Here is a 69,894-nt window from a genome sequence, read left to right as displayed (position 1 = left end):
GAGAAGAGCAAGAGACCAGAGACAGGTGAGGTCTGTGATGCAGCCAGGTGTGTCCCAATAGCAGGGAGCCTGGGCCAAGGGCCAACACACAGAGATAATGCCACAAATACAGACAGGGCCAAGGCGGGACACCGTCACCTCCTCTCTGTTCAGGAACACATGGACAAGCCAAAAGCACTGCAGGCTGCTCCCTGGGAGAACACAGGCCCAGAAAGGGGTAATCTCTTAGCCAGCTACTGAGTGTTGATGTTGCAAGGCCCTGTGGAGGACTAGGTGCCCAGGCCCACAAGGGGTCCAAGCACTCTAGTGCAGAGGCTGAAAGCCACTCACCTGCAGGGCTTCCATGAAGGCTTTGGTACCAGATTTGGCAATGGTGCCCAGGTTGTTGATGAGATCCGCCTTTGTCATGCCGATACCTGTGTCCACCAAGGTAAGGGTGCGGTCCCGGGGATTTGGGATGATGTCGATTTTTAGCTCCTTGCCACTATCCAGCTTTGAGGGATCTGTCAGGCTCTCATAACGGATCTTGTCCAGGGCCTGGGGGAGGATAGAGACAGTTAGCAAGGTTCACCCACCATTCACCTGCTCCATGGATCCTGTATGCTCCCTGCCTTGGGACAGGGAGGCCCATGGACTCTCGAGATATCACCATGGCACAGATCTGCCACAAAAGCTCTGGCTTCACTCAAACCCCTCCAGAGGGAAAAACAAGAGGCCCTGATTGAGAGAGGCACCATGGCTACTCCATCAGAGCGGCATACAAGGCAGAGAGCAAGGCTCACTCACCCACCACATGCACAGGAAGAGAATACCTAGAAACAAACAGACAACACCAAATGACAACTCCATGCCAGCTCCTCCAAGGGCAGCAGAAACAAAACTAAGGGATAGGGGCCACTGCCAGCAGTGTTGCATCTTCTGCTCCTGCCAGGACCTACTGGCATACTGATCTACTACTCCAGAGAAAACATGGGGGTGGCAGGGGAGAAGAGGGGGATTATTTGGGGCTCTCCAACCCTTTCTTAGGGCAGGTGACCACAAGCATAAGTATTAAGCAGCCCCCTTGCTGGCAATCTTAGAACAAGGGCAGGGAGCCAGAAACCCCCCCCCCCCCAGGATGGGTCCTTTAGGGAAGGGCCAAAGCACCTTACAGAGCCCTTTCATCACTAGCCATGCCTCTTTAAGGGCCTCAGCAAATAGGGGAAAATCAGTGGTTGCCCTAGTAACAGGAGCAGGCAGTGCCCGCTGTACCCAGCAGCAGCACTGCAGAGCCCCCACTCCCGCTGGCGGCGGGCGGGCGGGCCCCCATGCTCACATCAGAGGCGTTGGAGATGATCTCCCGCAGGAAGATCTCCTTGTTGGAGTAGAAGGTGTTGATGATCAGGGACATGAGCTGGGCGATCTCTGCCTGGAAGGCGAAGGTCTCCACTTCCTCCTCCCCATGCTGCACTCCTTCGGGCATCTGAAAAACAAGGCCGGGCTCAGAGCACCTGCCTGGCGCCCAGTCCCCGCACACGGCTCCCTGCCGCGGGCCTGCTCCCCCTGGGGCGGCAGGGGAGACGCGGGGGCACCGCCCGTCCGAGGCCCGCGCTGGGGGCCGGGACTGCTGCTTCCCGCCGGCACCTGCGGAGCCACCTGGGCCCCGCTCCCGACCCCAGGCCGGCGGAGCCGGGCCCAGTCCCCGGATCCAAGGCCCGGCCCGGCGGAGCCTCCAGCCTTAGAGGCTCCCGCAACCGAACCCGCCGGGCTCCCGCCCCGAGGGGCCCCGCTCAACATGGCAGCGCCCAGCGGAGCCACGTGCGCCCCCCACCCCGGCGGCCCCCACCCCTGCCAGGGCCGAGCCCGCGCTGGGCCAGGCGCCCGGCCGCCCTTACCGTGACGGGCAGCGGGAGATCGGGCAGGAGCGAGCTCGGTCCCTGCTGCTTGGGCTGCGGCGCGGCCGGGAGAGAGAGAAAACAGGGTCGCCTCCGCCTGGCCTATATAGGGGCTGATACCGGCCCGGCCCCCGTCTCCCTCCGCCTTAAAAGGGCCGGGCCGGCTTTGCAGGGCCGGAGATAGTGTTTTGTCTCCCTGTAGCCTTTTCCCTACCATGCACATATGCCCCAGTTCTTCCTCTCACCCCAATACCTAGGAAGCTTCTTACATCCCCAGGTACCCTGACACCCCACTACTGAGGTATCCCCTGGTACCCTGTCACCCCACTACTTGTAAATTCCCCTGCTAGTCCAGCTCCTGACACCCCAATTCCCCACTCACCCACTATCCAGGAATTCCTGTGCCCTATCCCACTGCTGCCTCAAGTCTCTCAAGGATTTTTCCTGGTATCCCCCCTCCCCTCAGTTCTTGGGGTCCCCACTAGTAGCCAATTCCCTTGTAACTCAAAATCCTAGGAATTCTTTAACACCTCAGCAACTCCATTCCAAGTACCATCCCTTGTGTTTCCCTTCCACCATCTCTTCTTCTCATACCCCTGTATCCCCTCTTCTGCTTCCACCCTGGTCCCAACCTCCCTTTCTTGTAACTTTCAAGAAGACTTGAAAAAAGTTGATTGCCAACATTTAAGAAGGATGAACTGAATGAGCGGGGAAGCTATAGGCTGGTTATCCTGACATTAATCTTAGGCAAAACATGGAAAGGCTGATATGGGATGCAGTCAGACCTAAAAGATGATAATGTAAGCAATGCCAGACAACATGGTTTTATGAAAAATAGATCTTGTCAAAGAAACTTGGTATAATTTGATAAGATGGCAGGTTTGGTTGACAAAGGTAACTGTGTTGAGATAACAGGTTTCTACAAGGCATATTTAAGGTAGGGTACGTCTTCGTTACCAACGTTAAAGTGCTGCCATGGCAGCGCTTTAACGTGGCTGTGTAGTCGTGGCACTAGCGCTGTAAAAAACCCACCCTCATGAGGGGAGGGTCTCCCAGCACTGGTGCACTGTTCAGCACTGAACTGCCATTGTACAGCACTGCAACTTGCATCGCTTGGGGGAGTGTTTTTTCAAACTCCTGAGCAAGACAGTTTCAGCACTATAAAGTAGTAATGTAGACAAGACCTCAGTCCCACATGACATTTTGATTAAAAAAATGTAGCACTACACAAAAATCAACATGACCCATATTAAATGGATTAAAAATGATTAACTAATGGATTGCAAAGAGTAATTGTAAATGGAGAAGGATGTTCACAAATTGGAAAGCATTCAGTAGAAAGCAACAAGAATGATTCAAGGGCTTGAAAGCATGCCTGATAGTGAGAGAACTTGATCACAGTCTACATTCAAGTACCTACAGGGGAAGAGACTTCTGATAGTAGCTGCCTCTTTAATCTCACAGGAAAAGTCATAACAAGATCCACTGGTTAGAGCTGAAGCTCAAAGAAGTCAAATTCAGACTAGAAATAAGTTGCAAATTTTGAAGTGATGGTAATAAACCATTGGGAGGAAAAAAAGTACCTAGGAATGTGGAGGATTCTTCATCATTTGTGGTCTTTACAGGTAGACTGTCTGTCTAGAAGATATATTCTAGCTCAACCAGAAGTGAAGGGCGTGCTGCAGGAATCAGTGGGTGAGGTTCTATGGTCTGTGTTACCAAGGAGGTCAGAAGAGGTGGTCCTTTCTGGCCTTAAAAATCTATGAAGCTTTGGAGGCGCCTACTGAGCTTCCTCCATGGACTCCCACCTGGCACCTGTGAAATCCTGGAGCAATTGTCCCCAAAGAGTTTGGATGGACCCCACTAGAAGAACGTCCCATGTTCTCTCTCTCCCGTGCCCTTTGCAGCTCTCAGGACGAGGTTCACTACTTGATGAGTTCCATGGGGCACAGAAAGGCACAGAGTTATGCCACAGATCAAATTGCCCCATCATATTTTGGGGTGGAAGCCGGCACTCTACCTGCTTGTGTTGAGGGGTAGTATTTAGGTCTCTGCGCTGTTTTTGCATTGTGGTAATTGTATTGATTTAGAAACCAAGAGTTAAATCAGTGCAACTCTGCTGGTGTGGACACAGTTATTACAGTAGAAGCAGCATAAAAAGCCTTCTTGGGGTGCAAATGCCCTTGGCTGCTTCACTGAAGGGCCTTACGGTAGGTTTGCAAGCTCACAGTTGTGTGTGGAAATCAGGTGGGTATTATCTTCTTTCTCCCTTGGCGAGAAGCAGTTCAATTATCCAGCAGGGGCTGAGGCAAGGTGGAAGCAGATTTCAAATGGGGGAAAGAAACCCTGCGCAATGCCTCTTGCTCTCAGCACCCCAGTTTATAGACACTGCCTTAGGGATGGTCTACACATGGGCTTTTTGCACCAGTGTAAGTAGCTACACCAGGGAAAACCCCTCATGTAGATGTATTTAAACCACTATAATCCATGCTCAAACTGGGGTCTGTCCTACACTAAAACATTAGGTTGATCCAGGTACATTGCTTAGGATGGTGAAAAATCCATCTCCCTGAGCGACTTAGTTAAGCCAACCTAACCCCCAGTGTAGACAATGCTAGAATTCTTCCGTCGCCCTAGCTACCACCTCTTGGGGACATGGATTTCCCATACCGATGGGAGAACCCCGCTGTAGCGTTTCAAGAATAGATGAGCCCTGGTTCACTATAATCTGATAATTTATCATGTCAGACAAAACTGGTTTAAATGCATCTACATTAGGGGTTTGTATTGTAGTGACTAAATCATTTTTAGTTGAACTGTGGGCTGGTCTACTCTCTATTTTTGCACCACTGTAACTAAATCAGCAGAAAGATCTTTATACCACTAAAACATTGATATTGGAATAAATAGTATCTTCACAAGGGTATCTAGAGGGTTATAGCAATTTAACTACACTGGATTTTCTTCTGGAGGGGTCAGCTCAGATAGACGTTTGTGTGCCAGCTTCAACCACTCTAATGCTCTAACAATAGAAGCACAGACCCAGTGGCACAGATGGTAGGACGAGGTAGCTGCCCCTAGTACAATCCTGTCCAGTATTCTTGGTACTTAACTCAGGGCGCTAACCCATCCCACTGCCCATGCCCAGACAGCAGTTCTGTTTTTAGCATGCTTCATCAAAGCTAGCGCACGTACAGCCCTGAGCTAGAAATTACACCCCTACTTTAAAGTGTAGACGTACCCCCAGTTTAATTGGTATAAAAACTGAGTTAGCAGTTTGTTAGCAAACTTTGTTAGCAAACTGGGATAAGTTTGCTAACAAACGCAAGCCCCCAGCTTCACTCAATAGGAGCAGATTACAGAAAGCCCAGCAGTTGAGGGTTAGTTTGTAAAACAGGAGCACCCACATTTTATCAAAGCCTCCGAAATCCCACAAGCATCTGCAGTTAGCTTTGTGTGTTGATTTTATTTTAAATATACTTTTGGTTCTGGAACCAGTGTTTGGACTTAACAGGAATAACTTTTTCTCCTTGGTGAACAATGATTTTCTGATGCTCTGCTTAATTCAACAGTTTGTAGAATAGCCTCTGCTATTCAAGCCCTGCCCCCCACTCCCAAACTCTGTCAATGCCCCTCACCCCTGACTTGCAGCCCTCGCTGCTATCCCAGCCCTGGGCTCCCCACCCCATACACAGCTATGCCAGAGCCCCTCACCCTTGACCAATAGCCTCCCTGCTGTCCCAGCCTGGGGCTTCACCACTCCCAACTCCGCTGATATCCCTCACTCCTAACTCTCAGCTGCCATGATGTTCCAGTTCTGGTCCTCCTAAAACAAGACTACCAGTTCAATTCAAAATCATGTGGGCCAAGGGAAAAACAGGTATAAAACCACCACCAGGTTAGAATGGGAGCATTTTACACTCACTTCTAGACCGCTGCTGTGTCAATGAGGAGGATGGAGAGTTAGGCCCTTTATTAGCATTATAAAGTATTTAAGAGCTGCTGAGAAGTAAACGAAGCACAGAACCCTGTAGTGTCGGTCAGGGGTAAATACAGCCACCAGGATGGAGCTTGTGCAATATGCTTGGCCTCAAATACAGAGTTGGGGCTAGGTGCTCGGGGCTGGACCCCCGTGTCCTTTTGTCATTCCTGTCCCATTCAGGTGGCAAGTTGCTTTGCAGCCCAGCGCCACCCATCTGTGCTGCCCCTGGGTGAGGGACAGTCCCTCCTCCCTGCTGAATTCTGGGCGGGGTATTGCCTGTAGGGGACAGATGCTCCCTGGGACTCCCACTCGCATCCCCTACTGTAGCCCGCAGTGTGGGGCCCACACGCGTTTCTCTCTTAATTCAAGAGGAAATGTGCAGAGGCAGGCGGTGAAGGCCACTCCCTGGACCCGGGGCTGCTCTCCGGCGTGGCGCGCCGGTGCAGGGGCTGCCTAGAGCTTGGGGGGACCAGAGAGCCCTGATCCGGCTCAGGGCCCCCCAGCCCCCTCGGGCTGGGGCAGCTTCCCCCTAAGCTCCTGTCCTGGGGCTGCTGCGCCCTCGCACGGGAGGGAGGCCGCAGCCAGCTGAGCAGGGCCCGGGAACGCTGCTCCCCGCGCGCTGCCTGCGACCCTTTCTGCGGGCGAGCCCCCGGGGGCGCACATGGAACCCGGGGGCGGGAGCTGCAGGCGGGCGTGGGGAAACCGAGGCACGGAGCGGGAACCCCGCTGCCAGGCGCAGAACCCAGGCGCCCGCGCTCGCCGCCCGTCCGGCCGCAGGCTGGGATCTGCACAGTCACCGCGGGCTGTGTCACCCGGGGGAGGAGCAGGCGCTCCGCGTGCCGGAGCGGAGGGGAGGGCGGGACTATTTCCTGAGCTGCTGTGAGAGGCGGCGGAGGGACACCGGTGTCTTGGCCGGGCTGTGCTGCAACTTTCTTCCAGTAGCTTCCATGCTAGCGCCCGCCCCCCCGCACCCCCATCGCCCCCGGGAACCCGCAATGGCTGCAGTAGCCCGGTGCCTGCAATGCAGCACCACAAGGGGGAGCCCTGGTGCAGGGGGAGCTTAGCTGGGGAGGGTCCCCCCTTGCTGCCCACTCCCCTTCGCAGTTACCCCCAAGCTGCCCTGCAGCCAGATGTCCCCGGGGGAGGGAGCTGTGGCTGCCATCTTGGCACCTATTGAGCCCCCCAACCTCCTGCCAGCTCAGGGAAGGGGATGGGATGGGCCCCAGGCGCTGGGATGCTGCATGGAGGGGGGGGGCTCAAGATGGGGTGGGGGAAATGCCCCCCAGTTTTACCCCACCTCCTAGATGTACTGGCGCTTTACAAACTCATGATGAGATCAGCTCCCTGCTGCAGGGAGCCAGGCAGGCCCGCATCTCAAAAGGGAGGACAGTCTGGTCTAGTGATTAAAGCCAAGGGACAGGACTCCTGGCTCTGTCACCTAGGCACTGTGTGACCTGGGGGAACCTCCCCATCCCTGGACCTCAGAGTCCCCCTCTGTAAAATGCCCCTGTTTGTGAAGCACTGAAAGGCCTGGGCTGCACAGTTTTTGCACTGATTTAATTATCTCCATCTTGGTGCAACACCCTGGAGTGAGTTTAAATTGGTTTAAGCATGTCCCTGCTAGGGAGCTGCCCTGATTTAATGACCTTGGTTTATCGGTGAAAAAAACAAACACTTTCAACAGAACATGCTAGATAAGGACAAACTATTGGAATAGAACCCAGGAGTCCTGACTCCCAATCACCCCAGCTCTAACCACTAGACATCACTCCATTTGTCCAGACCTCAGCTTGTTTCCACACTTGCCTGTCTCTTTCCCTCCCTTGCTCCGGCTTTTGGTTTGTTTGCAAACACTCATTAATGTTAAGCTCCTGTTTCCAAAACAAACAAGAGAAAGGAGGGTGACGTCTGTCAGCTACCTGAGCCAGTAACTGCTGTCCTCCATGGTGAACCAGTTTGGGCCTCAAGATGGAGTGGGAGGGGTTGTCTCTGGGCCATAACTTCCCCCTCACTCCCAAGGCTGGCAGTGCAGGGATCTCCCTCAGACACAAGATCTACCTACCCTTTGGCAACACCTGAATAGTTTGTCATGTCAATTAAGTCTCATTGAATGGAATTGCCTGCAGCTCTGGACCCCTCCCCATGGCACCACCAAGTGCCCAGTCTCCATTATGACAGGTATTTGCAATGCTGTGTTACCAGCAGGGACCCAGCATACATGGGCCAGTGAAAACACAACCGATGGCCCTGCAACAGGGAGGGACTGGCCATGGTCAGGCAGCTAGAGTCAGTGCCCACGGTGGAGATCGATCCGGACGGCACGTTCAAGTACATCCTGGTGCTGGTGCTGCGCGTGGGGGGAGCTGAGCACCAGGACATCATCCGGGGCACAGCGGCCGCCGAGTTCCACAATCATATATTTGAAAAAGTAACAGGGAGGGACTGTGAACCTGGTACCCACATAGTTGTCCTGGGGATCTCTGGGCCTCAGCCTCTCTTCACAGTGTGAATTGAGTAAAGGCATCTCCACTGTGACTGGAGCACATTCCTCCCTGGTGGGGCTTGGCCACTGCAGGTGGGGTGGTAACCATGATCAATCCAGGCAGGGATTGATGCTGTGACCCAGTTTGGGTTCCATCCGCACTGGCTGGGCCACATCATGGGGGAGCCATTTCAGTCACAATGCAGCCTCCACTGTAACAAACCCATGGGCCCCATGCCTGGGCAGGGGTTGCTCTGTGGCACCCCTCAAACCCCCTGCTGGGCAGTGGGGACAGGACTTAGAGCCTTCTGCTCCATAAGGTCCAGCCACAAGGAGAATCTCTCTTGCCAGAAGTATTAGGCCTGTGATCCTTGGGAGCAATTCCAACGCCATCCCATCGGAGGCAGCTCAGGGAAAGTGGGGTCCAGGACTTCTAGGGAGGGAAGGAAGGACGTGCTTCCCATTAGGGCTGAGGGCATCCTGCAGACGTGTTGAACTGGACAGCCTCACCCCTGGATTGAGGCAAATGTCACCATTGAGGTGATGATGGCTTTTCTAGAAGCCCAAAGGAGAGCTGAGAACAGTGGTTAGCTGAGGAGACCTCGTGCACCACACTTCCGGTCTCTCCCAATGGCCTTCCCCTGCTTTTCCTGCATGTTTCCAGTCTGCAGCTGGGCAGGTGCTGCTCTGGACCCAGGGGCGGCTCTAGGAATTTTGCCAACCCAAGCACGTGCCTGTGGGAGGTCCGCCGAAGCCACGGGACCAGCAGACCCTCCGCCAGCAAGCCGCCGAGGGCAGCCTGCCTGCCGCCCTTGTGGCACCATAGAGCACCCCCCATGGCTTGCCGCCCCAAGCATGCACTTGGTGTGCTGGGGCCTGGAGCTGCCCCTGTCTGGACCCTGCTTCCCAAACAGGCAACAGGGTCCTGGAGCACCAGTCAGCTTCATTTGGGCCAAAGCCTTTGGAATCAGACAGCAAATGCCTATGAGGAGATCAGAGTTCCCCACTGTTGGGGGTCTCCCCAGTTGCCCTCCTCATGAGCATGTCTGGGGGAGCCCTAGGCTGGAAGTGACCTCGTTAGTCTGGGATGAACACCCCCAGGCATGTAGGACAGGAGCATGTGCCCTCTGGCCTCCTCCTCACAGAGACTGGAACTGATCTGAACCCCTGCTGAGATCCCAGCACAACCTGCAATGCCATCTCCACCCCGGACACATCCTGTCCCATGGGAGCTTCCTCTGCCAGCTCAGCTGTTCCATCTCCAGACTGAATGCATGGTTACAGTGTCAGTAATCCTGGGACAGGTGGGTGGGGAGGGGTAGCAATGAGATGCCAGGGCCGGAAGGGAAACACAGGGGAATGTCTGGGCCCTGGGGTTGGATGTCTGGTGTGTGTCCCCCCACCGTGGCGCCTCTCACACACAAGGCCCTTGTTTTCTGGCCTTAGGGAGACAGCAACTCTTCTAGGGCTCAGGGCCATGGGTAGAATGACTGGATAATATGACTGTTGTTATAAACCTGGCCGATGAGCTCACGATTCTGCCTGATTTTCCAGAGGCCACGGGCATGAGCTCTGTGCTGAGCCAGAGATATGGGATATGCAGACCTCCAGGGACCCCGGCACTGGAATAGTGTGTGGAGAGAGGGAGATGGACTACAGGTCAGGTTTGAGGAGCATGGATGGAGCTGTGTGGAGCCCAGCGCTGGGATAGCAGGGGGCAGCAGGTCAAGGGTGAGGGGCACGGGCAGAGCTATGTGAGGGGAGCCCAGGGCTGGGATAGCAGAGGGGCAGCAGGGTGAGGGGCATGGGCAGAGCTGTGTGAGGGGAGCCCTGGGCTGGGATAGTGGGGGAGCTGCAGGGGCACTGGCAGAGCTGTGTGATGGGAGCCCAGCGCCAGGATAGCAGGGGGGCTGCAGGTCAGGGTGAGGGGCGCGGACAGAGCTGTGTGGGAAGAATAGCAGTTCAGGTCAGTGTTGAGTGTATGTCACTCCTATTGTCCAGCTGGTTGGTGACCCCTGTGAATCATGTGTTCAGGGTGTGTACAACACTAGGCAGACAAAAGCAGCCTTCACAAACCCCTATTGTAATGAGCCTCTCCTCAGTCCCCGTCCCCCCAAAAAGTAAGGCCAAGGAGTGAGTATGCTGCAAAACCTGCGGTCCCTCCAGCACAGGGCTGAGGTATGGTGGGGTGTGAGTGGGGGTGGTCTTCAGGGCTGATGAGATGTAATTTTTGGGCCTTTGCTAGAAGGAAGCTGGGACAGAGGCAGTGTCACCAGGGGTTACTCATCTAACGGGAGGAAAGATCAGTGGCACAACCATCCCATGGGCCATTCACCTCCTCCATGGTTGTGATGTGTGTTTTGGGGACAGACTCAGACGCCTGCAGTACAGGGTACAGGCTTGTCTACACTTGATTTTTCACACCCCTGAGGAAGATAGCTGGGTTGACATTACTTCTGAGTGCAGACATGGCCTGTGGCTACATCAGTGGTTGTGATCCTGCTGTCACTGGAGGTCATTGCTAATGAATGCACAGTACCAAACACAAGTGTGTGTACTAAGCTAGACATTCCAGGAATGTTTTGTCCAGGACACAAACAATTGTGGTTCACCCTAGGCTGGCACAATAGCACTCAATTAACTTGAGGTAACACAAATTCTCAAGGCTATGTCTGCACTGCAATAGGTGTGACTGCAGCTTGGCATCTGCCCCAGCCAGTTTGAATTTAGCATGGCTAAGAAGAGCAGGTAGCTGCAGCCGCAGCTGCACCTGTGTGGCTGTGTCTTCACTGCTAGGTTTGGTTGTGCTAGCTCACGTGAGTATGCCTCCGCAAGCTGCAATCACACCTTCATTGGCCGCACACGTACCTCAGGGGAGAATCAAAGAGCAAACCCTGGGGGTTCTGCACAACTAGGTTTGGTGCCAGGGAGAGTTGCGATCCTGGACATGGGTTACAGGCGGTGTAGATGGGGGGCATCAGAGGGCTATGCTGGTGTGAAGCTGGCAGGTGTATGTTTGTGCCAGGGGCAGGTAGTTCTGGTGTTCAGAGGAACCATCGCTGCTCCTAGGAGCGGGAGCTGGGAGAATGTTTCTGGGGAAACTGCTTCCAGGAGAGGCAAAGGTGCAGGGATGCTCAGAAAGGACAGGACACTGCAGCTCACTATTGTGGTCACTAGGTGGCGCAACAGCTCAGCCAATGCACCTGCCACCTGTCAGGGCATCAGAGCCCAGCACCCCCCTGCCAGTACCAGCCCAGACCTCCATCTCCCCAGCCGGCCAGTACTGCCCTAGACCCCCACCCCCCACAGCCTGGTCTCAGCACTCAAAGTACTGGCCCTGTGTTCACATGCCGGGGATATGGTTGGGACCCCCTGCCCCCTCACTGCCCATGGAGCCCCCCCTGAAATGGGAGTGGGAGTGAACTGAATAGGGGCTGAGGACAGACACCAAAATGTCTCCACACCAGCCCCCACCCCCGTTCAGCCCTGGGGGCCCAGCTCTGCAGGGGCTGATGCCTGTGACTGAGGGCTGTAGGGTGCTTGTGCTCCCCTTCCCCCGTGGCGGCGTGGGAGTCAGTGGCAGACACACGAGGAGGCATGTTCACTCTTTGTATAGAAAATGGCAACTGTACAGATACATTTACAGAGATGAACGGGCCGAGCCTATGCCCACGCCAAGGGGCACTCAGCCAGGCAAGGCCTCGCGGAGCATGGGGTGGCTCCTGGCAGTGCGGTTCTGCATTGGCCTTCTCACTCTCTGGGCACCCCCCCACTGCCAGCGTGCCTGCTCCACTCCTGCAGCACCTCCTCCTGGGGAAGGCTGGGACTGCCGCAGGGGGCAGATCAAAGTCTGAGGCAGTGCAAGCAGCTGGGGTGAACGGCACCTGGAGGGAGGTCAGGAGCAGAGGAAAGGCTAGGGCAGAAGAGGAAGGAGGTGCAGTAATTGAGGCATCTGACTGGTACACCAGACACCTGGGCTCTATCTCCAGCCCTGCCCCACTTCCTCATCTGGAGTCTGACACTTCCCTAGCTCTCGGGAGGGATGGGGAGGAATAAAGCTACAAGTGTCTGAGATGCTCAGCAGCTATAGCGATGGGCAGCACACATGTATATAGGGCGGATGGGGCAGGGGTACAGTTTGCAGGGCTCCCCTTCCCTCAGCCAGGCATGGGGGTTAGTTCATTTCCCTTGCTGGGGGCAGGGGGAGAGAAACTGGACACGGGTGAGCTCTCCAGAGCCACCTCAAGAGGAGGCCAGGATGGGGAGAGCAAGTCACAAGCAGCCCCCAAGGGAGCAGTGACCCCAGGCACTCTCTTCTCTTTTGAGCCCAGGACCCCAGACTTGGTGGGTGTGATATAAATTCCAGGCAGGATCCTGGCATCTGTGCATGGGGAGGAAGTCACACAAAACTAGGCAGGGGGAGATCTGTGTGTGTGGGATCCAGCGGTCACACACAGTACGGGGGGCACATGATGGCACACAGGTACTGGAGCCATCACACAAGCCGGGGTGGGGTAAAGTGGCCCAGCCATAGGAGCCCCAAGCCATCCTCAGGGCAGGTGGAGGTCACTCCCCAGGTCACAGGGCATAAGGTCTGCTAAGGCAGTGAGAGTTCATAGCAGTGCACAGGAGACGTCCCCCCAGCACCGTAGCCTCTATGCGCTGGCCAGGGGATGAGAAGCTGAGCCAAGCATGGCCTCAGTGTCCATGCTGCCGCTCCACTAGATCACCACCCGGAAGAGGAAGGATAACACAGCTCCCAGCGCCAGGCCCAGCGAGAGGAAAAAGGCCATGATGGCTCCAGCCGTCTCAGCTTCATGGGTGAGTACCTTCCTGGAGGAGGAGAGAAGCGTCAGCCCATCGGAACTATGCACCAGCCCCCACCCTTGGTGGCTCCTGTCCTAAGCCCTCCTGCAGGAATCAGTGCCCTGCGACTACCCACATCTCCCCCTCCATTCTCAGCACCAAAGGGAAAGGGAACGAGGACCTGGAATGAACTAGGAGTTGTCCTTGGGGAATGATCCTGTGCCACCCCCAGCAGAAGGGCTGGAAGGAACCTAAAGGGCTTCTCAATGTGCACTTCAGCAGAACAGTGTGGGAACTAGAGCAGGTGGGCTGCCCGCCCCCCATCTCCTCCCCCCACCCCATGTTGTTCCAGCTGTGGGCTCCCCACACAGATCAGGAGACCAAGGCACAGAGCAGTTAAGATATTTCTGCTGGACACCCCACCCATTGTAACAGAGATGGGCTGAGAACCCAGGTCTCCTGACTCCCAGATCTGTGCTTTAACCCCTGCTTGTGGGTCCGAGTGAGGGGCTGGGGGGAATCCTGGGGCACACACAGGCTCTTATCCCCGCCCTGTGGCCAGGGGAGCCAGGCCCCTTTAGAGACCAACTGTTCTACCACCAGAGAGAAGCCTTAAGTGCCTGACAGAGAACAGTTAGTCCAGTTTGCAAGACCCTCCCAGGGTTGGGGTACTGACACTGTAGGAAAGGAGGGGACAGGATGGCATGCAAGGGGGAGCAGCCTGCAAAAGGCCACCAATGGTGGCAGGCAGGAGGGCCTGGGCTCCTTTTGCTCCACTGGGAATGTGCTCGGGAAGTGAGTTCATTCAACTGCCCAGGCCTTGGAAAAGCACTGGCAGAGTGGACATAGGCCCGGCACAATCAGTCGGTGGTGCTCTCGTGCTCCCTCTGCTGGAACATGGGAGGAAGAGCAGAAGTCTGCGCTGAGGGTGGTGCCCAAACCAGGAATATGTTTGTTTCAGGCTGTGTGAGGAATGCGGGGGCTGGGCCAGGGTGTCACACACAGTCACATGGGATTGAAGCTGAGCCTGGGGTCGAGCTCATGCTGTATGCGGAGCAGGGGCTGGGGTTAGGAACCAGGCTGGCCAGCCCACGAGCAGGGAGAAGTGCTGGCATGGCTGCTACTTGATAATCTCACACACTGGTGATGGGGAGAGGGAAAGGGGACAGGAAGGGCACCTGCTTCTGGAAGGAAAGGGGGCCGAAGGGGTAGCCACAGTGAAGGGCAGGGAGGATGCTGACTGCTTCCCATCAGGGCTTCTCCGCAGCAGTAATCCCATCCCCACACCCCACTGGGATGAGCGCCCAGCTCTGAGTTATGGGCTCGTAAAACGAGTGCGGCTGCTAAGTGTCAGGCAAAGTGCCACCCTGCAGCTCCCGGCGCCAGCATCCCCCCTGCCTTGAGAGACTGCAGGCCGCCCGGCCGACCCCCGCAGCTCCCTGTGCTGGGGCCGAGGCCATGTCCCTGGCTGAGTGCTCTGCAGGGCCAGTCGCCTTTGGCTGCTTAGCTCTGGGGGCAGCTTCCCCCCCATGCCCCAGGATCAGCCCTGGCCCATTGCTTTTACTCCTCTCTTAGGAGGCACAAGTCTGAGCTCAGCTCTGGGCTGTGGAGGAAGGAGAAGACTTGTGGCTGAAGCACAGGACTGGGAGCCAGGACACCTGCAAGGCCTGGAGCGAATCCCCCTCCCCCATTTCTCCCTCTGTATCATGGGGAGAGTGACCCTAACCCACCACACCAAGGCAATTGGAAAAGCACCCATTAGACAGGGGAACCCCCAGTCCCTTCAGGCAGGGCCTGGATAAGGGGCTGTGCCCAGTGGTACAATTGCCATCAGCCAGTGCCCAGTGCAGCAGCATGGGCTGGTGTGTGGTAAGAGGTCGCTTGGGTCCCTTCCCCCCGCCCCTAGTCATACTCACTTAGGCCCGAAGCACATGCAGAGGCTGGCCAGGTAGCCATTGGAGATGGAGAAGAGGATGATGAAGATGATGTACCAGGCATCATGGTGGAAGAAAACAGGCATGTGGCTGCGGGGCTGCACGTTGCACAGCATGAAGAGGGGAATGAAGACTATGCGAGCAGCCACCATGAAGGGCAGGTGCCAGCTGTCTTTCCCAGGCTGGGAGAGAGAGAAAAACACAGACCTATGAGTGGGTGGTGTGCCATAGAGAACTGGGGAAGTAGGCAGGCATCTCCCCGCAGGGCGCCGGGGAAGCAGGCAAGCATGGGGCATCTCCCCACAGCACCCCGCAGGGCACCGGGGAAGTGGGCAGACGTGGGGCATCTCCCCACAGCACCCCACGGGGCGCCGGGGAAGCTGGCAGGTGTGGGGCATCTCCCCACGGCATCCACGGGGGCACTAAGGTTTATCTGACAGCAAGAGGTAAAGGCGGAGGGAGATCCACACTAGTAAAGGGTAAGAACGTGGCTGTTGAGGGAGCTTGCCATTGTCCTACTCAACTCTAGGCCCCCCACCTTCTAACCCAGACAGCTCGGTGCAGGGCCTACCCACTCAAAGGGGGTGCTCCTGAGTGACACAGACTCCTTCTCTCTGCCCTGCAATGCCCTTTGCACTGCCTGCACCCCCGACCGATGCAAATGTGGCTGGGAAGGACTGGAGTCATGGAGCTCCTGCGCTGGAGCTGCTGGCTTAGGTCCCAGGGAGAATAGTGGGGTCAGCAGGCAGGTCACTGGGACGCAGTCCCTGGCTCTTGCCACCCCTTCAGGCCCATTCCCTAGGACTGGGCTGGGACTTTTCCAGCCTGCTGACTCGTGCTGCTGGAGCACTGGGCGGCGGCAGGAGCCAGAATGCTGAGCCAGGGTTCTGCAGAGTCAATAACTAACAGATGGAAAACAACAGGCTGGTGGCAGCTGTGAAAGCCCAGCACACATGCAGCCCAACGCCCTCTCCTGAGGGGACAGCCATCCATGGGAAATGCCCGTACTCCCAGTCGGCTTTCACTGAGCTCCCCATGTTCTCTGACCCCTGCCACAGCTAGTGCCGGAGGCACTGGCTTGGCCAGTTTCTGGTCAGTCTCCCTTTTTCTACCTGCTGAGTCTGCAGGTGTGAGCCCTCCCAAGGGAACAGTTCGGTTCTGGCTGGAACCTGCCCTGCTCAGTCCCTTCCCTTTGGTAGGTTCAGCGCACAGTGGGACCCCCATCTTTGTCTTTCTCCAGCTGGGTGTGACAACGTGCCCCATGGACATGATGATGCTGTGACTCATAGACTTTAAGGCCAGAAGGGACCATTATGATCATCCCGGCTGCTTCTCTCGGTTCCACCCAGACCTCTCCAGAGTCACCCTAAGGTCTCTGAGCCAGGTTTCACTGCCTGCGTCTGACACAAGCCTTCGTTGTCCCCTCAACTTGGGACCCTGCGGGGCACGTTGGGCTGGGCTGGGATGGTGGTGGGGCAATCGTGGGCACAAAGTATGCTGCGGGATTGGGGCGGGCCAGTCGGCCTGTTTGTGGGCACAGCCAAAACCAGCGTCCTGTTGACTGAGCAGCCCCACCCCGGGAAAGGAGGGCATCCAGCGGATCAGCCAGGCCAAACCACATGTAGCCACATCCGATTTCCATAAAGCTGTTTTGGAACCATCTCCTGCCGGGGATGTGGCCTGGCAAGGCAGCTCGGGGCCAAGGGCGAGGGCAGTCAGATGATGTGACCCCACTGCAGGGAGGGAGGTTCGGAGAGGCAGCTCCTGACAGCAGGGGATTCTAGCTTGGCCAGGCCGGCTGGCTCAGACCGGACAGGCTCTCCATTGTCTCATGCTGTCAAGAGTTTATTCAAACAAACAGCCTGAGCAGTAAGGGGGGAAGCATTGTGTGGGGCGTGGAGGAAGCAGGAAGAGCCAGAGACACCCCAGCCCCCCTCCCAACCCACAGCAGCAGGCACAAGGGATAGTCAATGCAGAGCAAACTCTGGACCCACAACCTGACTCACAGGGCGGCCTGCACTCAAGCACACACTCTAGGCCCCCTGGAATGTGGGAGAGAAACAGTCCCCCAGCAGCCCCGTTAGCCGTACAGGGCCTATGGCACACATTCATGCAGATCGGCTTCCAGAACACTCCCCGGATACACGCTAGCTACAGGGCGGGTATTTAGCCCTGCTCCTGCATTCTCAGTTCCCTGCTGCTGGCCGTGCCTGGAGGATGGCAGGTGGCAATTCCAGGGCAGAGTGGGTACAGGGCTCAGACCAGCCGACAGTCTCTGTGGCCCAAATGAAGGGCCTCTGAGCCCTACTACTGGGACAGGGCGAGTCCCCAAAGCAAACACCATAGAACTCCAGAGCTTTAATGGCACCATATGGGGCAGGCCCGAGGAGGCAAGAGAAAAAGACAGAGAGGAGCCAGGGAAGGGGCAGCCTTGGGCACTGCTTCCATGGAGGGGACTGTAGCCCATTTGGTCCCCTTCATGAGCCCAGCCCTCGACTGCCTACAAGCAGTGCAGCCCTCCCCACTGCTCCTCCTCTGCCCCAGCCAGCTGTCTGTGTGACTGCAGCCTGCACTTGTTTACAAAGAGGCTGCAATTGAGGAGATGGTTTCCTCCAAGCCACACTGCTGGGAAAACAGCACCATGGGAATGTCTAACTGGAACTGCACAGGAGGCCCGCCCCCGCTCCTATTCACCAGATCCCCTCTCGGACCTCCCCAGCACCTGCGCTCCTTCCCATCTCTCTGACTTCACTTGGGCTCACGCCCTCCTTCCCGGCTGGAGACCCCTCAGCTCCATCCTCTCCCACCTCCTCCTCTCCCCAGCAGTGAGCTGCTCTTTCCTTGGCCCTATCTCCCACTCAGACTTGAAGCCAGAAAGGAGCACCATGATCATCCAATTTGACCTCCTGCATGTCGCCGGCCACAGAACCTCACCCACCCACTCTTGTGACAGGCCTCTAACCACTGGCTGAGTTACTGACGTCCTCCAATCCTCATTTAAAAATTTCAAGTTCCAGAGAACCCACCACTGACTCTAGATCAAACCCACAAATGATCCATGCCCCAAGCTGCTGAGGAAGAAGAAAATTCCTTCCTGACCCCAAATATGATTATCAGTTAGACCCTGAGCATGTGGGTAGGACCCACCAGCCAGACACCTGGGAAAGAATTCTCTGTAGTAACTCAGAGCCCCAGCTAGTGTCCCATGTCCGCCACAGGAGATATTTGCCAGCTGCCATCCCCACCTCTCCTGCCCTGTCACACACACTCCCAGGGCAGCCCATCTGCTTCTGCTCCCTGGGCTCCTCCCTCCCTCCCAAGTAGCTGCTGCCCTCTGCACTCCCCACAAGGCAGCTGATGGCTTTCTGCCAGTACCACCTTCTATGCCAGGGATTGGCAACCTTTCAGAAGTGGTGTGCCGAGTCTTCACTTATTCACTCTGATTTAAGGTTTCATGTGCCAGTAATACATTTTAACATTTTTAGAAGGTCTCTTTCTATAAGTCTATAATATATAACTAAACTATTGTTGTATGTAAAGTAAATAAGGTTTTTTAAATGTTTAAGAAGCTTCATTTAAAATTAAATTAAAACTCAGAGCCCCCCGGACCAGTGGCCAGGACCCGGGCAGTGTGAGTGCCACTGAATATCAGCTCGCGTGCCACCTTCGACACCTGTGCCATAGGTTGCCTACCCTGTTCTATGCCCTCGGCATCCTGCATCTCGCTTTTCCCTGGGCTCTCCACTTCTCTCCCTGCAGTACTTTGCTGCCCCCAGCTGCTGGTGTCCCCCCAGGCGCCATGCCCTTGCTTGCTTGCTAGCTCTCTCTGGGGTACCCGTTACATCCATTTCCCAGGGAGTTGGGAAAAGCGTGTCAGACTCAGCTGGGAACACACCCCGAATTCACAGTGCATTTAGCTTCCCCAGCCAAAAGAGGCAGGACAGGATTCCAGGGGGACGGGCTCCCTATGTCTCCATGATCGTCACCCCTTGTCCTTCCCTAGCATGTACACACAATTGTACTGGAGCCCGAGCCCACTGGGAGGTAGGAGTCAGAGCAGGATCCCTATTGTACAGGTGGAGAAATTGAGGCAAGGCACAGGGAAATGACTCATGCAAGGGCATGCCATGAGTGGTAAGAGCCAGGGATAGAAACCAGGGGTCTGGACTCCTAGCACCCTGCTCTAACCCAAGAGTCCTCGCTCAGCTCCCAGAGCTAGGAGCAGAATTCAATGCAGAGCCCCTTGTGCTAACTTGTCAGCACCCGCTTCCCTGTGTCCTGCATGGGCAGCTGGGCTGTCAGGACACAGGGCAGCCCCGAGAAGTGAACTCTGATTGGCTGATGGGTCAGGGCCAGCTGCCAGGCCCTTGCCCCCTCTGCTCTGCCCCACACTTACCCATAAGCAGATGGCCGTGAGGCTCCGTCCCAGCCAGTCAAAGATATTAAACATCAGGAAACAGGAGACAGGGATGAAGTACCTCTCTAGAGAGAGAGGAAGGGTCAGTGACAGGTGACAGGACACCCCACCCCCTCCTGTCTGCTGCGTGAGGTGCCCCCCACAGTGCAGAGGGGACAGGGGGATCAGGCCTTACCCAACAACACGGCACCTTCCAGGGGCACAGGCTCTCACCCTCCCTCTTCCTCCAACACGACTCTCCCTGCGGCTCAGCAGCCAGGACAGGGCCTAGGCCCAGCCCACACCGTTGCTCATGGATCCTGCCCAAACCTGGGAGGGAAACCTGGCGCCCAGTCTGTCAGAGGGCATAGCAGGCCTGTCCAGCTCTCAGGTTGCCAACAGATGTCACTGGGGCCTCTCCCCTGTAGCTCCTTCTCCACTCGAGTCCCACTTTCTTCCAGCTCTGCCCCAGGGGTCTGCTCCCTTCTACCCCCGCCCCTAGTCTGCCCAACGATGAATGATAGGAAGTCTGCTGTCACTCACTCCACTCGCTGCTCCCAGCAATCGTGGTCTTCACCTCGGCAGTGACGGCTGGGTAGACCCCAATGGTGACAGTGAAGATGAAGCAGACGGACAGAGCCATGACCCAGATCTGGGGGGTTAAAACAGAGCCAGGACCCGTTACCCAAATATGCAGGGACAGACCAGCTCTGAGGTGTCCCACTCTGGGGTACAGACGTGGCCCAGGGACCCATAACCCAGGCATGAGGGGCGGTGGGTGTCACCGACTCATGTACCTTCTTAAAGATGCTGAAGACGGAGGGCTTCTCGCTGGGAACTTGGGGGGGTGTGTTGTTTGGGTAACTCTGTTCCACCCCATTGGGCTCATCTGTAGGGAGAGACAGGAAGGGTGAGAGGAGGTTCCAAGGTGATGGGTGACCCCAGGTGCGGCCAGTAGCTCCACGCCTGAGCCAGCACTGCTCATGCCTGCCGTTTCCCCCTCCCCTGGGATTCTGGGCCAGGCCACATGCAGAGGAGCTGAAGGCTTCCCCAGAGCCAGTAGCCTCCTCAGGTCTAGCTCCAGTCCCCAGCTCCCCCTCCAGCCCACCTGTCAATATTCCCCTCCTCCTGGCATGCCTCACCTTTCTTGATCAGGTCGATCTTGGTCTCCAGCTCAGCATGCCTCTCATGAACCCGATACTCGGTCTTGTCCTTCATCGAATGGTAACGGAAGAAGTCCTGCAGAGAGACCACACAGAGAGCTCATGTGTGAGTGGGGGTGTGGATCTCTCTGCCCCTAGGGATGAGGGCTGTCCACGGCCAGGACTGGAGTGTCACTGGGGAAGCCTGCATGCACAGGAATGAGGCTGGCTTACCCTTGCACTATGGCTCCTGTGGAGCACAGCAACCCCCCACCCCGCCACTCCTCTCTTCTGGCTGGGTGGTCCCCACCCCCGACCTCCCGGAGAAGGGCGAGCCCTTACCAGACGGGGCAGCAGGATGTAGGAGCCGATGGCCAGCAGGATCACCACGCAGGCTGTGATGAAGTAGCCGAAGGCGCTGTCTGCCAGCAATGAGCCGCCTAGGAGCAAGGAGAGGAATCATAGAATATCAGGGCTGGAAGGGACCTCAGGAGGTCATCCAGTCTAATCCCCTGCTCAAAGCAGGACCAATTCCCAACTAAATCATCCCAGCCAGGGCTTTGTCAAGCCTGACCTTAAGGAGAGAGGCCAGAGGTGAGGGAAGGCCAGAGGGGGTTGCTGGGGAAGGCAACAATAGGGGAGAGACTCCCCCCACCCCCAGCTCTGCCAGGAGGACACCCCTCTCCTAGGACAGGATGTTTGCAGAAGCCTGTGGAGACCCCCTGCAGTGACCACCTCCCCAAAAATTGGATTTTAGTGCTCCCCTGAGTGACCCCAATGTGTCCTTCCCTAGAGGTGCCCTGGCAGCTGGCTCTGAACTGTGGTGGATCGGGGGAAGGGCAACCTGCACCCCCTTTGTACTAAGCAGGCCCTCCTGCGGCTCCTGGGCACAGGCTGCTTTGCAGCAGATCCCACTGGAAGGTGGGAAACTGGAGGGCTGTAGATGGGTCCGCATGGGAGTTACTCACTGGAGAGAGCGCAGATCATGGCCAGAGCTGCGAAGGTCCCTGCCATGCCCTGCCCGCTCATGATGGGGGCTGTGTAGCTGACAGGCAGCAGCCCAGCCAATCCAAAGAGGCTTCCCTGGAGGATGGCACCAAAAGCTGCAAGGACAAAGAGAGGTAATAATGAGGATCGGCCAATAGGGGTGACATGGAACAGTGCCCTTCTCCCACCCCCCTGCAAGACAAACTAGGGAGCCACACTACATCATGCCAGTGCCCCTGCCCAGCTCCCTACGGCACCTCATGCTGGGGGAGACTGGGTCCAGGATGGCTGGGAGCTCCCCGCACAGCCAATGCCCCTGCCCTGCTTCCTACGGCGCCTCCTGCTGGGGGAGGAGTAGCCATACACTTCAGCACCAGGAGATCAGACCTAGACGCAAGACCCTGTAGCAGCAGAGTGGGTTGGCACTGCCTGGGGTAACAGTGAAGGGAGAGGTGGAATGGGGCCCGTGCCTCTTTCCACCCCTCTGGGGCCAGTTTCCCCAATCCCAGTAGCATTCAGGATTGTCCAAGGGCCCACTCACAATTGATGAGGATGATCTTGACCATGGTGATGACGAAGAAGGGGAGTGGATCCAAGGGGATCTTTACCAAGGCAGCCGTCATCATGAAGACCAGAAGGATGGCAACCAGACTGCCCAGGATACGGACTTTCTGGGGGATCCTGCAGGGCGGCAAGAGAGAGGCCCTCAGTGAGAAGAGACCCCACCAGCAGGACCATGGGGGGCTGCAGGAGGCACCCACCTCAGCAGGAGGCACCCACCTCAGCAGGCCTGCCTCAAAGGAGAATTGGGTCACAAAGGCCAGGCTGTGTCGAGTGGGGATTGATCCAGCTGGCCTCTGGGGGTGAAGGAGACCCAGCAGGAGGCAGAGTTCCTCGCATGGCCAGAGGGGATGCAACTCAGATCTGAACCTTAGAGTTCAGAACATGAGAAGCTAGCATGAAACCTCCAAACTTAATTACCAGCTTGGATCTGATATTGCTGCCACCAATCAGGAATTTTAGGGTCTGATATCCTCTGGTCCCCCACCAAACCTTCCCAGGGGACCCCAAGACCCAGATTCCTTGAGTCTCACAACAAAGGGGAATAAACCATTTCCCTTCCCCCCTTTACCTCCTCCCAGATTTCCCCGCCCTGGGGACCCTAGGATAATCCCTGCTTCAAGTCCTTGAAACACAAGTACCGAGAGATCAAATCTCTCTTTCCCCTCACCCAGAGGGTATGCAAAGTCAGGCTTAGTAAATCTAACACAAAGAGATTTTCCCTTTCCCCGTGTCTTCTTCCTCCCACCAATTCCCTGGTGAGCTGCAGACTCAATCCCCTTGAGCCCCCACTAAAAAAAAAATCCAACAGGTCTTAAAAAGACAGCTTTATATAAAAAGAAAGAAGAAGACATAAAATTGGTCTCTGTATCAAGGTGACAATATACAGGGTCAATTGCTTAAAAGAAAAAATGAATAAACAGCCTTATCCAAAAAGAATACAATTTAAAACATTCCAGCAACTACACACATGTAAATACAAAAAACAATATAAACCTATTGTCTTACTATCCTTGTACTTACAACTTGGAAACAGAAGATTAGAAAGCCTGGAGATTCCTGTAGTCACTCTCAGAGCCCAGAAAGAGAACAGACCAAGAATAAAGGACTCACACCCAAAACTTCCCTCCACCCAGATTTGAAAAAGTCTTGTTTCCTGATTGGTCCTCTGGTCAGGTGTTGTTTGTTACCCCTTTCCAGGTGAAAGAGACATTAACCCTTAGCTATCTGTTTATGACAGGATGGAGATGAGGGACTGGGCTAGGGCAGGGGCCCAGACTCACCTCTGGTGGAGGAAGGAGTTGAGGCAGGTGAAGATGAGCAGGGGTAGCATGGCACAGAGTGTCATGAAGTTGTTGAACCTAGCCTGCAGGTAGGTGGGGGGAGGCTGCTGGCCCTCATCTGTGCTGTTCAGTCCAGGGAGGCGCTCCAGGGAGGAAATGTTCTGGGGATCCCCGAGGCGGTTGGTGAAATACTGAAACAGAGAGAATGAAATGAATGCACCCGCCTCCGACACACCCAGACTGCACACATCCATGCCTCATGCATGTCCCTCCTGGCACACACCAGTTCCCACACCAACACAAGCATGGGCTGCACGTGCCACACACACTTAATCCCTCCCAGACACACAGGGCACAGAGCTCCTTACCATGGTGGCTGTCAGGAAAAAATTCCATGGCAGCAGCGTCCCCAGGCCAAGTATGAAGAAGATCAGCCAGACGGCTTTATACCTGTGCGAGAGATGGGCAGAATCAGAGGGGTCTCTGAGCAGGCTGCTGTTGCGATAAGACAGGCAGTAGGAGGATACGTGTATATTGCCCCCATCTCCTGACCATCCCTGGCCCAGAACAGGGGAGAGAGGAAGGAGGTAACAAATGATGAATTAGCTTAGATTCAATGTTCATAAAGGGAGGGCAGAGGAGAGATTTTCTCAGAGAAGGCAAGGTCCTGGGCTACCTGCCACTCCCACAGTTCTGCCAATGCCCATTACTTCTGACCTGAAGCCCCCCTGCTATCCCAGCCCTGGGCTCCCCACACACAGCTCTGCCAGTGCCCCTCACCCTGACCTGCAGCCCCCCTGCTATCCCAGCCCTGGGCTTCTCACACGCAGCTCTGCCAGTGCCTCTCACCCCTGATCTGCAGCCCCCCTGCTATCTCAGCCCTGGACTCCCCACATGCAGCTCTGCCAGTGCCTCTCACCCTGACCTGCAGCCAGTGCTGGAGCATCCACCACGACCCTGCTAAATCGATCCAGTGGTTAATTACCCTCCCTAGTAAAACTCTGTCTTACTTCCAGTCTGAAATTTGCCTCGCTTTGACTTCCAGCCACTGTATCGTGTTGTACCTTTCTCTGCTAGATCGAAGAGCCCATTATTAACTATTTGTTCCACATATAGATACTTATAGACTGGAATCAAGTCACCCCTTAACCTTCTCTTTGTTAAGCTAAAAAAGACTGAGCACCTTGAGTCTATCACTATAAGGCCTGATTTCTAATTTTTAAATCATTCTCCTGGCTCTTCTCTGAACCTCTCCCCAATTTATCAACCTCCTTCTTGACTGGTCTGTGGGCACCAGAACAGGACACAGTGTGCTAGCAGCAGTCACACCAGTGCCAAATACAACAGTAAACTAACCTCTCCATTCCTACTCGAGATTCCCCTGTTTATACATCCCTGGATCGCTTTAGCCTCCAGTGTAGCACTGGACGCTCATGGTCAGCTGATTAGCCACCAGGACACCCAAGTCTTTGTCAGAGGGTTCTCCATTCAGTAGGATGCTGCGCCGTCGTGCCTGTTTTTACTGAACACCTGCAGCTCCCACTGGCTTCACCTGGAGTGGGGAGCGCATAGCCCTTTTGAGAATCAGGCCCTACACATCCAACATGGGACACTCAAAACCAATAGCTGCTTTGTTGACCTAGGCCTTAATGCAGCCGAATGGGCATGCGGAGTCCTGACTGCCCCCTAGTGGCGGCTCTAATCATAGTGCTGCTTAGTACAGCACCTGGCTGTTGGACCCAGAATCCCCTAATGGGAAGTTGGATGTGTTGGAGTTTGGAGAAATAAGGCCAAGTGGGTTGTTCGCTGCAAACACCGGGGACTCCCACTTCCTTACCCGCTGTGCGTGCCTTCCCAGAGATGAGACTGGGTGCCCCCAATGAGGTGTAACCCGGGGGGAGCTACATCTGACACTTCACACGGCATTGATGCAAAGGCAGAACGGATCTCTATTGTAGGAGAGGGCAGTGGGGAAAAGGGGGTCTGCTTGGCCCAGGAGGGGTTGTGTGGAGCCCTGCGAGTGCTGAGTGTGATGCAGTAGGGACTGTCTGTGTGGGGGGTGGGAGAGCAGGGGAGGACTTTAGGGGATGGACGATGCCAGGGCCTGTAACCTGAGCTAGGTAAGGGAGGGGAAAGGTCAACACCTTTGCCCGGGAAGGGGACAAAGGAAGGGAGTGGCAGGAGGGAAGCAGTTTGAGTTTGGGCTTGGGGCTGTGTGGGCGGAATTCAGGGTATCCTAGCTAGGATCCAAGCACCCTGAAAGCCCAGAAGGACTCGGTGGAGGGGTCCTGACTGTGCCTGCAAGCTCTGCTGTAACCTGCATTCCTGTTGTCCAATAAACCTTCTGTTTTACTGGCTGGCTAAGAGTCACTGTGGGTCCCAGGAAGAGGGGTGCAGGGCCGGACTCCCCCACACTCTGTGACACTGAGACAGTCCCCTCCTCCCACTGACATTAAGCAAGAGTTCAATGGTTCAGCTGCCCTGGGACCCAAAAGGGATTTCCAGGCTGTTATGAAAGAAGGAGGGAGTGAGGGTGTTGGCTGCTCACAGGCCCGTGGCAGCCAGATGCGTCCTGGCAGCTGGCAGATATGGGAGGGGGCCAAGTCTCTTAGTATTCGTCTTCCTCCTTGCAGTGCAGAATGTTTGCAGCCCATGAGTTATGCGAAAACTGACAAGGAGAGCCTCCGAGGGAGGAGAGAGCCACAGACCCGATCCTGCTGCTTTAGTCATGTCACACTCTACAGACTGGGTTTCACCATAGAGCTACACATAGCCCAGCACTGGCTGCTGCTCCCCCAGCCCTCAGCTGCAGGGCCGGGGCATACGGCAGGGCAGCAGGGTTTCTGGGTTTGGGGACAACAATATCTCCCCACCATCCCACCTCCACGTTCCAGGGACACTGGATTTGCCAAGATCATGGCAGCCGTGGGCTCACTTGTTGAGTCTGCCAGGCTGCCGGGAGAGGGTCCTGTGAACACCACTGCGGCTGTGGTTCTATCAGGAAGGGCTGGTTGGTGACTAGTTTGGGAGGCGATGTTTCCAGGGGACGTGTGTGCATGAACACTGAGGCCTGGCCATACCTGTCTGAGGGACCGCTGCTCGTTGTCATGATGCTTGGAGGCGGTCAGCAATGTTTGGTGGCTCCCAGCAACTCTCACTCCTTCACTATGCTGCTGGCCTCCTGCAAATCCAAACCAAGCAGAGAGAGCTTAGAGGGGAGCTGGAATCCCGGGAGCAAGGGGCACAGTGCTGGTTTTAGTGCCGGGGGCATCCTGGGTGAGCTCCCAAAGGGCTGGGATCAGCAACACTGAAAGGGAACGGTACCCACACAGATCTGCCTCCCCTATGCAGAGCTGCCACTCCAAGCTTGTCAAAACTGGAAGGTGACTTGCTCAGGACAGGCTGGGACACAGGGCAGTGGGGTTGGAGGCCTGAAGCCCTTTCCTCCTGCAGGGAAGCCCTGCCCTGACACTGGCTCTTTCTTCTCTGGATGAGCTGAGCTGGCATTTTCCCAGCTCCGCAGTCCTCTCTGCATAAGCCAGGCGTATCTATTCCCCTTCGGTTACACACCCAGCAGGTCCCACCCAGGAGGCCTGGCTCCTCCATTCCAGGCTATGTGGAGTTGCCAGCCCAGAAGCGACTCCGGGAGGGGCAAATACCCCATCTCCAGACAAGGGGAGTGCCTGGTTCTGGCATGCTCTAAGCTGGTGCGTATCCCCTACCCCCTTTTCTCTGCCACCTACTCTGGAGCGAGTCCTCTGCCCCTCAAGGCCTGAGGCCCCTCCCAACCTCTCTTTGGTACCAAGTGACAAAGCAACTTTTAGGCACCTGCTCCAGCCACATCTGCTTCCTGCAGAGACCCACCCCTGCTTCATCTCCTTACACCAATGGCTCTTCAGCCATGAGGACGGATCCATGACCTGGGGGAATCCAGGGCCAGCTGGAGGGTCTGAGCATAGGCCAATCCCCTCCTCCCACAGCCCCCGTCTAGCTCACTCCCCTCTGCAGATCACACGTCTCCCCCTCTGGACAGGGCGGAAGTGCAATCCCTTGTGTCAGTTATGGGGCGCGGCGTACTTACCCAGTACATCTCACCCACGTCCCCCTGCCATGGCTACTCCCCAGGGGCCGCCTCCCAGAGAGCCAGCGCCCAGGTACAGCTGGGACTGCTCCTCAAGGCCCCAGCATCAGTCTAAGGGAGCCCCAAAATAATGGAGAGCAAACGGGAAAGCCACTGTGTCTGGTGGGAGAAACCCTACTCAAGGTGAGCTCAGCTCAGGGGACACGCGAGTGCGGGAAGGAATCTGAGAAGACCGCTACGAAGGTGGAAACTGCTGCACCAGAAGAGACCAGTGGGCCCATATGCCCAGCATCCTCTGTCCTTGCTGAGCTGGATGAGATCAATGGACCCATCTAATCTGATGCCCCCCTCATGTCCCCTGCTGCACTGGCTGGTCCCAGTACTTGATGGTGCAGAGAAAGTTTAAAAAAATCCCCATCACGCACCTGTGCAACCCTCTCCCCAGCCAGCTGACACTGTGAAGCGTGACATCAAGTTGCCCTTAGATCAGTGTGCAGAGAGCTGCAAGTGTTCCTGCTGCACATCCTTCTCCCCAGCCAGATCCATTCTGCCTCTGCACAGGAGGGAAGTCCACACCCCCACTGCACAAGGGTCCCAGGGCAACTGGACTCCTCCTGTCAGGAGAGTGCCAGTGGGGCTGATCAGAACCTGGATCCCAATACGCTGCCTGATAAACTCCCTGACTGAGAGACACGCTCCTGCTCCCCGACCACACCTGCACCAGAGAGGGGCTGATGGAGAGGCCGAGCCCATGCACACACCTGGGGCTGACAGCCAATGGAGGCTCTGGTAGCCCCGCTCCCACTGAACAGGAAGGCATGTCTGAAGGCAGCGGGACTGTGTTTCGCCTCCCATGGGGGTGAGTACCAAGCCCCTCCTGGTCATGGGGGCTGTGCTGGAGCAGATAAGTCAGTGTCAGATCAGGTCATACGGTGCCAAGGGAAGTAAGAGAATGGAGGATATCGCGAAGGGGATAGGGTGTGAACAGTACCATAGGCTGCCACCTTCAGGATCCCAGAGGAACGATGGAGCAGGGCAGCATGGCCCAGGAGCTGGGGAGTGTGTCGGGAACGGCTCTCCCTGAGGGCAGTGCAGCTGCAGTGGGCTCGCTTGCAGCAGCCTCGGAAAGCCCATCTGTCCCACTCACATCACACTCCTGGTTTAGTTCTGCTGCCCTGAGCCGGTGGGTCCCCACACACTCCTCTCCCAGGATCCCTCTCTCTGCCCTGAGAGGGCCACTCACTCCTGTTTCAATGCTGCCTGTGAGCCCATGTCACTCTGGGAAGGATGAGGGGGCTTCCTAAGGGAAGATGCCAGAGCTGCCTAACCCCATGCTCTCATTTTGCTAAGTGCCTCTGCTTCTTTCCACAGAGTGCAAGGGTCAGAGCTCTGAGATGGCACCAAGCGTTCTCTCTTGGGTACTTGCCCCACATGCTCACGGTCTAACCAATTGCTATATGTGGGATTAGGAAGGAATCCCCCCCCATCCCAGGTCAGATTGGGGGAAACTCTTGGGTTGTTTTTTTTTTTGCCTTCCTCTGCAGCATGCAGGTCACTTGTAGGATTATCTGGGTATATCGCACTTATTTTCCCTTCCATTGCACGGGAACTCAGGCACTGGTGCACCTCGGTCCCTCCTATCCTCTGCCTGTGGCACATGATAGTCTAGTCTCCTGTGGGCTGTAATAGTTTGGTCTAATTTCGGTTGCTGGGTTGTGCTGTTGGTCTGAGATATACAGGAGGTCAGTTTGGCCTTCAACTCTATGACTAATGAGGTTGTGGGCACACTAATTTGGAGCTGTCTGGCCTGGTGAGGGTCAGGTCCCTTGTAAATGCAGGTTTTTAAAGTTAGTCTCTTGTATTTCTACACCGCAGGCAGAGGCTGTGTGCACAGAGAGCTGTATTTGTGAGTGTGCACGGGGGCGTGCCTGCATACGTATGCACCCAAGGGATGGTGTGTCTCATACTGTTTCCAGAATTACGACAAACCCTTTGTTTCAACAGCCACCATCAAAGAGCTGATGAGGAAACAGCCACAGTTTCCAGTCATCATCTCCCCTCCTTCCTGAGTCCCGTTTTCAGACATCCTCTTCCACTGCTCACCTGAACCCAGAACACTGGGAACTCCACAGCCACTTCCCGCAGGCTTCCAAGCCTGAGGCTCCGACCTTTGCTGGGAAGAGGCAGCAGGATCAGGGCAGCCTCTGAAGGGCCACTGCCTAGAGTCTCTGCTCCACTGTTACAGAGGCTCTGTATGCTGGGGCCAATAAGAGAGAGCAGAGGCAGTTTGACACCAGGCTCCCCCCTCCCCCCCACTTGGGTGTGTCTAATGGGGGCAGTAATGCCTGCTCTCTCGCCCCAGCAAAGCTGCTGACAGCCTTAAGACTCTCATTCCAGACACGCACCCCCTTCCTTCATGTCAGGGACCCTGCAGCAGCTCCTAGCATTGTCCACAGCAATGACCCTGTCCCGCTCCATTCTCACTCCCCCATCTCTTTGGCAGAGAGCATGAAATCAGCCAGCCCTGACGGGGAGTCATAATCCCAACACTCTGGAAGTGAAAGGGTGACCCGAGCGCAGCCCCTCTCAGTCACCCCATCTGCAGAGCCTCAGGTGGGAACTCTGCAGCCAGTGGGAACTCCCTGGGGAACTATTTCTCCGTATATTTTATATACACACACACTCTATCTATATATAAACAAGGTGTTTTACATCTTTTCTAGCATCCGGCTCCTTCTTATCTCAGCTGCCCAGAAGTGTGGAGAGGAGTGGGATGGGAGTGTTTCAGGGCTGGGATATGCCTTGAGTTACATGCTACAGCCCATTCCACCAGCCGCTTCCAAAGCTAATGAGCGCAGCTCCTGACACTGTGCAGGACCTGAGCTAACACATCCGATCAGTGCACTCCACACTACTTGAGGAGCCAAATGTAGCCAGCTCCTCAGGCATCTCTGACCAAGTTTGACTCACCCAGCCTGGACCTCACTGGAATCCCTCCTGATTTGCACTGGCGTGAAAGGAGAAACAGATCTTCCAGGGAGAGTCCAGGGCTGCAGTACCAGTGGTTAGTTACCCATGGGGTGTAAATGATCACAAACAACTGTAAGTGGGTGCCTGGAGTAAACTCGTGCTACTGACACTGATCTGGCACCAGGTGAGTGTGGAGAAAGAGTGTAACACACATGCTGAGGGGCTCGGCTGGTTGCAGCAACTAATGGGTGGGCACAGAGTAAACTGAAGAGCTGCTTTATCTTAAAACCACCTGTTAGTTACTTCTCCTGCCACACACTCCCTGCTCAGTGCATAAGACGAACTCCTTTCAACCCCCGCCTCCAGTGCCAGATCATTGCCAGTCACACAGCTTTACCAGAGCATTCGCTCCCACCTGCTTCCCAACCATTCCACACAGTTCCGCTAGAAGTGGCCCTCGGGCTCAGAGTCTGATCTGAGCTGTGCAGTAAATCCAGTATTGCTGCCTGGAGTGATGTCAGATGTACCCTGCTGTAACTGACAGCACAATCAGACTCTGTGTTTACACCAGACTAAAGAGTTTTCCCATGAAAAAGAGAGAGCTGGCCCATTGAGTATGGGGTAAATTTTCTCTGCAGATTGGACTTCCAGGATTCCTGCCTACAACCCCTTACTAAGTGCCCCTATCCTGCCAGCCAGGTGCTCTCGATATCTCCTTCATGCTCTCTGTGTCCTGGACACTGAGCATGCACCCAGCTCCCCCAGAATTACATACACTTTGGAACAGCTCCTAAGAGACTAGCATATAAAATAGACCATTAGAGAGACTCCCACAAACACAATTCCAGCCACTTAAATAACAGCACAAACAGTGCTGTGTTCTCACAACAGGGGGAGGACTCAGCCCCCATGCTCCCGGCTCCCTTTAGCTGCAGCAATCTCCCAACCCCTCTGCTACAGCAGCATGTGACAGAATGGAAACTGACCTGTTGTCTAAACCCAGCTACAGACCTTAGATCCTGCAGCTGGGAACAACTGGCTGGTTTGAGGTGAGGATCCCCTCTGCCCCAGCTGGTAAATCTCTCTCTGCTGTCAAGAGGTCAGGTGGGTCTCCATCAGTCAGGTCGCTTCAGACCCTTCAGGCTGCACTGGGCAGAAACTCCATGGAGCAGCGGCTCAGGGAGGTGCCCTAAAGGCCCTGCGGCTGGTATCTGAGCAGTCCCACAAGGGGAAGGGCAGATACAAGAACTGACCCAGGGCCTCTTTCTGAGAAAAGATGAAGAACTTTCCCCTGACAACCTGCTATGTCAGAGGAGTGGAGATAAGCTACTCTCAGTGTGGATGCCAAGCACATGGATCAGGACCTGTCTCCCCACTGAGACGTCACACAGGGACCCCCGATTACTTATGTCTGCTAGAGATTCCCAATTATTTCTGGCGATGCAGGGTGTTAGGTCCTGTGTCCTGGCCTCATCCCAACTCAAGCAAGTCCATTCAGCCCCCCTCACTCTCCCTTGCTGTTTCAGATACTGAATTCCCGCATCGCTTCCTGGCTTAAAAAAATTGTGCCATGTCCCAGGTGCTGTTAAAAGGCTGCCACGCTCCACCCCAACAGTGGCTGCACTGGAGCAATCAGAGAAACAGTGTGTGTGTGAAGGAGAGTGTTGAATGGAGGTGAAGCTAGTGAACGGGGTCGGGGGCACTGTTTCTACACAGGCAGTAAATCTGTGTGCATTCTGGGTGTCCAGAAGTCAAAGGGTCTGGCCACTTGAGTGTAACGCAGTAGGGATACAGGCAGCTTGGAGGGTGGGACCTGGGCCCCGGGGCCAGAGCAGAACTCTGGCTAACTACCTCCACAGAGTTAGCCACACACAGGTTGTCTCTGCTCTGCTCCAGACTCACTCAGGGAGTCTAAGGGCTGGGGGATGCAAACTACTAGCCTGCAGAAGGGAAGATCACATTTGAACTGATTTGCTGACTGGACCTAGAACCTGCTGTGATAGTTCTTGGGCTACCCAGAACTTGGGAACCACTGCCTCCAGAGCAAGGGAGTCTTGCCCATGGTAGCCAAGTATTAGCTCCCTGATGCCACCAGCCTTCCTAGTTAGTACAGTAGGTTTTTGCCTAAGTTCAGTCTGTTGCAGAGTGGGCTGACTTCAGAGGAACCAGGATCCAATCTTTTATGAAACACGCTCGCTCAACAAGACATGTTCTCAGTGAAGGAATCAGAGTATCTTTCTCCACGCTGTGATAGAATGAATCAGAATTTTGTTTTCATTCACAGACAGGGTGACCCCATCTGTTGTATTCTTCCGTTTTACCTCCAAGTGGATTTAATGTTTATAGTTTGTCTTTGATGGTTTTCCATTGACTGTTCTCAGTTGCTGCAATCATAGAAAATTGAGAAATATGTGACATAATCAGCTAGCCAGAGAGTGGGGGGAATGCTCCCTTCCACTTGAATGGGCCATCATCAAGATGCATGATTCCCTTTGGACTCATTTTTACCCATAAGGCACAGCTTTCAATATAGTTACATTATTCCTTAAACATTACCCGTACACACAATGGTTATAAGTTACAAGCATTCAATAGAGAGACATCACATGCTGCCCTTCATGGTTGAACACCCAGAAAATGGTGTATGAGGTGGAGTGAGTTTGTCAGGTCTGAGACAGGAGCTGTTTGTAAAGAACAGTGAACCCTGTGTCACAATGACCCATTCCTATCCAAATCCTAAGATCATCAGAACTAGGACCCTGTAGGTCAGAACAGGCTTCGGAGAAATTAAAAGTGGTTACCACAGCATTAACAAGGAAGAGCCAAGAGCAGCTGATTGTAAGATACTGAGGAAGGGAGGGAAGGGGGTTGGCCCTGCTCAGAGAAGCAGATGCCACTGAAGTGTCCTAGGAGATGCAAGCCAGGTCACTGAGGGTTTACAGAAGAAGGCTCTGCCATGAAGTTAATATTGGTCTATTAAATATCCAGTGACTGTCCAGCATTCAGAACTGGGGCAGAGCAGGGCCAATGCACCTGAGCCTCATCAGCTCACTCCAGTTAAAAGGGTAGGGCAGCACTGGGTGCTATCAAAGATCCAGAAGTGACCCTGAGAGAAATATCTGGTGAGTCAGGTCTGAAGGAGCAATGGAGGGACCTACCCACTGTCACCTTCAGGGCCCGAAAGCTCATGCCAGAGGAATTGAGAGAGGGTCAGGGAGAGTGAGGGATGCTTCCCTGGCAAGGATGTTGCCAGCAGAGAGGCTGGGGGGTTCCTCCTGGGAAGAACAGGGGTTGCACCCCAAGAGGAAGGGCTGGGCTGGCTGTCCTGGCAGAGAGACAGGAGGCGTGACAGAATCTGGGTGTGGTGGGCGATGCTAGGATGTGGTATGCGTTACATCCATGGCCGAGAGGATGTATGATTTTCAGGACAGCTTGCACTGGGGTGATAAATGAACTATGGTTTGAGACTTCTGATAATAAACTCGCCCCAAGGAAGGGCATTATTGTAGCAAGAGAACCTGCACTGGAGTTCTTGGGTTACCTGAGAGGGGGACGCTAAGGGCAGGCCACACACATCATACCATGACTTGCCACCCGGGGATGCGGCAGGCCACACACATCATACCATGACTTGCCACCCGGGGATGCTGCAGACAGGGCTGCCTTCTGATACCAGACATCAGCGAGAAAGGGAAAGATGCTACTGTGCAGGGGAACCTCAGAGTTACAAACACCAGAGTTACGAACTGACCGGTCAGCCATGCATCTCATTTGCATCTGGAAGTACACGATCAGGCAGCAGCAGTGACCACAAAAAACCAGACACACAAATACTGTACGGCACAGTACTATGTCCAACATAAACTACTAAATAAATAAAGGGAAAGTTTAAAAAAAATAAAAGACTTGACAAGGCAAGCAAACTGATTGTTTCATTTAAATTAAGATGGTTAAAAGCAGCATTTTTCTTCTACATAGTAAAGCTTCAAAGCTGTATGCAGTCAGTGTTCAGTTGTAAACGTTTGAAAGAACAACCATAACATTTTGTTCAGAGTTACAAATAAACTCCACCCCAGGTGTTGGTAACTCGAAGGTTCTACTGTAAGTGCTGAATGGGGTAGCTGGAAAAGCTTGTTCAGCAGCAGTGCTGGGAAAGCCTTCATCCAGCATAGTGGTGGCAGAGGGGAATCCCACACTGCTTCCTGCTTCCCTAATGCACCCTGATCTTCACCCCTTCACAGATCTTCTCCCTCTTTCCCCGTGCCCCAAGGATCCCTGCGCGCATGCACAAACACACACATTCTTTGCTCTCCTCCCTGCCCTCCCACACCCTTTCTCTCCCCACTGATCCCTACCCCAGGGCCTAACTCCTTGCTGCCCGTGTGTTTGAAACTAGCATTGAACCCCCCATTTTCACACACCCTTGCCCTGCAGAGTCCTGCAGTTGCTCACTATCCCCCAGTTCACCAGCCTGGGCAGCGACACTGGGGAGAAGGGGGGCGTAGAGAGTAAATTCCTCTTCCAGGGGTAGTGTGCATAGGAGGCGAGAGGTCCCTGGGGGTGCTGGGAGTGGGAATGAGGGGGTGGATTCCAACCTTGTTGCTTCACTCTTGGCACCAGGGTCTAGGCTCAGGACGGAGTCAAATCAGGGAAAGCAATTAGGGGCAGATGGGAAGCTAGTGTGGATTGGCAGAGCAACCGAGAGTGCCGGGGGAGATTATAAGTTATAACCTCCTGCTTCTTGGGCACTGGGCCTGTTTGCACAGCTACTATTCAGTGGGTTAGGCACCCGCTTCTGCTAGTGCTCAGAGCAGCCTGGGCCTTCTTTGCCTCCAAAGGGCAGGGGTGGCTGGTTCCAACATGACAATTTCTAAGCAGCCTGGTGCTAGCTTTCCTCAGGTGCCCATCTCCTGTGTTCGTGTGGCCGATGCAGCAGCTCAGGGAGAGGTGGACTGCGATTGCGATTGCTCTGAGGATTTCAGAAGGGGGGGCCCCCCCAGCGTTAAAGGTGTTTATATTCCCCCCAGGAGAAGTGCCCGGGATCTCTCAGAGCCAAACTCTCTGACAAGGAATCTCCCCCCTCCCCATGAATAAGTCACATTTCTATGGCTCCTTTCATAGAGACAGGAATCACTTGCCCATCAGTGAGACACACCGCACCAGAGGTGGCTGCATTCATGGATTTCTTCTCTCTCGCTTAGAGTGGCCATGTCTGCTGGGCCCCCTTCTCCCTGAGCATCATCTCCAGGTGGAACTACAGTGCTAGGAGCAGCCCAGTGGTGTTGGAACAGCCAGGAACAGCTGTGCGGAGCTGGCTGCAGGCTGGGAATTGCATCCCCCTCCCCCGGGTTAAGCTGCCCTGAGCTGGTCTCGGGCTAGTAGCTGCCATTCTACGATTTGTAAGAAAACATTCAGAAGCCTAGGACAGCCAGCAGCCTCTCCCTGGCGCTCACCCTTTGTGCTCCCCGACTCTGGCCTGGGTAATTCACCCCCAAGCCTTAGCTGCCCACAGCAGGTTAGAGCCCAGCTCCCTGGGGAAATACGGAGTGAGGGTTGCCCTGACCCTGAAGTCAAGGGGCCACTTGTAGAGCTGGGGGCTGCTGCACTTATGCAGCTCCGCTCCCCCTCTTTGGTGCAGGTGTAGCTCCCACTGAGCTATTTCTACTACCCAGCTGCTCCTGCTTAGCTATATTTAGGAGGCCACTGGGCTGGGGGAGCCCACGTGAGACTTGCAGCTGGTTCCAATTTAGTGGTGGAGAGGGAAATGCAGCCAAAACAGCACAAAATGTTCCGTGGGCTGACCATTACCATTTTCCCAAGTTGCAAAGCTTATGGGGGGGCAGGGCTGTGGGGCTCTTCCTAGGAGCTAGACTCCCCGCTCAGCTCAACCAGCTGTTCCCAGTGGGGTGTCAGATGGCAATGAGGCTGGGATTTTCTGCCCTTTCTGCCAGTCATGGCCAGTTCTTAGCATGGGTGTGACACAAATGCAGCAACTATTTTGGGTCCCAGCCCCCCGAGACCAACTGGCCGCTCCCTCTGTACCAGACAGGGACAGAGCCCCATGCAGCTGGTGCTCTGGGAGGGAAAGGAACGTGCCTGTGTTGTCCCCATAATGGGAAGCGGGGCAGGGAGAGAGGCAGAGGGAGGAGAGACTTTGGGGCTGGACCATGGGCCTGGGAAATGCAGGGCCCAGCTCTCATGTGCTTTAACTGGAGCTGTGGGTACTCAGCTCTTCAGAAAGTCAGGCCCTAGCCCTGGTCTCAGGAGGGCCACCCACAGCTCAGTGAGGATATCTGAACAACATGGCACTATTTGTTTATAAGCTCTTTAAGGTGGAGACTCTGTCTTCTCCCACATCTCTCACAGGAGGGAGGCACTGCTAGCCAGACAACAGCTGCAAGGGCATGAGCCCCTCTCCTCTGAGGAGGAGGTCTGAGCCGACCAGTCCCTCCCTGGGTACAGGCTGACCCACCCGGAGATGGCTCAGAGTCTAAAGCCTGTCCCAGAGGCTTTACAGTCTATATGTGTTGGAATGTTTATGGGCTGGGATGACTGATAAAGGGCTCATTGGCGGAAACCTGCCTAATTAATAGCTTTCTGGCACACGAGCTGTGCGAGCCAGCGGGGGTTATTGTCTTTGTTTAGACAGCAAAGTGATTTAATGGGGCTGGAGTTTATCTCTGTTGAAAGCTCCTTTCAGCCCCAGACACAGGGTTTACAGTGGAGAGTAACTGACAGGAGGGGATGGGGCCCAGCCTCCCCCAGCTTTGGGAGAATCAGAAATGGCTCAGCTCGGTCCCCCCGTCAGGTCCAGCCTTTGTCCAAAGATCATTATTGCTCCAAAAGCCAGTGCGGAATCCTGCTATCTACTGCATCATGGTAGCCCTCCTGGTGTGACAGGGGGCGCTGGGAGTAACAGAGGAGCAGGGGGTGGCCACACCAATGAGATCATCATGCGTTTCAGCTGGCTGGCCCTGGAAGACTGCCAGAAATGATCCCCCTCCAGCATGCACCGAAGCCATGTTAGGGTGGGCTACACTTCCTACAAAGATCCCACAGGGGCCTTGACTCCAGCCTAGAAAGGAAACGGGCTCACACGGCTATTGGCCAGCATCTGTCTAGACAGGGCTGGGGGGAGGAGATGCCTCAGTCGAGTGGCATGGATAGTACTTTACAGCAGAAGAGGAGGAACATAGACTGTACTAGAGCCACAAAGGGAGAAGGTGCCAGAGCCAAGCTAAAGGATCAGCAGCTCCTAGACCAACTTCCTGTGCTCTGCCCCCCAGACCAGGTTGCTCTCTCACTGTCTTAGAGTACTTCAGTTATTTGGAAGTCAGTTCCTGGAGGATGTACTCAACACAGCAAGTTGCAAAGCTTGGTTGGTGTCAGCACCTACTGGCAGAAGCTACATGCTGCACCAGGACGCAGCTTCAGCTACATCAGCATCAGATGGGCCCCATCAAATGGAATTGATAGTGAGGCCCTAGCATTGGGGCTGGCCATCCCCTCACTCCCCAGACAGAGCCCCTCTCTGGGCTCGCAATTCTAAAAGGAGAAGTCTCTCTCTACCCTTCAGACCCAGCAGCCCCACAGAGAGGAGAGGGAAGGCTGGCCAGAGAGCAGGGCTCTCAATGGAAAGTCTGCATGAGTTGAGGATGAGCAAGCCCAGAGGTAGCGCCTAGTGAAAGAGCGGGGGGAACAATCTATGCCCTGCAGCCTCCCCTCCCTCTGCCCGGGAAGAGACACCAGCCCAACTAGCTACCACCCTGAGCAGGCTTCAGAGACACACCGCTCCCTCTACCCAGCTGGAATAACAGTGGCATCCATTCCCAACCAGCTTTACCAGCGGTGCACCAAGCAACCACCTCCTTTCCTGCCACCACTGGGGACCGGGGGATCGGGCGGTGTTTAAGAACACACAGCACAACAGGCAATGAAGGAGAATCCCACTTACAACCAGAACTGGATGGGAGACTTTCGAGAGACCAAGCTGAATTGCCTGAATTTCAGCCTGGGCAAAATAGCAGGGTTAATAATGCTCCTCCTTCTTGACAGAAGTGCCTTGAGATCTTTAATAAACACAAATGGTCAGGCTCCTCGGCAGCATGGCACGCCCTAACGTATACTAGGTTACTGAGTTCCATACTTTGAGAAAGCCTGCCACATACAGAGTCACGCCTCTCAGTCCTCCACCTACAGCGAGCACTCCTTAGCATCTGAGAGCTGATGGGGTTGTGACTGTCAGAGAGAGAGAGCTGCAGGCTTATTGCAGGCACCAAATAAGGGATGGGAGATCTTATAGCACTATATCAGAGGGGTAGCCGTGTTAGTCTGGCTCTGTAAAAGCAGCAAAGAATCCTGTGGAACCTTATAGACTAACAGACGTTTTGGAACATAGCACTAGGCTCTCCAAAAAGAATAAAATCCCCATGTAATGCACAGAGCAATACCATGGGAGTACCACAGCAGCTGGCTTCACCAGAAATGGCATCAAACCCCCATCTGGATTCTGATGCAAGACATTCTAGGAAGAAAAAGGCGTTGCCTTCATCCTGGCGCCAGAATCAGACGCAGCTGGTTGGAAACCAGAACTGGCAGTTCTCCTGTGCTCCCAGCTCAGCAGAGACCAGGAAGAGAGGGCCAGGATGCGTCTCTATGGTCTAGACATGGAAAATTCCCCTGGAGAATAGTTATAGGTATCTCAGAGGATGGAGTGTCTGTTTTCCTAGGGAATCTCTACCACAGGCTGGTGGGGTGATAGAGACATGCTGCAGCAAATCCAGAGGCATCTGGGAGAATCTCCATCTGCTCTTGGGGGCGGATCTCAGGTTGAGCTGTTTTGGAAGGCAGGCTTGTGGAACAGAAAGTTCCTGTTCCACCCAGCGGTAGGGACTAGACCTTCCCGCAGCAGCACTGCGTTATTTGGCTTCCAGGGTGGACGGAAATAGCTGGGCTCTCCCTGTAGTACTTAAACAGGGTGGGACATTGGCGCACACTCAGATCTCACTTCCAGCTGGAACAGTGCAAGCAGCTGGAGAAGCCAGGCAAGGTGGCACAGTTCAGGTTCTGCACCTGCCTGCGAGATCTGTGGCAAAGGTGTTAACTCACTGCGGAGATGGGTGAACTCCATTTTAATTCTGGGCTGAGGTGTGAGGTTAAGACTATGCTCTCCCAGGGATGGTTTGAACAAAGATCAAGGGAGCTCATGCCCTTATGTACTAAGCAAGCTGTGTGATGATCAGTTGTTTGCCCAGCATCACTCAGTGGGAGAACACGTTCCCTTTTAGAGCCACGACTATTTCTGACTCATTTATCTCTTTCCCCCCCCACCCTCCTTTGTTTCTCTCCCTCTTCCCTGCCTGTGTGTTCTCCTCTCTTCCCTCTGCACATCCCAGTTTCCCCACCTTGTGAACTTCACTCCCAACTAGAGATGGTCAGAAATTATCCGTGGGACTGGCTTTCCATCACAGAATGCCGATTTGTCAAAATCTAAGCTTTCTGGGGAGATGGTTCCATTTCACTGAAGGTGCCACAGAACGCAGGCAGGGTTCTGGTTTGCTGCCCCCAGCCCATCTGGCTCCTTGCTGTTTGGGAAGCTGATGGGAACCTGAAAGCCCCAGCTCCCAACTCCTTGGCAGTCCAGGGTCCATAGCCCTGAAAGCTCCCCTTTGTGTCACAGCCAGTAGCTCCCTCCTGCTTGGACAACCTAGGATGTGGGGCTAACTGCAGAAAGTGGAAGACTCTGGACTGCATGTAGGAGGCCCGGCTCCATGTGCTCTGGCTTCCAGGAAGTCATAGTAAGGCCAGGCCAGGCCAGGCCAGGCCAAGTCCTCAAGTGACTGAACAATAATGCTGATCCTCAAAAGCTAGCAAATTCATTAACGTCCTCACCCAGAAGATAATGAGGTACTAGCATTACTTCCTCATGGCAGGATTCCTCCTCTCATTAAATAGTTTGGGAAGGGGAGGAGGCCCAGGGACACCTTGCAAGACCCAAGCTCCTCATTTCCTGTGCCTGGGATCCCAGCCCTGCTGAGTGGATTGAAGCAGATTCCTTCTCACCCATCTCCGATTTCTGAAGGTTTGTCTTCCCTGCAGAGCTAACTCGAGTGATCTAGGCTCAAGTTACTCCTCTCAAGTTGGCCTAGCTTGAGTGATGGCAGCCATACTATGACATAACATGCCAGCTGCTGTGTCTTCATTGGCTCTGCACTCACTCACCTACATTAGAAACCCTACAACAGCACAACTGCAGTCAGACCACTGTGATGTAGACACTACTACAATGACGGGAAGGGTTCTTCCATCACTGCAGTAAATCCACCCATTTGAGAGGCAACAGGTAGATGTACATAAGAATTCTTCCATCGACCTAGGAGTGTCTACACCAGGGCTTAGGTCAACTTGAACACGTCTCATAGGGGAGCAAATTTTTCACACCCCTGGAGTGACATAGCTAGGTCACCCTAACTTCGTAGTGTAGACTAGCCCTATGATTGCTGGGGCTGTTTCCCATGGCTCCTTGTGCTGCAGTAAGCTGAGCCGCTCTTTGAATTCTTTCCCAGTGAATTGTGGGAAGGCACTGGAGGACTAGCAGCACCTGGGTGGAGCTAGCCTGTGCCCACATTACAGAACAGTCACGTTAGCAACTGATGAGTTTTGCTCACTCAAGCTTTAGCCTATACCCCGACAGGCCCCACTCCAGTCAGGGTTGTGGTTGTGTGGAAAGGACTCAAGTTAACTGAGTGAAGATAAGCCCTGAGAAACTCATGCTATTTAGGGCAGGAGCTAGCTGCTGCCACAGAGACAGGGGGAGCAGCACAAGAGAGACTGGAGACTTCATGTTTTGGCATAGACCCTGGACAATGAGGAAGCTGGCTGGAGCAGGCAGCTCAAGGGACTGGCCTAGGGAAGCAGCTTGCTGCTCGGGATGAAAAGGGACATTTGAATGACTTGCATGCCTCTAACCCAAGGGAACCCATCCGGCGTGGGATTGGGGGTTGATACTCATTTACCCAGGACCTCAGTGATGAGTCTCAGCACCAGGCCCTAGAACCTGGTCACCACCCCCCACCAACTCACAGTTTGAAGGTGCCCCATTCAAAGGCAGACAGTGGGCAATGGCTGGTACAACTGAGATCTTAGTCAGCTGAACTGGCACTAGTGCCCAGTAAGGTTGGGATGCCCCTGTCTGGCTTCTATAAAGTCTATTAAGGAGCGGTGGACGCAGGGTCCAGCGTGGCTGTCTCTGGTACTGCTCCTATCAGATTCACTGTTAATGCAGTTGTCACTCTCAGGAAAAGAGATGCTCACTAAAAATTTCCATGGTGTCATCACTCCATTCAGAGCAATTCCTGCCTTGGCCATCCCCCCTACAGCCACTAACCAGGGGGAGTGCAAGAGACGAGGCAGCACAGCCAGATACAGGGAGCTACCCTAGCCCACCCTCCAGCTCCTCTTACACAAGAACCTTCCAAACCCACTGGACTCAATATGAGACAAAGGGGTTACAGAGAGAACGCTGTAGCTCTCCGCAGCCATCAGAATGCAGCAGCTTCCCTAGTCCCATACACCAACCCTCCTTCAGAGCTTCCTTCTTCCGCCTCCCTTTCCAGTACCGCTCTCCCCTCCAGCACTGCCTGCTTCCTTATTGGGCTGCATCTGCCCAAGGCAGACTGTATATTCCTCAGGGCTGAGACCTTGTCTTAATCCTGCATGTTTGCAAAGTGCCACACACACTGGCTGGTACTACAGACATAAGAGATGTAACCTGAGCAGCCCCAAACAGTCGCCCCCATCGTGGGTACTGAAGACATCCACCCTGCCCAATGCCAAGGGTGTACATGGTAAAGTCTCGCATCTGGGCTAAGCTGCAGGGTGCAGGTGGGACACCAGCACCATCCCTCACCCACCACCCCAAGAGTAACCATTACAGGGACATTCAGCCCCACCTCTGAGAGGGAGGAGCCCCGCAGGGATTAATGACCATTGCTCAGCTTTAGGAAAAACACTCCCCAAACACGTTCTACCGACCTGCCCTGTTCCAAGGAATTGACAACTGGCACCACCCTACTCGTGCCCAGTTCATCGGGTATCGCCAGATTATTGTGCCTGGGACATTCATGCGTCCAAGCGATGACACCGACGGTGAACTAGGACACACGCCCAGGAAAGTATCTGCTTCTGTTACCCCACGAAGATTTACACGTGGCTGGCATGAGAGACGGGAAAGCCGGTTGTGAGAAGGGGGGGCGGGACCCGCAACACCCGCTGTCCCATCGCCAGTGCCAAGGATCCCTGCGCTGGGCAAGGAGCAGTTCGCCTTCCCCCACCCCCGCTTATCCACGAGCCAGGCAGGCGGCTCAGAGCCCCTCGCCCCACCGGGATCCGGTGCCCTTCCTCTCCTACCAGGGGATGAGCCGGGGACTCGGCTTCCCCGGAGCGCGCAGTCTGCCCCTCGCCGGCTGAACTCCCGCCTGCCCCGGTGCGGCGGCAGCGGCGCAGGAAGGGGGCGGCTGCCCCAGCATCACCAACCTGCTCCGGGACGGCTCCGTGTGGCCACGCTCCGACTCGCCCTCCGTCCGCTCCCGCGCTGCTGGCTACTGCTGAGCGCCAAAGTGATGGAGGGACCTACATGTAGACACCGGGCTGGTCCGGCCCCGCCCACTGCCCGCCTTCTCCCAGGGGCGGCTCTGGACATTTCACCGCCCCAAGCACGGCTGCATGCTGCGGGGGGCGCTCTGCCGCTCGCCGGTCCCGCGGATCTCCCGCAGACGTGCCCCTGGTCCCTCGGTTCCACCGGGAGGTCCACCGAAGCCGCGGGACCAGCGGACCCTCCGCAGGCAAGCCGCCGAAGGCACCCTGCCTGCCGCCCCGGCAGAGCGCCCCCCGCGGCATGCAGCCCCAAGCACGGGCTTGGCATGCTGGGGCCTGGAGCAGCCCCTGCTTCCTCTCCTCCCCCAGGCTCAGCCCAGCGCCCTCCCTGTTCCCTCGCTCCAGGCCGGTACCCTCACTGCCCCTGGCACCTTCCTCTTCTTCCCCAGATACCCTCCCTCTGCCCTCTCCTTCCTTGGCACCCCACCTCTGCTCCAGGCTGGCACCTTCCTCTATCCCCTCCAACCCATCTCCTCTCCGCTTCATGGCTGGCACCTTCCTCTATCCCCCTCCAACCCATCTCCTCTCAGCTTCATGGCTGGCACCCTCCCTAGCTGTTCAATCGCCCTCTCCTCCTCCCAACCAGCAGTCCTTCCTCTCTGGCAGGCACCACTCCCTCCCTTGTTCTCTGCTGCCCACCCATTAAAGGGTTCCTTGCTCTTCCCCTCTGCAGGGCACCAGGTGCAGTCTCCTCCACTCAGAAGCTGGCCCAGGGCCCAAAGTGGGTCATGGATATTTCCAAAGCTAGGGGCTGGGGATGAATCTTAACAATGCTCTTGAGTTGTCTGCCAGGCACCACAGCCCTTGGCAGAAGGCCCTTCTCTTCAATAAACCCCACTCTGTCCTGGGTGCCTATTAAACAGGCAGCAGGAGCCAGGAGATGCCAGGGTGTATTTATCATTCCAGAGATTGGTGAGCCACCAATAACTCCTAGAAGTTCTGCTGGGAATCAAGCTGGCTTCCTCCTCTCCATTCATTGTGCGCTGCACAGGGGCCTCGGCACAGAAACAAGCTCTTTGCCCCCTCACCTGCTACTCCTGGTCTTATTCTCCAGCTGAGCTTAGAATCCTGAGGGTCAGAGCACTGCCATCTCCACTACAGCCCTCATGCAGAGGAGCAAGAAGCCTCCAAAGGGGCAAAGAGCTTATTTTCTCATCCTTGTCTCCAGCATGCATCAGTCAGGGAGAGGAATGCACAGGACTAGGAGCAGAACTGTTTCTCAGAGTCGCTGCTACTCCAAACAGCTGCTCTAGCATCACTCGATAATGACTGCTCTGCCCATTTTTGGCCCCTTCCATGTGAGGATCCCAAAGCACTTTACAGACATCAATGAATTTAGCTTTGCAGGCCTGCTGTGTGGTTTAGCATCCTGCTCCTCAGCTTGCAGATGGGGAAAACTATAGCACAGGGGGACAATGATTTGTGTAAAGTCACACGGTGAGTCAGGCCAGAGGATTCCTGGCTCCCAAGCCAGTGCTTGAACCAATAAATCATCCTTCCTCTGCTTCAGAAAACTGTTCTTCAAAACCAAGTGGCATGGACTGATGGAGCCCAACCCTCTACGCACAACCTCCCCGCTGCGAGTCTCTGCCTAGCTCATCCGATCAGTTCAGCTTCTGGCTGACGTCCCACGTTGGCTGTCCCCAGGCTGGGTGCATGTTGCAATACATTTCCCAAAGCACTGGAACACGTATGCTCACTCTGTCTCAGACTTTGTCTAGACAAGGAGCTAAGGTGTGAGATTAGCACACGCTGGAGGGCAGAGAAACTAAGGCTATGTCTACATTTAAAATGCTAGAGGAGCAGCTGTGCCACTGCAGCCTTCAGTGTCGACACTACCTCTGCCAACAGGAGAGGTTCTCCCATCAGCATAGTTAATCCTCCCCCCCTTCCTGAGAGGAAGCAGCTAGATCGAGAGAAGAATTCTTCCATCAGTCTAGTGCTGTCTGCACCCGAGTTTTTCACACCCCTTACAGACACAGCAATACCGATGTAAGTTCTTAGTGTAAATTAGGCCCCGGCTTGAATTCAAGCAGTTTTAACGTGTTAAAGGAAATGTGCTTTGGGCTAGTTAGGCCTTGGTTACACACCAGGGCTATGTCTACATTACAGCCTATGTCGGCAAAATTTATGTTATTCCACCCCGCTGAGAGACATAAGTGACACCGTATCGGTACAGCTGCGCCACTGCCGCAGTGGACGTATAGACATACCCTAATTGTATCACTTTAACTATACTGGTACAAGTGGTGGAGTGCAACCTCCTAGTGTGACACAGCCATCTGCGTATAAATGTGCTTTAGACCAGTATAGTTGTTCCCCTTTCTTATGGAAATAAGCTACACTGGTAAAAGGTACCTTTACACCAACATAACTACATCCACAGGAGGGGTTGCACCAGTGTAACTATATTAGCAAAACAAAACACAGCCCTCGCCCAAATGTGTGTAGGTCACGCTTCAGCAAGTGAATATCACATCATAAAGCTAGTCTAGGCAAGGCCTTTCTGCTGAGGCTTGCCCCTTAGAGTATGTCTGGACTAGAAAAAAAAAAGTATATTCTTAAACTGAGTTAGCCATCCCCATTAGAAATACTACTTAGCACCTACTCTAAATGCATTATAGAATCATAGACATGTAGAAAAGGGACCTCAAGAGATCATTCAGTCCAGCCCCGTGTTAAGGCAGAACCAAGTATACCTAGACTCTCCCTGACAGGTGTTTGTCTAACTTGTTCTTAAAAAATCTCCAGTGACAGGGATTCCACAGATTCACTTGGCAACCTAATCCAGAGTTTAACTACCATTATAGACAGAAAGTTTTTCCTATTATCTAGCCTAAATCTCCCTTGCTGCAGATTAAGTCAAGTACTTCTTGTCCTACCTTCAGGCAGGTCATGGAGAATAACTGGTCACTGTCCTCTTTATAACAGCACATAACTTATATGATGAGTGTTACCAGGTCAGGTCCCTCCCTCAATCTTCTTTTATCAAGACTAAACATGCCCAAGTTTTTTAATTTTCCACATAAGTCAGGTTTTCCAAACCTCTGACCAATTTTTTTTTTCTCTCCTCTGGACTCTCTAATTTGTCCACCTCCTTCTCTGCCATTGTAAGGGTTGACCCTATAGGATGCACAATAGAGAGATACTTGTATTCAACCATCACTAGGGTTAACCCCCTTACCCCATATCTATAGGTTAGTCATTACTCCTAGAGAGCTATTGTTTCAAGTTACCTGTCTACAGACTTAGATGGCCTGCCATTGGGGTCACCTTTGCAATCATGAGATCTAGAAATTTTTTTTTAAAATCAAATCTTATATGGGGCACATCAGAGAAATCAGTTACTTTGTCTCACCACAAACCCAAGTCCAATCCAACCATTGGTCAGAGCAAACACAAATCAGTCTTATTTCCAGCTGATATACAGTGATTGAACTGATTAGATTATATTGGCTCCAAACACACCGTTGTAATAAAAGCAACCTCTGCTCATGTCCTAGAAATTGACACACAAAAATAATCAGATGCTCTCAGTACACAGCACCCCTTCCTGTGTGTAAATCAACTGGACAATGAGGTCAGAAGACCAACAGCAATGGCAGGAAACGGAAGTTGCAACTGCTGCTACTTATCAAAAATCCCTTTTTTGCAGCTGTCTTATGTCATTAAGAAACATCCTTCCCCCCAAAAAAATTCAACTTTTCGTCAGCTTCAGATGGTGACAGAAATTAGAGATGGAAAAACCTCCAGTAGATCCCAGCGTCTCCATCTCCTAGGGCAAGATTACTCTCTGCAGTCAGACTTCTGCAGCTGTGGAATATGTTCCAGAATCCAACCCTGGCTGAAGAATCATGCTCCAGCACTGCACTTTCATTTAAAGAAAAGAAAATATGTTTGTAGCCCTTACAGTTGCAAAAAAGCCTTGAAAATGATCCAAATGTAACCAAAGCAGTGATGCCTGAATCTGCAAACAGCCTGAAACAATAGCTCAGAGAGGGGTGAACCACCTATTCACCTCAATGAGGCACTGACTCTGAGACCTAGTCATGACGAAATTAGAAATCAACATTGTTATCTAATTTACTGCTATAATTTTAGCAGAGGCATTCAGGTAACGTCCTTATCCCACAGTATCAAACCACCTCCACAGCTGCCCCTTGACTACTCCATTGATGCAGTTATGTATTTCAGTATAAAACTGTGTGGCACATTGAAATTAGGTAGGGACAGCATAAAATAAACTGAATATCAAAATAAACAACACAGGGACTGCTGATCTGAGGATATTATTCATTTCAGATCCAAGTTATTAAAAGCCTTCTTTTCTCACGTAAATGAAGCTCTTAACGCATCTCCCATCTGCTACGTCAGAACGTTGCAGAATCAAGCGGTCATGCTGCAGAATTCAGACCTATCTTGCCAGGAGTGTATGGAGCCTGTCCTATAGCCTACTGTCAGTAACCTAGTCCCAGATTTGGACCTTAGCGTCCAAAATATGGGAGTTAGCATGAAAACCTCCAAGCTTAGTTACCAGCTTGGACCTGGTACTGCTGCCACCACCCAAAAAATTAGAGTGTTTTGGGGCACTCTGGTCCCCCCAAAAACCTTCCCTGGGGACCCCAAGACCCAAATCCCTTGAGTCTCACAATAAAGGGAAATAAACCTTTTCCCTTTCCCCTCCCCCCAGGTGCTCCTGGAGAGATACACAGAAGCCACCTCCGTGAATCTAAGCAGAGGGAGTCCACCCTCTCTAATTCCAGTCCTGGAAACAAAAGCACTTCCCTCTTCACCCAGAGGGAATGCAAAGTCAGGCTAGTAAATCTAACACCCACCAATTCCCTGGTGAGCTGCAGACCCAATTCCCTGGAGTTCCTCACTAAAGAAAAACTCCAACAGGTTTTAAAAGAAAGCTTTATATAAAAAAGAAAGAAAAATACATACAAATGGTCTCTCTGTATTAAGGTGACAAATACAGGGTCAATTGCTTAAAAGAAATATGAATAAACAGCCTTATTCAAAAATAATACAATTCAAAGCACTCCAGCAACTATAGACATGTAAATACAAAACAACAAACCATTTTTGTACTCACAACTTGGAAACAGAAGATTAGAAAAGCAGGAAATAGAAAAATCCTTCTCTAGCTGAGAGAGATTCAGGCAGAAGACAAAGAACTCAGACACAAACTTCCCTCCACTCAGAGTTGAAAAAAATCCTGTTTCCTGATTGGTCCTCTGGTCAGGTGCTTCAGGTTACTTTTTTTTTTTTTTTTTTCCTTCAGGTGAAAGAGACATTAACCCTTAGCTATCTGTTTATGACACCTACTTCTCAGAGCGTTCTCCCCTGTTGATTGACATGTCCTGAATGATGGAAACTCTGTCAGGGAAAAATCTTTCTGTGGGAGTAAAGACAGACAGAACCTAAAAAAAGGACTCAGAAACCACCAGAAACAAAAAAGATCAGACACAGACTTGTCCCTGCGCTTCAGCGAACCTGAGTTAATGATCTCTAACTTAATTTGCCTTCTGTTTCAAGCGCAATGGGTCTGAGAAGCACCAGTAGGTCCCACTGAACTCTATGGGTGCTCAGCCCTTCTGTAGATCAGGCACCGCATGTCCTCTTGAGACCTCTGCACTCAGGGCTCAGAACTGTAAACTGAAGCAAAAATCCAAGGTAACAATTTGCTGTAGATTCCACAGACACTCTGAGCAAGTCATCCATAAAGTTGTTATTCGTGCCCCTGTAATTTCAGGAAGCGAGTGCTCTCAGGGATGTGAACAGTCAGAATGCAAGGGGAAGGGAGACACCACCTCCATCTGGAAAGATGTTATAGGAAATTTCTACTTCAGGACTGGATGTTTATAACCTACCGTGTTCCCCAAAGGGTTCACAATCAACACTGTATTTAGTGCTTTCAAGCTTCAAAGTGCTCGACAAACATAATCTAATTCATTCATAGACCTTTGCAAGAGACGCCAGAGCTTCCAAGCACAGGAATTAATTTCCCTTCAGTAGAGTCTTTAGGCTTAAAATACATTAGTGCCAAATCGCACAGCAGCCACCAGTGACCACTAGGAGATACAAGCCCAGCACTGTGTAGGAAATGACAGAAGGACATAGCAGTTTTCACCTTCAAAGTGCTGTATGCACACAGAGGCCCTGATCCTGCAACTGGATCTGTTCAGGCAAATCCTTGACCCCTGTGGATCTAACTGCAGGAGCAAGGCCTTGGGTGAGGTAATATCTTCTACTGGACCAACTTCCGTTGGAGACAGACACAAGCTTTTGTGCTTACACCTGAAGAATACCTGTGTGTGGCTGGAAAGCTTGTCTCTCTTACCAACAGAAGTTGGTCTAATAAAAGATATTACCTCACCCACCTCGTTCCTCTGATATCCTGGGATCAACACGGCTACAACAGCACTGCAAGGCAGGTAGGCAAGTCAGTGTTGTAATGAGAACTTACCCAAGAATGAAAACCCAAACAGCTGGGCTACTTCTTTAAACTCCACTCAGGAAACGACAACTTCTGGAAACTGCCAAAGGCAGAACTGAAGCAGGCTTCACTCAGAAGGTGAACTGAAAGTCATTTCAGGGCAGGATCCGCTTAGTGATATTTACGAACATCGCTGCCTTTGTCGGGTAACTCACATCACCGCACGACACAGGAGTGCGTTTGAAGAAGGTGACGCTAATTCTGTTAAGTAGCCCTGGATCTGAAGTGTAACTGGTGACTTGCAGTTCATGTGGCAGGGTTTTCATTACAAGACAGATGAATCACCCTGTATCCTGTGACTCCACCTAATCCACATGCAGCTAGGAGCCCTGGCTTGAGCAGCTACGGTCTTGCCAAATACCTTTCCAATAATATCTCAGTCACTGACCAAAAAAAAAAAAAAAAAAAAAAAACACCAACAGAAATGATTCACGCACCATCACAGCACAGCGTCTAAGCTATTTGGCAGGAACAAACACCCACAGAAACCTAAGGTACCTTTGCTCAATCCTGGAGAAAAGCAGAGCTTTGTGCAGGAATCAGCACTGAGAACTTTACAAATCATAGCTACCGCACACTGAGCTAAACTGTGCCCTGGATTACAATCGCTGCCTTGGAGCCTAAGGGGAAGTAAGAGCCCCTCTTATATCCCTGCATAGCCTCCCTAGGGAAGACACACAGGCATAACGGGGTGGTGTACCCTCTACTCCTTCCTGACCTGATGGTTGGGGAGGAGCAGGGCAGGGCAGTGCGTTGACTCTAGCCCCTGTAACGTTCTCATTAACACAGCTGAATTCTCATAGTGCCATCACAATTTGCTTCTGCTACAGGCCAGCAACAAATCTAGAGCACAGGGGAAGCAAAGAGGATGCTGTTCCTCTCTAAAACCTCCCCCTGCATTGCTTCTAGGGTGGCACAGCTACATGCCAATCCTGCTTGCACCAGAGCCATGATCCAGCCCACTGGAGCTTCCAAAACCTTCCAAAGTACGGAGCGTTGGACAGAAAACTCCTCACGAATGGGCCATTTGTATCCTTCCCCTTCAGCTATTTTTTTTAACTCCATAAATAAATGTGCTACATGATCTCCTTTTACACATCCCATTTCCTGCAAAATGTTTAATGAAAGCTTCATTTGTTTTCAGCCATTCAGTGTCTTCTACTTAAGTAACAAAATCCAAAGGGAAAAAACAAACACCCTGTCTTTGAGGGGCGCAGCAGAAAATTGGATTTGCCCTAGACATTGGGCAATACACCAGATAATCTCAAGACTTACTTTTCTCTCCTTGGCCAACATTTGATTTCTAGGGTCCCTGGGAGCTGGTCAATATTTGTACGAGCTCAGTGTGTTTAGAATCCTTTACACTTTGCACCCATATAGAAACTTTGGTCTGGAGATCTGAAGCATCTTACAATCATTCATTAACTAACCCTCACAACCCCTCGATAACATGTAGAGTATGAGCACTATCCTGGGGCGACAGATGGAGAAACTGAGGCACAGAGAGATGAAACGTCTTGCCCAATGTCACACAAATGAGCCAGTGGCGGAACTGGAAACAAAATCCAGGAGCTCTAAAGTATCAGTCTCCCGCTCTAAGAACATGACAATATTCCCTTACTGAGCCTGGAAAAGAACCAAGCATCCAGACTTCCAAACCTCTTTAGCTACTAAACTTTGCGTGCTAGTGAAGACCTGCTTGCTCCCCAATGCACAGGCAAAATCTAGTATTGCTGTTGTAACATAGTCTGGGGCTGCTTAGCACCCCTCTCCTCTATAGACAAGAGCAGCAGAGACAGGGATCTATAGACACCTACAAATGGGGAATCACAAGCCTGTAACTCTTATGCATTCCCATGCCCTTTGCCAGTTGGCACCAAGAAGTCCTGGGGTCACCCCTCCCATCATTTTGTTCCAAAACAGAGCTCAGTTTAGAAGGTACTAGAGAGCATAAGAGGCTGGGGGCAAGGAGTCATTATCCTCTAAGACAGAGGTCAGCAACCTTTCAGAAGTGCTGTGCCGAGTCTTCATTTATTCACTCTAATACATGGTTTCGCGTGCCAGTAATACATTTTAAGATTTTTAGAAGGTCTTCTTCTATAAATCTCTAATATATAACTAGACTAATGTTGTATGTATAGTAAATAAGGTTTTTTAAATGTTTAAGAAGCTTCATTTAAAATTTAATTAAAATGCAGAGCCTCCCGGAGTGGTGGCCAGGACCCAGGCAGTGTGAGTGCCACTGAAAATCAGCTTGCATGCCACCTTCAGCAGGCGTCCCATAGGTTGCCTACCCCTGCTTTAAGCTACTGCTGATTCCAGTTATAGCTGCAGTCAGCAGTGATTGAGTTGTCCCCTTCTGACAGATGTTCGAGGGCCCACATGTGAAGTGAGTTGGTGGGTTCTCAGCCCAGTTCCCAGGGGACATGTGTCCATGGCACATAACCCACCATCACTGTTGGCACTTATTGGACCATTTGCTGGCAGTTTCCGCAGAGGCCAAGGAACCACTAAGATGGAGCTCCTGTCTAGAGAGGGTCCCTGCAGAGCAGGGATGAGAAACACTACAGCAAGTCCCCTGCTCTGTGCAAAGAGGCCATCCATCTGCAGAGCTCAACCTGGCACCTGTTGGCACTAAATCCATTCAGGGCTTCTCCAAGTGGATTTCCTGTTCTAAGCTCCCAGGGCCTGGCAGCTATCGGCAGGATGCCAAGGGGTCACTCTGCCGCAAAGGGCTCTGTGAGAACAAAGGCAGAAGCACAGGAATTGCGTCATTAGTGTCCCATTAACACGAAAACAACACCATAAAACCAGCCAAGCAAGACACTCTGCCATGGTCTGCATCCTTGGGCATGGGGGAAACCCTCGCTGGCTGCAGCCTCTCTAACACATCTGGGGTCAGCTTGCTGAGCTAATCCCTCACTGCCAGTCAGGAGACCCAGAATCTAGTCTCCCAAGCACACCTGGTCTTAACACCATCAGTCGTGCACTGCAGAGCACGCCATGCTGCCGTGGTGAAGACAGTAACAGGGACACAGCTGCTGGATGGGCAAGAACGCTCATTTACCACATTCAGTGTAGGGTAGCTGCCTCTTTGAAGCCCTGCACAGCTTTGAATCCCCACAGCAGATCAAGCACTAGTATGCAGCAGCAGCTCTTGCCTTGATCCTGAAACTGGAACGATAGTCTTGCCCCGGCTCTGGGGGAAATGGGTTGGGTGGTGTAACAGGCATTTCCCACCTCAGAACTGGATGCAGCCACTTAAATTACCAGCCGTGAAAGCGCGGAGAATTAGGGGCTGCTGAGAAACCAACAGAGAGTTTGTTAAAAACAGAAAGGGGTGGCCAGGAGCGGGGCTCAGGGCATAGCCATGACGAAAGGGTGGATCTGGAGCAGAACCACACTCTGCATGTCCCTACAGAGGCAGAAAATGACTGCCTTTTCACTGCTGTTCTTATCAAAAAGGGGAAGGGGGTATGTGTATTTTAATCAGCTGTTCCAAGAAATACATAAGTGGTGCTGGAACTATTTCAACTGCCAGCTAGTTGCTGACCGTGGGAAATAAACCCAAAAGCAGGAGCCTAGGAATTGGGTTAAAAATGAGACTTTAACATCTGTTGATGATTCATTTGTAGACAAAAATGAACAATACAAGGAGTGTCTCTATTAAAAAACACCAACCCAAGAAACAACAGCAGCCGCCTGGTGTGTCCTTAGGTTCTGGGGAGGGGGAACAGAGCAGGGATGATGCATTATTTTATGTTTACCTCCTCACTTTACCAGGCTGAGTCAGAGATCCATGGGCATGGCAGATCCACCATCCCATCTATTACCTGAAAGGTTAGAGGTTCCGTGTGAAAGAGCCAGGGGGAGCTGGCTGGCTGAATATCTCCTTGACAGCTCAAAGCAGAGCTTGGCCTTTGTGTATTTGAACACAAAGTGAGGGAGAGGTGGCAGGGGAGCTGGGAAACTAACCTGGTTTATTTATGCAGGCTGGTTTGTTTCCAGGGAAGAGTATGTCACAGTCCTCTCCCAAGCTTTGCCCACAGCTTCAGTTCCACCCACTAGCATCACCACTCACAGTGGACTGTGCAGTTCTTCAGTGTGATCTTCCCTCTCCTTTCTTGCATGATTCAACCTGAAGTGAAATAGTTAACAAGCCTGACATTTACACTCTCCTCACCTTGCGTCATAATCAACACTTTACTGAGAAGAATGGGGGCAGTTCACTTGTCCTAGAGCACCAGTATCAGGAATAGGAATCGAGAGGACTTGCTGCCAGTGGGAGCAGGGGATAGACCAGAGAATCACACTGTCACCAGGAAAGGCAGGTCTACATGATTGGGGGCTCCTTACTGAGAAGAATAGACAGGCCTGTAACTAGAGCTGATCCGGAGAACAGAAGGGTGTGCTGTCTGCCAGGTGCTAAGATACGGGATGTGGACCTGACGCTGAAAAGGATCCTAACGGGAGTGGGAAAGAATCCATTGATTGTCCTTCATGTGGGAACGAATGATACGGCTAGATTCTCGCTGGAACGTATCAAAGGAGACTATGCCAGGCTGGGGAAGACGCTTAAGGAAATCGAGGCTCAGGTGATCTTCAGTGGGATTCTGCCTGTTCCTAGAGAAGGGCAACAAAGGTGTGACAAGATTATGGTGATCAACAGATGGCTCAGGCAGTGGTAGTGGTGCTATAAGGAGGGCTTTGGGATGTATGGCCACTGGGAAACATTCATGGACAGAGGACTGTTCTCTCAGGATGGACTTCACCTGAGTAAGGAGGGAAATAGACTTCTAGGATGGAGCCACGCCCAATTGATTAAGAGAGCTTTAAACTAGAATTTGGGGGAGATGGTTGGGAGATGTCCAGGTAATCACCACGCCGGAATTTAACATTGAGAGGGAGGAAAACAAAGTAAGAGAGGATACAGCCATGGGCAGAAGAATGGACATAAAGAGGAAGGGTAGTGTAGATACCAGTCTAATAGGTGATACTGGTGGTAGAATGTCTGTGCCTAACCAAATAAAAAATGTCAATTTTTGCCGTTTGGCTTCACTAAGACGTCTGTACACTAATGCGAGGAGCCTAAGTAACAAAACGGAAGAACTAGAGCTACTGGTGCAGGAAGTGAAATCGGATATTATAGGGATAACAGAAACATGGTGGAATAGTAGTCATGACTGGAGTATAGGTATTGAAGGCTATGTGCTGTTTAGGAAAGACACAAATAAAGGCAAAGGTAGTGGAGTAGCATTGCATATCAATGATGAGGTTAACTGTAAAGAAATAAGAAGTGATGGAATGGATAAGACAGAGTCTGTCTGGGCAAAAATCACATTGGGAAAGAAAGCTACTAGAACCTCCCCTGAGATAGTGCTTGGGGTGTGCTACAGACTGCAGGGATCCTATTTGGATATGGATAGAGACCTCTTTAATGTTTTTAATGAAGTAAACACTAATGGGAATTGTGTGATCATGGGAGACTTTAACTTCCCAGATATAGACTGGAGGACAAGTGCTAGTAATAATAATAGGGCTCAGATTTTTCTGGATGTGATAGCTGATGGATTTCTTCACCAAGTAGTTGAAGAACCAACAAGAGGGGAAGCCATTTTAGGTTTGGTTTTGGTGAGTAGTGAGGACCTCACAGAAGAAGTGGTTGTAAGGGAAACTTTGGTTCAAGTGATCATGAGCTAATTCAGTTCAAACTAGATGGAAGGATAAACAAAAATAGATCTGGGACTAGGGTTTTTGATTTCAAAAGGGCTAACTTTAAAGAATTAAGGAAATTAGTTAGGGAAGTGGATTGGACTGAAGAATTTGTGGCTCTAAAGGCAGAGGAGGTCTGGAATTACTTCAAGTCAAAGTTGCAGAAACTATCAGAAGCCTGCATCCCAAGAAAGGGGAAAAAAAAAATCATAGGCAGGAATTGTAGACCAAGCTGGATGAGCAAGCATCTCAGAGAGGTGATTAAGAAAAAGCAGAAAGCCTACAAGGAGTGGAAGATGGGCGGGATCAGCAAGGAAAGCTACCTTATTGAGGTCAGAACATGTAGGGATGAAGTGAGAAAGGCTAAAAGCCATGTAGAGTTGGACCTTGCAAAGGGAATTAAAACCAATAGTAAAAGGTTTTATAGCCATATAAATAAGAAGAAAACAAAGAAAGAAGAAGTGGGACCGCTAAACACTGAGGATGGAATGGAGGTTAAAGATAATCTAGGCATGGCCCAATAGCTAAATAAATACTTTGCCTCAGTCTTTAATAAGGCTTATGAGGAGCTTAGGGATGATGGAAGGATGACAAATGGGAATGAGGATATGAAGGTAAATATTACCACATCCGAGGTAGAAGCCAAACTCAAACAGCTTAATGGGACAAAATCAGAGGGCCCAGATAATCTTCATCCAAGAATATTAAAGGAAATGGCACATGAAATTTCAAGCCCATTAGCAAGAATTTTTAATGAATCAGTAAACTCAGGGGTTGTACCGTACGGCTGCAGAATTGCTAACATTTTTTCCCTTTCTTAAAAATAAGAACTAAGTGATCCGAGTAACTACAGGCCTGTTGGTTCGACATCTGTAGTATGTAAGGTCTTGGAAAAAATTTTGAAGGAGAAAGTAGTTAAGGATATTGAGGTCAATGGTAATTGGGACAAAATACAACGTGGTTTCACAAAAGGTAGATCATGCCAAACCAACCCGATCTCTTTCTTTGAGAAGGTAATAGATTTTTAAGACAAAGGAAACGCAGTGGATCTAATTTACCTCGATTTCAGTAAGGCATTTCACATGGTTCCACATGGGGAATTATTAGTTAAATTGGAAAAGATGGGGATCAATATGAAAACTGAAAGGTGGATAAGGAACTGGTTAAAGGGGAGACTACAACAGGTCGTACTGAAAGGTGAACTGTCAGGCTGGAAGGAGGTTACTAGTGGAGTTCCTCAAGGATCAGTTTTGGGACCAATCTGATTTAACCTTTTTATTACTGGCCATAGCACAAAAAGCGGGAATGTGCTAATAAAGTTTGTGGAGACACAAACCTGGGAGGTATTGCTAACACAGAGAAGGACCAGGATATCATACAGGAAGATCTGGATGACCTTGTAAACTGGAGTAATAGTAATAGGATGAAATTTAATAGTGAAAAGTGCAAGGTCATGGATTTGGGGATTAATAAGAATTTTAGTTATAAATTGGGGACACATCAGTTGGAAGTAACAGAGGAGGAGAAGAACCTCAGAGTATTGGTTGATCACAGGATGACTGTGAGCAGCCAATGTGATATGGCCGTTAAAAAAGCTAATGTGGTTTTAGGATACATCAGGCAAGGTATTTCCAGCAAAGATACAGATGTGTTAGTACCGTTATATAAGGTACTGGTGAGACCTCATCTGGAATACTGTGTGCAGTTCTGGTTTCCCATGTTTAAGAAGGGTGAATTCAAACTGGAACAGGTTCAGAGATGGGCTACTAGGATGATCCGAGGAATGGAAAACCTGTCTTATGAAAGGAGACTCAAAGAGCTTGGCTTGTTTAGCCTAACCAAAAGAAGGTTGAGGGGGGATATGATTGCTCTTTTTAAATATATCAGAAGGATTAATATTAGGGAGGGAGAGGAATTATTTAAGGTTAGTACCAATGTGGACACAGGAACAAATGGGTATAAACTGGACACTAGGAAGTTTAGATTTGAAATTAGACGAAGGTTTCTAACCATTAGAGGAGTGAAGTTCTGGAACAGCCTTCCAATGGGAGTAGTGGAGGCAAAAGACATATTTGGCTTCAAGACTAAGCTTGGTAAGTTTATGGAGGGGATGGTATGATGGGACAGCCTAATTTTGGCAATTAATTTTAGCAATTAATCTTTGATTATCAGCAGGTAAGTATGCCCAGTGGTCTGTGATGGGATGTTAGATGGGGTGAGATCTGAGTTACTACAGAGAATTCTTTCCTGAGTGCTGGCTGGTGAGTCTGGCCCATATGCTCAGGGTTTAACTGATCGTCATATTTGGGGTCGGAAAGGAATTTTCCTCCAGGGCAGATTGGCAGAGGCCCTGGAGGTTTTTCACCTTCCTCTGCAGCATGGGGCACAGGTCACCTGCTGGAGGATTCTCTGCAGCTTGAGGTCTTCAAACCACAATTTGAGGACTTCAATAACTCAGACATAGATTAGTGGTTTGTTATAGAAGTGGATGGGTGAGATTCTGTGACCTGCATTGTGCGGGGGTCAGACTAGACGATCATAATGGTCCCTTCTGACCTTAAAGTCTATGAGTATCAGGCTCTTTGCAGACTCAGGCATTGCGGATATTTGTGTCGTGATTTTAATTTTCTCCTTCACAGTCTCTAGGGGTACAGATTTATTTTAGCTGAATGCTGAGCGCAGGCGAGTATTCTGGTCTGCCCAGCTGCCATAAGCCAGCACAGTTCCACCCCTGCTTGTCTCTCCAATAAGCTTTTGCTAGAAGCAGCTGCCTAGAGCAGGCTGTGGGTAAAAGTGAGGCTTCAAATCAGCAGAGAAATCAGAGATGGGAGATGCCTCAGTAGATTCCACTTAATCTCTCCCAAGGAGGGCAGGATTAGGCCCTATAGCACATCCCCCTAGAGCTCTGTCCAGCCTAGGGCCGCCTTCTCTGAAGAGGCAATTCACAGCTCAGTGCCAGGAAGGTCCTCCAGAGTCAGCCTGCATGTTTCCCTTTCATACCTTTATCATTGGCTTTATTGTACAGCTCCTTGCTAAGAGGCAAGCAGGGTAAGGTCCATGCTGTATTGTGGAGGCCTATATCCAGTCCTGGCTCCAGCAGCAGGGATCAGAACTAATAACTATTTTCACAGGGCTCAGTGGCAATGCCAATGCATGTGATGACTGTCCTCTGCTGGGGAATGACAGAAAGCACCTGCATGTATGATTCCCTTCCTAAAAGCAGAGCAACTGTTGTGACTCCCTCCCTCCCCGCATGCAGACAGGGCTGCTCGCTGTGCCCCAGACACCTTCTGGGGAATAAGAGCACTTTCTGTGCCCCACAGGAACATAGACAAGGCAGCCTGCTTGTGCCTCTAAGCCCCCGATGATGCAGATGGTTCACGCTGCCTATTGTGCCCAGAAGGCCTCCCCAGGCAGTAAGCCCAGTGACGGGCTGCTCAAACAGACTAATGGATACCAACCCTGTGCTTCCCGCACTGGCCCGAGGTCCTGGTCCCTCCCCTCTGGCCCAGTGCTCCCCTCTGGGTGAGGCCTTGTGGGACTCTAGCCATCCCTGCTGTCCTGGGAGGGGCAGCGGGGTTTGGGCTCAGCCTTTCCGGCTCAGCGGGCACACACAAACCCACATTGCCTGTGAGTCAGGGAGCGGCCCTGCAAGGGGCCCCCTTAGGCCGCTCAGCCCAGCTGCCTCCCCACAGCCCTAAGGCAGGGCCAGGCTCAGGGGTGTCTAGTGCCCTGTGGATTGGGGGAGGAGCCTGGGTCTGTGGGACTGGCATGACATGAGGCTAAATCCAAACTGCAGCTCCAGGGAGCCCCTGGTCACTATAATCGCCAGAGCAGTCTGGCACAGCTGGGGAGGAGGGGGAGTTAAAGGCTTTGAGGGGCACGGCCCCTAAATGCTGACACTGTTGGGGTCACATGGTCATTGCTCCTGGCCAGACTCCTCCTCCCACACTCATTTGGACCGAAGGACACCCCTGTATGGATGTGAGGGGACAGCCACTCGCTCTCTCAGGAAGCAGGGCATGGGCGGATGGCCAGGGGCTCTGCCCCCTAAAGCCTGTAAGGGGCTTTCCACTCCACCCAGTTCACAGGTCAGTGGGGGAGCAACTGCCCCTCTGCCAAGAGTGCTGTCTATGGTGCCCTCACCTGGACAGGCCAGCTTTGGAAGTGATCTTTTCCCACTTCCCTCCTCCACACCAGCAGCCTCTCCTGTACTTCCCTCCCCACCTTCCTTCCCCATGCCAGCAGCCTCTCTTGTACCTCCCTCCCCAGTTCCCCTGCACTGCCTCCCTCCTCCACCACAGCAGCCTCCTGTACCTCTCTCCCCAGCCACTCTCTTCCCTGCCACCCCCCTACACCAACACCCGCTTCTTTAGTCCCCCCCAGGACTCTTCACTCCCTTTGCCACTCCTCCACCTCTAACATTCCCTTCTTCCCAGCCTCTGCCCCCTGCCAGTGCAAGCCATACCTTCACTCCCTCCTACTGCAACAATTAACCGCCTAATGGCTCCACTTCCCCAGGCGGAGGAGGCTGGTTGCGGAGGGACAGCCCCGCTGCTGTGGTGCTGAGAGCAGAGTGTACCCAGTGCCCACGTGGCTGACTGCTCAGGCATTACACACTCCCAGCAGGGTGCAGAGGGGAAGGAGATCCCCTATACATCACCTGGGGGGGGACGGAGCTGAGACCCCAGCAAACTCCTTATGTATAACATGGGCTTGCATTAGTAGAGTGGTTCCAGGAGTGACCCATGTTCACATGGCCCCCAGGAGAAACTCAATGGGGTTTCCCAGCTTCCCGCTGCTCTGGGGTAGGTGCAGAGGGAATGAACTGCTGGGGGCACAGCGACACCCACAGCCAAGCTGCCCACCTCCCATCCATTACCCTCACCCAGACCCTGCCCCCTCAGCCACAGGGAAGCCCTTCTCACCTTGCTCGTCAGGCCCCAAGTGAATTCCATCGAACTCTAGTGGTAATGTCACTGCCCCCTGCCACAGGGCACTGGCAGAGCAGGGACTTGACATACCAGCTCAGTAGCTGCACCGTGCATGTGAACACCAGCTCCTTAGCTGCTGGAGCCAGAGCGCTGAGAAGGAGCAGAGCTCTCTGCTGAGAGTGGCTGCTGGAGGCCAGCCAGGCTCATCAAATACAATGAGGGAGAGATGGACGGCTGGGAAGGATCATGTCCTCTGCAGGAGGAGGGAGCTGTCACAGAGGCCTCCCTCACTCCGAGACTGCATGGCAGCTCCCCTCACCTCCATTCCTGCCTGCCATGGCAGCTCTCCCATGCCCGCTACCATTGACCCACAGGATGGCACATACAACCCTATTTTATGGCACCTGCAGCAGTGCACACTCTGCCCTCATGCACTTATGTGCAGGTGGTGCCACTGTAGCTGGCATGGCAGTACTGTCTCCCTGCCTATGAGCTCCCCAGAAATGGGAGCTTCTTACAGATTTCTAAGAATGTGCCCATCACCTTGGCTTCTGGGCATATTTACAGCCCTTTAAAAATCAGAATGAGCCATTCCCACGGAGCGCTGCTCCCTCAAAATCCAGCGTCACGCCTATGTAACTACTCCCTGCACCTTGCAGCCCAGGGCCTGCCAAGCCGGCACATGGCCCTGGGGTAGCAGGGTGCCAGAGGAACCCGGACTGACCCTGGCAAGACACACTATACCACTGTGTTTTCATCACCTGCCTGTCCCAGCAGCTGAATGCCAGCCCTGACAGCCAGAGGATGAGAAAGGGGCTGGAAGACACCCCCACCCCCTCCTTGGCAGCACTAGAACAAACCAATGTCTGGGTTCAGGGTTAGCATGATCTTAGCTCAACCCAGACCAAGCTTTGCCACTAGAAATGCCAGGATGTAACACTGACAGCATGCCTGAGTTCTGGCCTTCCCATCCAATCATGTCACTGAGCCACCTGTGTTTGGGGATGGGCAGGGATTGGAAGCTACTGACTCCGACATCCCAGATATCAGCCCTGCAGATGCTGGGTCTGGCAAACCTGCTTCCCTCCCAGGGATATCTGGTCCTCTCCAGCATCACACACACAGCGGATTCAAAAAGGCCTGTAGTAGTGAGCAGTGTTCCCACATCTTCTCCCCTTCACTGCTAATACACAGAACTTTACCTCCCCTAACAACAGAGAAAGCTGTACCCACACTACCTGTAGATGCTGCAGCTATGGAGCTATCCCTCCCCACAGACTTAAGCTCCAGCCTCTTACTCTTCATTTTAAAGAGATAAAGTCTCTAGCTGCCACGGTTATGCACAAAATCTTTCAATGCAGCCCTAGTCGCCTGCCTGAGTCTGCACACAGCCTGAAACAAGAGCTCTAAAAGGTTAACTGATCTCCTGAGTATCTTTCTCCAGTATTTATCTTGTCTAAATAGAGGAAGCTGATGCTTAATCCATGTTTTGGAAAGGCAGATCTTATGCGTGATGCTTCAGAAAATGTTTTCTCTTTAGATCTAAGCGGCTGCTGAGCTGTTGTTAAACATTTCCCAAATGGCTGGAGAGCTCCCCAGCCTTAGCGGCTCCTGACATTTTTACCATCATCTCAGCCATGTTAGCATGCTCCCAAGCAAGAACACTGCACGGAGGCCAATGTGTACAGTGCCATGACAACATATCACAAACAGGGAGGAATTAATCTGCAACATCCAAAAGTGATTGATCAACTCTTACAGCAAAGGAGAAATGAGGGAAAGCACCCAGCCCTCCCCATATAGCACCCTGAGCAATTTCCCCCTCCTCCAAAGAAGACCTTTGCAGTGTAGCTTGAGGTCAGCAGACCTGGACTATTTTGGACTTGGTGGGGAAGAGAACTCCACAGCCAAGAGGCCCGTACAGAGAATACCCTGCCCTCTGCCCCTTCTGTTTCATACCGAGCAGTGCCACTACCTCAATTGCAGCATGGGGAAGAGGCAGTCTCTTAAATAGGCAGGTCCTGGGCCATCTGGGGCTTTCCTGGTCTTAAACTCCATCTAGACATCCACAGCAGGCATCCTGGAGCACTATCGGCTGGTGCTCCCAGCAAGATACACCACTGAGTGGGCAGCACAAGCTTCTGCTGGGATTTAAGATGCAGTGTTATGCAACAATCCAATCCTGAGGTGACAAAGGCATGAACCAAAGTAGCAAAGTCCCCAAGAACAAGAAAAGAATGTGTCCTATCTCCTCCTAGACAGATACAAACGAGAAAAGGTCTCCCATACTAATGTTGAAAGCTGATTAAACAGTAACTGGCAACCTAGCCAGCTCTTAGGTTGGGAGCACTAGTAACACATGGCAGGCAAACATCCTCTCTGTATCTTTTTGTTGGTGGGTTGGCGATAGCAACAATCTCTGCCATGCTGCAGTCCAGTCAAGCACTGGAAAAGGGACTTGCCTGCAACAGCTGAGTGGGAAGAGATAGGAACTGTTATAATTATTGGGCTTAAAAATCTACTTTATTTGTAAGCTTAAATGTAAAAAGTAGGTAAAACTTTATAAACTGTTACAATGATGTATAACTCTGTTTGCTTGGTTGGGAATTAACTACAGAAAATAGGTCAAGTTTTTTTTAATACTAAAGTGTTATGAACGAATGCAAGAAAACCAGAGACACGAACTAAATTAGTCTAAACAGAAAAAAGCCAACTGATATGATTTAAGGACTGTTAAAATTCAATTAAACAAACAACAACAAGACATGACCCCTGAAATCAGCAGACTAAAATTAGTGCGGCAAATATGAGACATAATTGGTAGACAAAATAATGAAAGATAAACTATACCACCCGTTTCCCCTTGGGGTTTTTTAAAGAGAGACTTAAAAAGACCCAAAGAGCTTGTCTCCTCAACACACTTTAGCTTATTTTGTTTTATTTTTCCCAGCCCCGAAGACAGAAGAAGCAGATAAGTCTGAAAGCTTTTTCCTTGTGCTTGTTTAAGGAACATGTTTTTTATTTGTGAGTTAACGTTCAAACAGTGCAAAGGCTATTCGCCCTTAATATCAATACAACAGACCAAAGGGAGGGGCTTAAGGCCATGTCTAACTTTAAGCACATTGTCTTTAATGGGTCTACTCACAAAGTTAGACCTGCCCACGAAGCTGGTCTGAAGACTCTGCAGCTTGGCTCTGCAGGGGGGGTATGAAAGCCTGCCAAGTCCTGGACAGAAGGGTCTGTCAGAGGAACAATCCTTCCCCTACACACCCCAGGAGAGTGCATGGCCTCGAACATGGGACAAAGGAAGATGACTCCCAGCCCCTTCAGTGCAGGGAAAATGGCCCTGGTGGGGTGATCCCATAGGGCTTGCTGGGAGAGAGAGTAAAGTCCTGGCATGTTGTATGCTGGGCACAGTACAGCAAAGTCTGCAGCAGCGAGGAGACACAGTCTTACGGCCCTGCTAGCAGCTCCTTCCATCCTGGGTTGGGAACAGCCTTATCTCTCCCTCAGATAAAGAACATTTCTGTGCTAAAGGCTGTTGCAGAGCAGCCCGGCTCTTATTACATGTGGCTTTCTGGACTCTGCAGAGGGGCCAGCAAGAGGCCTGCAGGGAAGGGCAGGATTCTCTCTATGCTGCCTAGCAGCGTTTCACTCATTTGCTCCCTGGTTGCCAGCCCCTAGCTTGCTGACTTTAAGAACATAAGAATGTCCATTCCGGGTCAGACCAATGGTCTGTCCAGTCCAGTATCCTTCCTGTCTGTGACAGTGGCCGCTCCCAGATGCTTCAGAGGGAATGAACACAACAGGGCAATTTCAAGTGATCCATCCCTGTTGTCTAGTCCCAGCATTTAGAGGCTAGGGACACCCACAGAATGGGGTTGCATGCCTGACCATCCTGGCTAATAGCCATTGATGGACCTAGCCTCTAGGAGCTTATCCAATTCTTTTGAACTCAGTTAGAGTTTTGGCCTTCACAACATCCCTTGGCAACAAGTCCCATGCGCTGTGCATTGTGTGAAGAAATACTTCTCTTTGTTTGTTTTAAACCTGATGCCTGTTAATTTCACCTCATGAAACTTTGCATATCATGAGAGGTGCTCATGACTCAGGAAGGCCCAGTCTCACAGCAATCTCTCTCACTTCAACCACCTAGCAAATGGTGACAGCTCCGCCCGGTCAGAGAGAAATGCCCCAGCTAGAACCACTGGGCTGCACCATCCCTTTCACTTGACCCATCCCCTGCCTGGGACCCCCATGGTGGAGGGGGTCCTCCAGAGTAGAGCCAGGGCACATTGTCCAGAGAAGCGGGTGTATGTGTGTGTATCCCTGTCCACAGAGGTCTGCAGCTCCAGACCAGGAAATCTTGCATGTTTCACTGCCACCAAATTCACCATGGCAGCAAACAAGCCAGCTGACAGCAGCAGGACCAGGCACATCCTGGTGAGTGGGTAGATACTTCTCATAAAGTGCCACATGGCCTCTCTGAGCCCCGCTGGGCTCTCTTGGGAGCAGCCACTTCTGGGCTAAAGCACCTGCTGGATAACAAAGCGTTAAAAGTGAACTGGCGAGGGAAATCAAGCTCCCTTCCGTGAGGATCCTGGATGGCAGCACTAACCTGACTCATCCCAGCCATTGCTGAGCAAACAGGAGGCTTTTATGGCTTAATATCTGAACACTTACATTGGCACCAAAACTAGAGAAAGAAAAGGTCTGTTGGTCTCCTGGGGTCTCCTGAGCGTCTCAGCCAGGCCTTGTGCACCACAGCTTTGATCTATCATCCTCTAGATTAGGGCCTACGATGCTCCCGCGGTGATGTTCAGCTGCCTTTTGAGCTGGCCCATCAGTATTGAACAGGGGACAGCCTGGCCCCTGCTGTGGGATGTTAGCTGGTGTTCCGATTTCAAGCATCCATATAAGATGCTGGTTTGGTGTGTGTGATCATGTTGCTGCCCACCAGAGGCCGGATTGAGGGATTATAACAGCCTGCTACTTAGTGGCAGCTAATGGAGTTACTTCCTTAGTTCTTGAGCTTCTGGAGCTCCAGATATTGGTTTCAATTCCCTATTTCAGCCATGTAGCCCTGCCCCTTGTCCCTATGGCAAAGCCAGAGAGGATGGGCAATTATACAGGTGTGACTAACTACTTGTTGTGGTCTGCCTGAGAACTAAGGCAAAGCACAGAGAGGCAGATGCACTGTAAAAAGATTAAAACAGAGTAATGAGCAAGCCAGCAAACCACTGTCCTCTGCTGGCTGGAATCCGAACAACTGAGCTGGGTGCCATAAGCCCTGTACTGCTATGGCAACTCTCCCCCACCTCCTGTGGCTGGGCCTGTGTTGGTGGTGGAGCATGAGGATCTGAATGCTATCCCTATTGCTGCTGTGAAGTTCTGAGAGGCTACAATGGGCACAGATCAGAGACAACCGTGAAATCCCAGGTGGCCACGGATTTGCTCCAACATCAGGTCTTTCCCCGCTTTTTTAAGTCAATTCCAACTCTGATCCACTCAGACAGTAAGAGGGAGCACTCCAGCAATACACCCAGATGGCTCAGCCAAAGCCTTCCTCGGGATGTGGGAAATCAAGTGATCCGGGGCTCCCACATACAGCTCACCTTCAATCACAACAACAGGCAATGGAATTCCCCTTTGAGAAAGCTAGGGAGGGAAATCTTGCAACCCCATGCCATGTAGAGAGCAGGAGTTGTCCTGCACTGTTCCCTGACAGGGATCAGGGTAGCACGAGGCACACGGGAAATGGATTAGGTGGTTTATAGACTTAAATTCCTCTGAGGCTTGATGAATGTAGGTAAGAGGACAAGAAAGTTAAACAGGCGGGTGAGTGAGCACACTGCTAATCACCCATGGGTTCAGGGGATGGAGGGAGATGGTGAGCAGCATCAGGGAAGGAAGCTGCCCCTTTTGGCCTCTGCTTCACACCATGCACGAGTGGAGCATCAAAGTGAACTGGACAAGATCTCTGCAGCACAAAACTACACCCAGCAAGTGAAGTGCTCCAGAGGTCTTGTCCACTTTGCTTTGCTGTTCCACTCACTCACGCAGCGGAGTATCGGGGAAAGAGGGCAGTACTGGGACTGGAGCAAGTGGGGAATTTGGGGGTTGTGGGTGTAGCTGGTGAGGTTTAGAAGTAGCAGATCAGGCTCTATCTCCCTTGGCAGGAGGCAGTTTCAAGATGCAGGGCACTGGTGTAAGTTTTGAGGTCCAGCTGCAGGAGGCCTGCATTGCATCGGGGAGGTGGCAGGGTGCGTTCTTTACGGTTGCTCCCGAAATCTGGGCCTGTAATGAAAGCCCAGGACTGGGAGTCAGAACACTTGGGTTCTATTGCCAGGTCTGGAAGGAAGTGTTGTCTTAAGCTGTAGTGGTTAGAGCACATGACTGGGAGTCAGGCAGGACTCCTGGGTTCTATTCCCAGGCTGTGCCACCTCAGGTGAGCCTCCTAACATAGTTCTAGTCTGAAAAGTGACTCTCTGCCCATTGCCTCTCTCCACTGCACTCACAGAACCAGCCTGTGGTGCCATCTGAGATAGACAGTACCAGGAAAAGGACTGGGGCTCTAGCCGCCATCCTGGGAATTCACTGCATGGAGCTGACTCACTTCTGTTCTCAGCTGATTGTAACTCAGAGGCTGTCCCCAGGGCAGCATCACTTGAGCAGCTGACACAGCAACCCATTGAGCAACAGACTGCCCCCTCTGGGAAACCAGGAGGAGTTTAAAGCATCACACAAGGATGCATGTGGCTGAGTGTTGAGCATCAGGCCCATCTGGTTCCTTGGAGAGGCAACTTCAGACAGAGCTCAAGGCATACTCCTGTGCCCAGAACAGGAGTTGGCGTCCTCACTGGGGAAGCCAGCTCGCTGTTCTGGTCTCGGAGAGGGCCCTTGGCAGGGTTTGGACTGGACTGTGTAGAAGGACAAGGACTGTTCTCACTGGCAGGGGTTGGACGGGCTTGCATTGGAACTGAGCCAGCAGAAGGGGGTTACTTGCTGTGTGCTACCAAATGATGCCCCTAGAACCCTGGTTTACTCCACACCGAGAGCCCCATCCTCGTGATCCAACACAGCTGGGAAGCAGCGCAGGGTCCCTCCAACAACCCATGCTGACAGCTGCCCTGGAAGATAATTGCTTCACAATGCAGAGGGCTGGTGCCCTGGCATTAATATTAGCACAACAGTAAATCCTGGCCCTGCATTTTGTTCCTGTCAGTCACATGGGCAAGGTTTGCAGCCATCCACCTGTATGCAGTGCTAGGCTACAGACCTGCTTGCTTTGATCACTATCTCTCCTCCCTCCTGTTTGTTACGCCTACTTGTTATGGCAGGGATCAGCTCTCCTGAATATCTGTGCAGCACAATGGAGTCCACACTACAAAGGGGATGTGGCAATAATAATCCATTGCTTCCTACAGTACCTTCTGGATGAGGGTCTCAGCAAGCTTTGCAAACAATTAATTCAGCCTCACAATCCACCCTGCTGGAGGGCCCCAGGAATCTCATTTTGCAAAGGGGAAAACAGACATAGGCAGTGACTTACCCCCGGTCACACAGCAAGTCTGAGACAGAACCCAGGAGTCCTGGTTCCCAGCCCATGCTCTCACTACACTGACAAAACAGATTGTACTCCTGAAGGCAAACTCTTCACTGCTGGACAAGTGCCCAGCTCACTCTTTCTCCCTCCTAGTTAGCTCCCTGCTCCAGCTTCTCAGACTGCCTGACACCTTGCTTTGTTGCCTCTCTTTCCCCAGAAGAACCCTAACTCCTGGCACCGCCCCATCCCTGAATACAACCCATCACAGACTGCGGGCATGCTTCTCCCTCCTGGCCTGGAGGCAGCTCTGGGCAGTAGGACAGGAGGCAGAGGGGACTGTAATGGAACCGGACACCACACTGCAGGGACAGCTGCTGTATGAGCTGCCAGCAAGCTGTGTGGCCCTTTAACAGGATTGCAAACGAAATCCCTGACCTTGAGAGCCCAGAGCATGGCGTGCAGAAGCAGTACCTGCTCCTTCTTCCTGTTCCTGACACACACACTGGCACCCTGCAGAGGGCCAGACTCAGCCATTCAGAGTTGAGCCTAGCTAACAGGCTCAGGATTTGCTGCCCATGCCCAACCCTGCCCAGGAGCTCAGAGAAAGCCCAGTGGTGCAGGGGCACCCAGCAAGAGCAGTTACAAGAGTGCTGATGTATAAGCTGAATCTGAGCACGCGTGGGACATCAAAGGACAAGTGAACCATTAGTTAGGGTCTGAAGGGGAGGTCAGTCCATGCACAGCTGGGATCATGCACAAAGGTGGGAGAGAGAGGAGAAGGGGCAAGGACAAAAGGAATGAGACTTGAGATGCAGGCAAGGGCAGAGCCGCATAAGGTGGCAGGGCAGCAGGGATGATGCAGTCTGAAGGCTGGCCCGCAAACAGATTTTGCACTGCTCCAGAGACATAGCTAAACCAGTGCAATGCCCTAGTATGGATGCAGCTACGCCGAATAAAGGGGCTTATCGCAGTATTGTTCCTCTAACTGTCTGCCACCAGACCCCTGGCACGGTGGAACTATGTCCTGGCGAGGGGGCTGCCCAGCTCTAACTGTATGTTTCTAAGCCCAGAGTTATAATAGGATATACCCGGTGTGTAGCTAAGCCACGCGTGGGGGGCAGGGTGGTGACTGTGAATGAACCGGAGGGGGCTACACAGGAATCGGGGGCGGCAAGGCGGAGGTGGCTGCGGTGACAGACGGGGCAGGAGGCCGGGCAGAGAACCCAGGGGAGCCGCCAAGCCCGGAACAGCACCAGCCCTAGCCCAGGGAGGGAGGGAGCCAGCCCGCCACACGTGGGGCCGGGAGCACAGTGCCCGCGCTCACGGTCACACTTCCGACACGTGTGTAGAGCCCGCGACATGTCCCAGCAGGGAGCGGGAAGCAGCCCCCCCCCCCAGCCGCGCGGGCGGGCGGCCGGGCGGGAAACTCCGCTCCGGGTCTGCAACCTGTAGCGCCCCCCTAACTTCCCCGGTGCCTGGCTCCGCCCGGCGGGGAGCCGGGCCGCGCCAGCCCCGGGGCACGGTGGCGGCGGGTGCTTACACGTCTCCCGTGGCTGCAGGGGGGCTGGTTCCTTCTCCCGCCGCCTCTCGCTGGCAACTCTCGGGGGCGGCTAGCGGGCCTAGCTCGCAGCTTCCCGGGCTGGGGAGCGCGGCGGAGCGCTCCCCGCGGGTCCTAGTGCTCCTCTGCTCCAACAGGCTGAGTGCGGGGGCTTCTGGGGCACCCTCCACACAGGGCCGGCTCTAGCCATTTCGCTGCCCCCAGGACGGCGGCACGCTGCGGGGGGCGCTCTGCCGCTCGCCGGTCCCGCGGCTGGTGGATCTGCCGCAGACGTGGCTGCTGAAGGTCCGCTGGTCCCGCGGCTGCAGTGGACCTCCCGCAGGCGTGACTGCGGCAGCTCCGCAGGAGCCGCCCGCTGCCCTCCCGGCAAGCGGCAGAGCGCCCCCCGCGGCATGCCGCCCCAAGCACGCGCTTGGCGTGCTGGGGACTGGAGCCGGCCCTGCCCCCCCCAGGCCACTGCCCCTCACCCCTGACCTGCAGCTATCCCAGCGCT

The 69,894-nt window shown here is 52.9% G+C and overlaps 2 protein-coding genes and 1 long non-coding RNA gene across 9 annotated transcripts in view; 1 reads left to right on the top strand and 2 right to left on the bottom strand.

The window, feature by feature from the left end:
- HSP90AB1 (heat shock protein 90 alpha family class B member 1) overlaps positions 1-1,979 on the bottom strand; it is a 9,196-nt gene extending 7,217 nt beyond the window's left edge. The window contains exons 1-3 of the mRNA XM_030557224.1: positions 1,875-1,979; positions 1,316-1,462; positions 331-537 (exon numbers count right to left, since the gene is read on the bottom strand). Coding sequence (XP_030413084.1) covers positions 331-537; positions 1,316-1,462 — 354 coding nt within the window. The 5' untranslated portion in view covers positions 1,875-1,979. The remainder of the gene's footprint in view (positions 1-330; positions 538-1,315; positions 1,463-1,874) is intronic.
- Positions 1-8,966, top strand: part of LOC115648906 — an 11,090-nt gene extending 2,124 nt beyond the window's left edge. The window contains exon 3 of the long non-coding RNA XR_003999685.1: positions 8,220-8,966. This is a non-coding gene — a long non-coding RNA (uncharacterized LOC115648906). The remainder of the gene's footprint in view (positions 1-8,219) is intronic.
- Positions 8,967-11,933: 2,967 nt separating this feature from the next.
- Positions 11,934-69,485, bottom strand: SLC29A1 (solute carrier family 29 member 1 (Augustine blood group)). 7 transcript variants are annotated; one of them, XM_030557220.1, is made up of 14 exons: positions 69,384-69,485; positions 53,627-53,789; positions 26,528-26,628; positions 23,816-23,897; positions 23,448-23,638; positions 22,145-22,284; positions 21,585-21,719; positions 20,959-21,056; positions 20,617-20,713; positions 20,272-20,363; positions 20,018-20,126; positions 19,475-19,560; positions 15,061-15,260; positions 11,934-13,171 (listed from the first exon to the last, which is right to left on the bottom strand). In XM_030557220.1, the coding sequence occupies exons 3-14, from the start codon at positions 26,554-26,556 to the stop codon at positions 13,060-13,062; spliced, it is 1,371 nt and encodes a 456-aa protein (XP_030413080.1). In that variant the 5' UTR covers positions 26,557-26,628; positions 53,627-53,789; positions 69,384-69,485; the 3' UTR covers positions 11,934-13,059. The 7 variants fall into 7 exon arrangements, with proteins under 7 accessions (XP_030413080.1, XP_030413081.1, XP_030413079.1 ...); XM_030557221.1 differs by lacking the exon at positions 53,627-53,789 and having other exon boundaries at positions 69,384-69,478; XM_030557219.1 differs by lacking the exons at positions 53,627-53,789; positions 69,384-69,485 and adding an exon at positions 43,033-43,136.
- Between the last annotated feature and the right edge of the window lie 409 nt (positions 69,486-69,894).

Source organism: Gopherus evgoodei, chromosome 3 (genome assembly GCF_007399415.2).
Source record: "Gopherus evgoodei ecotype Sinaloan lineage chromosome 3, rGopEvg1_v1.p, whole genome shotgun sequence".
Lineage (NCBI taxonomy): Eukaryota > Metazoa > Chordata > Testudines > Testudinidae > Gopherus > Gopherus evgoodei.
The sequence above is the reverse complement of the archived record's forward strand: the minus strand, read 5'-3'. Positions and strand labels throughout refer to the sequence as shown.

Excerpts from the sequence above, each read along its gene's own strand:
- SLC29A1 (XM_030557220.1), bottom strand. The coding sequence starts at position 26,556 with ATGACAACGAGCAGCGGTCCCTCAGACAG. Across the intron at positions 20,364-20,616 it reads GATCGACCTGATCAAGAAAG|ATGAGCCCAATGGGGTGGAA; the intron begins GTGAGGCATGCC and ends CTCTCCCTACAG. Across the intron at positions 19,561-20,017 it reads TGCTGGGAGCAGCGAGTGGA|AGAGGTACTTCATCCCTGTC; the intron begins GTGAGTGACAGC and ends CTCTCTCTCTAG.